Genomic DNA, 60,948 nt, shown 5'->3' on the forward strand with positions numbered 1-60,948 from the left:
GAACTACATCTCCTCACGCCAAGAGATATTTGTGTCATCCTCCAAGTACTACTGCAGTATATGAAAACAATAAAAATATGGAAATAAAAAATAATTTAAAAATTAAAACGGTGGCTGGACACGGTAGCTCATGCTTGTAATTGCAGCAGTTTGGAAGTTGGAGGCAGTCAGATTATTTAAGGTCAGAAGTTCGAGGCCAGCGGAGCCAAAATGGTGAAACCCCGTCTCTACTAAAAATCCAAAAATTAGCCGGGAATGATGGCACGTGCCTGTAATCCCAGCTGCTCAGAGTTGAGGCAGGAGAATCTCTTGAACCTGGGAGATGGAGGCTGCAGTGAGCGGAGATGGCGCCACTGCACTCCAGCCTGGGGGACAGAGTGAGACTCTGTCTCAAAAAACAAACAAAAACCAAAAAACCCTAAAAAGGTATTTCTCCAATCTAAAGATGGAAAAATTAAATAAAATGAAAAATAAAGGAATATCTCGTTATATTCTGTGGGTCCCCATTCCTGTGTTCATTGTTTTAGCACTAAGTGTTGGGTGTAGAAGCAGGATTTGTGACCATTTTAAGTTAGAAGACCCCCAGCTGTGGGGGATATTGAAATTTTTGCAAATAAAGCTTGAAATGGAACACAGAATACTGGAAACTTGCATTAGAAAACTGACTAGCTTTTTCCTGAATAAAACACTTCTGCTATTGCTGTTTGCTCCACAGGAATGGTAAGAGGAAAACTTTGATGAGAAAACCCCAGGTGAGAATAAAAACCACATGCAACTTGTTATTCATTGCCAAGGGGTTCTTGATTGTATTACAGCATGAAGGCAACTGAGGAGGTTCATGGAGTAGTCCAGAATTATGTTCAAGACATGAAATAAATAGCAGATTCAAGGATGGAGAAAAACTGAAATTTTGAAAGCACATTTATAGGTAGCTAGACACAGGATTCAAAGACTTGTTGGATTTATAGAGCAAGCCAGAAAGTGGGGAATCCATAAAAGAGAGCCTCAACAAACAGGAGGAAAAAAAGGAGAATAGAGAGGCTTATTGTTCTTTGAAGGAATGGACAAGATATTAGGAGAAGGAGGTGAGTTTGTTTGGGAACGTGTTGAACTTACCATATTCTTCCGTAGGATCCTGCTCATCGGTGAAACACAGTGAACTTAGCCCAGTGCTCTGATCTGAATACGTGGAGGTGGGAGTGAGTAGAAGGCACCAATACAGTGTGAGTACAATGAGAACTCAAAGTGTCCTTTGAGATATGAAGATCAGAAACTTATTTACTGATAGTTGTGAAAAGTAAAAAAATGTTCTTCCTAGGTGATCTTCAACCCTGGAATTCACACTGGTTATCACCATGGCCTTGAAACTTTCACAAAAGACCCAGAAAGTCTCATTTCCTGGCTAGTTTCCCAGTAGGTGATATCTTTTCTCATTCATCTTCATTCTCATTATGTATGACTTTACCTATATTGGTAAGTATATCGCTGAGCCCCTTTCGAAGTTGGGAACACCTTATGGTTTGGCAGAATTTCTCTCTGTTGGCTCATAGGGATAGTGGAATAGGTAAGAGGAAACATAATGGCAGGTTTCACTGAAATTGGGTATTTAAGTGTCACCCACAAAACTCTACAAGCTCTGGTGTGTGTGTGTGTGTGCGTGAGTGTGTGTGTGAAAGTGCTGGGAGGATGTGAGGAAAATTATCTAGGCTGTTTTGTCCGGGCGCGGTGGCTCACGCCTGTAATCCCAACATTTTGGGAGGCCGAGGCGGGCGGATCACGAGGTCAGGATATCGAGACCACCCTGGCTAAAACGGTGAAACCCCGTCTCTACTTAAAAAAAAAAAATACAAAAAATTAGCCAGGCGTAGTGGAGGGCGCCTGTAGTCCCAGCTACTCGGGAGGCTGAGGCAGGAGAATGGCGTGAACCCAGGAGGCGGAGCTTGCAGTGAGCCGAGATCGCGCCACTGCACTCCAGCCTGGGCAACAGAGCAAGACTCTGTCTCAAAAAAAAAAAAAAAAGAAAGAAAGAAAGAAAGAAAATTATCTAGGCTGTTTGATGGTGTGAAAGTTGTTTCCAGAGTCATCATGTAATTATTCTCTAACTTGCACATGAAGAAACCAAGATACCAGTTAGATTACCAGAAGTTCCTCACAAGGAGGTGTTTCTTTTCTTTTCTTTTTTTTTTTTTCTGTTTTCCCCAAGGTACAGAGAACACTGTGAGAATTGTTTAAGTTTCTGTAAGCATTCAGAAATATCTGTGCATGGGGAGACATAGGATAAGTTCCAAATATATGAGATTTTTCTGATGAACCAACCATTTATCTCAGGAGATAGAACTCATTCATACCCAATTACTCTGCTCAGGGAGCCTGCAGACACGCGAATGACATCTCTAGACAATCTACAACCAGACAGAAGATTGTAACTGGTTGAGTACTGTTTTCTTAAAGTTGACAAAAGGGTGGAGTAATAGTTTTCATGTAAGGAGCTTTTATATGATAATCTAGAAATTGAATTCACACTCTATATTCTTTGGGATTTACATCTTGATTTGTTGACAGGGAGAGGGAGGTTTGATTACACCGTTGTAAGTCTCCCACCTTGCTTGAATATTAAAAAAGAATTCCTGAACTAGACAGTAAAGGGTTAATCTTTTTTTTTCAATTAAATATGTCTTTGAAAAGAATAAAACTCTACCTTTTGAGTCAGATTGACTATATGGCCTAATGGATAGTGTCTGCTTCCATATCACTGTGCAGCCAATGGTCCTGCCCACCTGCCGCTTCCCACACATTCACCCAGGGTCTCACGCATGGCCACGTCCTCATTCCTCTCAGAAGTCCTTAATTTTTTTTTTTTTTTTTTTGACATGGAGTCTCATTGTGTCACCCAGGCTGGAGTGCAGTGGCATGATCCTGGCTCACTGCAACCTCCACCTCCCAGGTTCAAGCAATTCTCCTGCCTCAGCCTCCCAAGTAGCAGTGATTACAGGTGGCTGCCACCATGCCCAGCTGATTTTTGAAAGAGGTCCTTAATTTCTCCGTGGAGAAAAAATTTTTTTAAATATGATCTCGTTGAAGTATACAACCCCAAAATAAAATACAGTTGAATTTCCAAAAATCATCTATAATGTACCTTAAAATGATTCACTATTGTCCTAGCCCAAAGATAGGCACTGTTTGCTCTCAAAGTACTTCTGTCATATGTCATTTGTTTTCATTGTCTCAAGATGTTTTTGAAATCTCCATCCTATATTTCCTATAGCTTTCTTATATTAAACTCTTGGTTTTTGCATCCTACCCATTTCTACCTTAAATTACACGGGTGGACTTCCTTAAAGAAGTCTATTGTGGGGAGCAGAAAAAAATATTTCCATTTGGGCCTGAGCCCTAGCATAAAGCAATGGTAATAATTCATGATATTTTTCCTCATGCTTTTACTATATTCCTTTGCAAATTGATTCCCATGATTGAAGCCTGTGAATAATTTTTTTCTGCCACAGTGAGTATAAGTGGCAAAGAGACATTGTGGAACTGTACTTTGAAAATGAGAGAAGAGAGAGAAAAAATGTCAACAGAACAGAAAATTATCTATTTCCCACATCAAGAAAGTCTGGGTCCTCAGTACTAGCTCTGAATCTTTCTTTAAAGAAGTAAACTGAAACCCAAGACATCTTAATCTGAGAAAGAATGACTTTTGCAACTTATTTTCTCCATTGACAATTTCCTAATCACTTCACAGGGAGAGAGGTGGCCTGATATTATATCGGAAACTGAGGATTTCCCAATTCTTGCGATATCCTTCAGCTCACACTTTCATTAGGGTTAGCAAAGGGCTTTGGATCTTTAAAATCTATCACATGGCTTAGAATACAAAGTGGTGTTAATATAAAAGTTCCTGAAGATTTGGTGGTAGCTGATGAGAAGAGGGCTGCGTATTCTGGAATGATTACAAGGTCTTATCCTATTTAAAATGTTTCAGAGCAAGGATACAAACTTCCCAGTTTACATTAGAAGTTAGCACAACCTTTATTGCAAAACTTGCGAAAAAGAAAATGAAGACCGGCGTGGTGGCTCATGCCTGTAATCCCAGCACTTTGCGAGGCGGGCGGATCATGAGGTCAGGAGTTTGAGACCAGCCTGGCCAATATGGTGAAACCCCGTCCCTACTAAAAATATAAAAAATTAGCCGGGCGCGGTGGCGCGCACCTGTTGTCCCAGTTACTCGGGATGCTGAGGCAGGAGAATCGCTTGAACCCGGGAGGTGGAGGTTGCAGTGAGCCGAGATCGCGCCACTGCACTCCAACCTGGACGACAGAGTGAGACTCCGTCTCAAGAAAGAAGAAAATGAAAACTTCACATCACATTCAATCATGAATAGTGGTTCAAAAAATATTAATAAATACAATATTACCAGAGAGGGAAGGAAGAGTCAATTAGAACACAAAAATGATTCAACAATAGAAATATATATTTTTTGCAATTATGTTTTCTATGTTAGAATAGAAAATTGGGGGAAAAAACACAGCCGTGTATTTATACTATACACCCTTACTACGTCAAAGCATGTCATATTGCTTCTTAAATGTGCAAAAAGGATCTCTCGTGGATCCTGTTAAACTGCTACTTCTGGTTCAGTACGTCTGAGGTGAAGCTGAGATTTCGCTCTTCTAACAAGCTCTCCGGTGCCACCAACTCTTGTGTGGACCAAGAGTCTGAAAAATATCCTTACGATAGAGGGCGCACCTGTCTTAGGTAAAATTACTTCTGTAACGTCATCTAAGAGAAGTCAAATTATCCGGCAGGAGTGAAGCCAGAGTAAAAGTGGAAATTAGTCCGTGAACTTTGAGATCTTCAGCAGAGCATGCTTCCCAATGGAGCTATTTGGCAGAAGTGTGACGCCTCTACAATTATTGATGAAAATAACTTTCTCAATTTCCCAGTTTGGAAGGCTTTGCGTTTATCAGGGCTCAGCCTGCGATGGATCATGGCTAAACAAGGACCAGAAAAAAAATAAAGGAAATCGGCCGGGAGCGGTGGCTCACGCCTGTAATCCCAGCACTTTGGGAGGCCGAGGCGGGCGGATCACGAGGTCAGGAGATCGAGACCATCCTGGCTAACACGGTGAAACCCCGTCTCTACCAAAAAATAGAAAAAATTAGCCGGACGTGGTGGCGGGCGCCTGTAGTCCCAGCTACTCGGGAGGCTGAGCCAGGAGAATGGCGTAAACCCGGGAGGCGGAGCTTGCAGTGAGCCAAGATCATGCCACTGGGCGACAGAGCGAGACTCCGTCTCAAAAAAAAAAGTAATAAAGAAAATTGTCTGAGAGCTTACGTTTTTCTTTTATTAAATATTTCTACATTTATCTTTTATTTCCTACTTTTTAAATAATAATACTCCAAAGGTTAATGAGCTCGTCAATTTGGCGACGCCATTGAAGTTTTGGAATCCGGAACCGTCTTTGTCTTCCAGCTCCATCTTTTCCACCTTTTGCTTAGGCAGCCCCCCTGAGTTGTGTCAAGGCTGAGGAGTAGAAATGGAACAGCACTAATATTAATGGCAAAACCGTTGTGAAATAGGGTTACTTTCTGTTTAAGCAAGGAAAATAAAGCAATGGGAAAAAAATTAAAAGCAAAAGAAATGGAGGTGCCGGGGATTGAACCCGGGGCCTCGTGCATGCTAAGCACGCGCTCTACCACTGAGCTACACCCCCGTGCCGGAACACTTCTCTCGAGAATATATTCAAGATCAGAACCTGACCCTTTTGCTAGGTTTCTGAAGTTAGTTGTAACAAGCCAAGGTCTATTTTATTTAGTTATTTCTTATATCTTAAATTTAGGTTTTGCGTCCCTCTTTGCTGACAGCTGAGCATTCTACACCGAAGGCCCTCTATTGATGGCCCTGGGATTTTTCTGCTCGTCAGTCCGGAGTCACTTCCCGGGCACCACTAGAAGAACCCGGGATGAAACATTTTCTCCCGTGTCTTGACTCTCTCCTTTTTCTCCGCTGCTTTAAAGGGCTGCCAGAAAGCCACAAAGTACAAAGCGAGGCATTTAGAGACCATATTAGATGCAGATGGCGAGGGAAGACAGGTGGACAAACGCAGACGGGTTCGTGTCGGTGCAGCCACTGCTTCGGACCCGAGCCTCCGTCCTGCCGGCGGCCGGGGTGCTGAGCCCAGCGAGGCGAGGACTGCAGAGCGAGGAAGAGGAGCACGCGCCAGATCCCGCCCCCTTTCGGGCAGAATCCGCTCCCGGTCCGGTCCCGATTCGGCAGAAAACCATACGAGGGCGGTATACACTCAACACGCGCATGAACGATTCATCAAGCCCTCCGTGTGCCGCGTCTGGCTCACCAACCTCATCCTCCGAGCTCTGGGCTTCTGCCTCCCAGCCCAAGGAACCCACAGGGTCTCAGCCAACACTGGGAGAGGAGCTTAAATGGGCAGAAAGACAAGATAAGGGGATGTGGTGAATAATAGAATCATCCAATCCTATTATCAGCCCATCTGAGATTAAAGGGACGTCAATCATACTTGAATACTTTATTTAAAAAAAAAAAAACAGTTTGCAGAGGGTCGCATTCAAGAAGAATAAAGTGGTTTTTTTGTTTGTTTTTTTTTTCCATAAAAATGTGGATTCAGGAGCTTTACCGGAAATAATCAAGGAACGGGGAAGAGTGTGGTGAGAGAGTTTGGGTCCGGTATACCTCTCTCCGCACCACATGCTTTTGTAGTACCTGTGAAACATTCATGAAAACGGACCATAGAAGAAAACGTCAGTAAGTTCCAAAGTATAGAAATAACACAAACATCATTCTCTGACCATCATGCAATAAAACTAGAAATTGATAAAATAAAAAATAAAAGTCACTTCCATCTGAAAATTTTAAAGCATGCTATAATACAACTCGAGTCAAGAAGGAAATACAAATTTTAATTACATAATTTCTTGAAAAGGACAAAAGTGCAAATGTGACATAGAATCTGTGAGATAGAGCTAAGCATTTATCAGAAGGAAATTTATTTCCTCACATACCTATACCGATAACAACAAAAAATAACAAATGATCAAACACAGCTCAAGATGCTAATAAATGAACAACAAAATAAACCAAAAGAATGAGGAAGGAAGGGTTATAAGGACAAATTCAGAGAATGAGTTAGAAACAAAGTATAACTAATAAAGATAAAAAAATCTGGATATTTGAAAGTCAACAAAATAGACAAACCTCTACCCGACAAAGAGAAAATAAGCGCAAATACACAAAATTAGAACTGGAGGAAATAATCATCAACACAGAAGACCTTTTTTGAAATCATCAGAGATAACATAACACAACTAGCAAATAACTGGCAAACTTAGTGGATTTTGTAGACAAATGCAGCATACTCAAACTAACCCTTGTAGAGACAGAAAGTCTAAACACACCAGTTAAGAAAAATAGTTTAACAGGTATACTCAATAAAAAGGGCACCAAGCTCAAATATTTTCACAAAGAAATTCTACCAAACTGTCAAATATCAAAAAATCATGATGCTACTTAAATTATTTGAAGCATAGAAACTAGCACTTTATAAAGTTAGTATAACATTGATCACAAACATTTCAGTTTGCACTAAAAATGAAAACTACAGGTCAATTTCACATATGAAATATATGAAATGTAATGCCTAAATCTTAAATAAAATTAATAGCAAACAGAATCCAATAGCACATTTAAAACAATAATACAGGATGTCCAAGTAGGGTTTATTCCAGGAGTGTAAAGATCACTCATTATTAGGAAAGATATTAATATAATCCATTGTAATTGGAACTGGAGGTCATTATGTTAAATAAAATAAGCGAGAGACAGAAAGACAAATTTCACATCTTTTCAGTCATATGTGGGAGTTTAAAAAGTTGATCTCATGGAGGTAGAGAGTAGAATCATAGATACCAGGGTCAGGGAAGGGTGTGTGCGTTGGAGCTGCGTACAAAGAGAGGTTGGTCAATGCGTACAAACACATAATTAGATAGAAGGTATAGGTTCTTTTTTTTTTTTTTTTTTTTTTGAGTTGGAGTCTGGCTCTCTTGCCCAGGCTGGAGTGCAGTGGCACCATCCCAGCTCACTGCAACCTCCACCTCCCAGGTTCAAGTGATTCTCCTGCCTCAGTCTCCTGAGCAGCTGGGATTACAGGTGCCTGCCACCACAGCCAGCCTCTAATGTTGATAGTAGAGTAGGGTGACTATAGTTAGCAACAATGTATTGTATATTTCAAAGTAGCTAGAAGAGATAACCTGAAACCAACACATAGAAATGATAAATACTCAAAGTGATGGATACCCCAAATACCCTGACTTTACTCATAATAAGTGAAATACATACTAAATTAGATTGGATAGCATACCTTGTTGTCAAGGTTGCCGAGAAATTAGTCTTTTCTTAGAGTACTGGTGGGAATGGAAAATGGTGTAATTCCAAGGGCAGAAAATTTGCAGTATCTAGAAAAAATGTATAATTATTTACCCTTTAACCCACAAATACCACTTCTACAAAGCTATCCCTAATATATACTATCAAAATAAAAAGGACCAGGCACAGTGGCTTACGCCTGTAATCTCAACACTTTGGATGGCCGAGGCTGGCAAATCACTTGAGGCCAAAAGTTTGAGACCAGCCTGGTCAACACGGTGAAACCCTGCCTCTACTAAAAATACAAAAGTAGTCAGGTGTGGTGGCGGGCGCTTGTAATTGCAGCTCCTCAAGAGGCTGAGGCAGGAGAATTGCTTGAATCCCAGGAGGCAGAGGTTGCAGTGAGCCAAGATGGCACCACAGCACTCCAGCCTAGGTGACATAGTAAAACTCCATCTCAAATAATAATAATAATAATAATAATAATAACTACTAAATAAATAAAAAGGAAAATAGATGCATGACTATTCATCACAACTCTATTTGTAAAGCAAAAGAAGGAAACAATCCAGGCCGGGTGCGGTGGCTCACGCCTGTAATCCTAGCACTTTGGGAGGCTGAGGCAGGTGGATCACCAGGTCAGGAGATCGAGACCATCCTGGCTAACACGATGAAACCCTGTCTCTATTAAAATACAAAAAATTAGCCGGGCATGGTGGCACATGCCTGTAGCCCCAGCTACTAGGGAGGCTGGGGCCAAGATCATGCCACTGCAGTCTAGCCTGGAAGACAGAGCGAGACTCCATCTCAAAAAAAAAAAAGGAATCAATCCAAATGTCTGACAAAAGGGTCAATTTGAGAAAACTGTGGTACATCAATATAATGTCACTGTAAAAAGGAATACGAAATCATCAGCTTCATTTCTCTCCTTCCCCTATGAAGAAGGGCATATATGTATTTGAACTTCACTGGGACACTGGGTAATCACTCTCCTACAATTATCCCATGCTTATGTGTGTTAAATAAATTTTGTATGTCTTTTTCTTTTATTAATCTGCCTTTGTCACTTCATTTTCAGCAAATTTCAGTGGGCAGAGAGGAAACTTTTCCGCCATCCCTACATAGTTAATACTCTACCTTGAGCATGGCACACTGAGAATACTAAGGTGCTAATAGCTCTTAACTGCGGCTTGTGAGGCAGTGGCTTCAAAACAGGAAATACAAGCCAAGAGGATTTCAGACTACTGCACTCCATCCACTGAGTGTTCATCATCTAGAACATTTCTTCCACAAAGAGAAACATGCAATTGTTACCACCTCTAGCTCCAGAGTCCTAGCTCAGAGACTTTTCCTATAGAAAGAAGTGAGCCAGCCGGGCATGGTGGCTCATGTCTGTAATCCCAGCACTTTGGGAGGCCAAGGTGGGCAGATCACCTGAGGTCAGGAGTTTGAGACCAGCCTGGCCAACATGGCGAAAACCCATCTCTACTAAAAATACAAAAAAAAAAATAGCTGGGCGTGGTGGTGTGCGCCTGTAGTTCCAGCTACTATGGAGGCTGAGGCAGGAGAATCGCTTGAACCCAGGAGGTGGAGGTTGCAGTGAGCTGAGATTGCACCACTGCACTCCAGCCTGGGCGACAGAGCAAGACACCATCTCAAAAAAAAAAAAAAAAAAAAAGAGAAGAAAGAAGAAGAACGAAGAAGAAGAAAGAAGGAAGAGGAAGAGGAAGAAGAAGAAGAAAAGAAAAGGAGGCGGAGGAGGAGGAGGAGGAGGCGGAGGAGGCGGAGGAGGAGGAGGCGGAGGAGGCGGAGGAGGCGGAGGAGGAGGCGGAGGAGGCGGAGGAGGCGGGGGCGGGGGCGGGGGCGGGGGCGGGGGCGGAGGCGGAGGCGGAGGCGGAGGAGAAGAAGAAGAAAAAATGAGCCAAAAAGTAGATAGCTTCCAATCCTTTCCCAAAATAACTGATTTAATTTGTAACAGAGAATAGAGAAGTTGAAAGCTAAGGGCATTCTCAAGAATGGTGGAGATTTTGATGAAAGGTAATTGGGAGGAAATCTGTGAATCTAAGAAAGATAGATCTTAAACTGTAGTCTGGCTAGTATGCAGGAGAGGATCAGGAAATAAGACAGTTAGGAGGAACCCTTTTGGGATCAGGACAAATATCAAATACTTACATCAGAAACTATTCCATTTAAGGAGCTACATTTTGATTGGATTTGTTCATAGAGGAATTTATACCTCAGGGCATTGCTGAAAACAATACAACAACTGGTCAGCAATAACTGAAACATAACAGTAGGGTGTGGTCAGAAAAAGAGTGAAAAAAAACATTGCCAGCACCACTGTCCTCCCAGGGTGACTGGGGGCATACCCAAAACTGCATTACCACAAAGACTAATGTCAGAGGATTAGCACTCTTGGGAGCGAAATATCCAGGGTTATACAATACTCCATATTAATAAAATGAATGGCAATAATCACATATCATCTCAATTGAGATACAGAAAGGATTCAACAAAATTCAACACACTTTTATGAAAAAACCACTCAGTGGCTGGGCATGATGGCTCACGCCTGTAATCCCAGCACTTTGGGAGGCCGAGGCGGGCGGATCACGAGGTCAAGAGATCGAGACCATCCTGGCTAACACGGTGAAACCCCGTCTCTACTAAAAAAAATGAAAAAAATTAGCCGGGCGTGGTGGCGGGTGCCTGTAGTCCCAGCTAGTCGGGAGGCTGAGGCAGGAGAATGGCGTGAACCCGGGAGGCGGACCTTGCAGTGAGCCGAGATCGCGCCACTGCACTCTAGCCTGGGCGATGGAGCAAAACTCCGACTCAAAAAAAAAAAAAAAGAAAAGAAAAAAGCACTCAGCAAACTAGAATAGAATGAAACTACCTCAACTACCTCAACTTAATAAAAGCCATACATGAAAAGCCCACAGGTAATATATTCGGTGGCCTTAAGCTTTTCCTCTAAGATCTAGAACAAGGCAAGGATGCTTACTCTCACCACTACTGTTCAATATAGCACTAGAAGTCCTACTCAGAGCAATTAGACAAGAAACAGAGCCCCAGTGCGCTGGCTACAGCCTGTAATCCCAGCACTTTGGGAGGCCGAGAGGGTGCATTGCTTGAGCCCAGGTGTTCAAGACCAGCCTAGGCAACATGGTGAAACCCCATAACCACAAAAAACTACAAAAACTAGCCGGGCATGATGGCATGCACCTGTAATCCCAGCTACTTGGGAGGCTGAGGCAGGGTTCACTTGAACCCAGGAGGCGGAGGTGGCGATGAGCTGAGATCACACCATTGTACTCCAGCATGGGGACAGAGCCAGACCCCGTCTTGAAAGAAAAGAAAAGGAAGGAAAGAACGAAAGAAAGAAACAAAAGTCATCCAAATTGGAAAAGAAAACTAAAATTATCTGTTTACAGATGACATGATCTTATATGTGGAAACCCTGAAGACCTTCCCACACACACAAAAAAAACCTGTTACAACTAATAAACAACTTTAGAAAAGTAGCAGGGTATAAAATGAACATACAAAAATCAGTTGCATTTCTACAAACTAGCAATGACCAACCTGAAAAGAAAATTAAGAAAACAATCCCATTTACTATAGCACCAAAAAGAATAAAATATTTAGGCATAAACTGAACCAAGGAGGTAAAAGACTTGTGCAGGAAAAACTACAAAACATTGCTAAAAGAAATCAGACAAGATACAAATAAATGGAAAGGCATCCTGTGCTTGTGGAGTGGAAGACTTTAATACTGTGAATAAGTACATATTATCCAATGTCATCTACAGATTCAATAGCATTCTTATTAAAAACTCAATGGCAATTTTGCAGAAATAGGAAAATATAGAAAAAAAATCATCCTAAGACTCATATGGAATCTCCAGGGAACCTGAATAGCCAAAACAATCTTGAAAAAGAACAAAGTTGTAGAACTCATTCTTCCTGATTTTGAACCATACTACAAAGCAACGCTAATCAAGATGGTTGTAGGGGCCAGGCGCGGTGGCTCATGCCTGTAATCCCAGCACTTTGGGAGGCCAAGGTGGGTGGATGACAAGGTCAGGAGTTCAAGGCCAGCCTGGCCAGCATGGTAAAACCCCGTCTCTACTAAAAATACAAAAGATTAGCTAGGCATGGTGGCACGTGCCTGTAGTCCCAGCTACTCGGGAGGCTGAGGCAGGAGAATTGCTTGAACCCGGCAGGCAGAGGTTGCAGTGAGCCGAGATCGTGCCAATGCACTCTAGCCTGGGTGACAGGTGACAGAGCAAGACTCCGTCTGAAAAAAAAAAGATGGTTGTATTACTGACATAAAGACAAGTATATAGACTAATGGAACAGAGAGCCCAGAAATAAATCCTTGCATATATGGATGAATAATTTTGACAATGATGCCAAGACTACACAGTGGAGAAAGGACAGATCCTTCAATAAACAGTATTGGAAAAAGTGATTATCTACATGCAAAATAATGAATTGGACCTTATCTTTATACATATACAAAAAAAAATTCAAAATGGGTTAAAGACCTAAACATAAGACCAAAAACTATACAACTCCTCGAAGAAAACATGGAGGAAAAGCTTCTGGACATTGGATTTGACAGTGATTTCTTGGAGAGGCCACGAAGAACACAGACAACAAAAGCAAAAATAGACAAATGGGACCACACCAAACTTAAAAACTTCCGCACATCAAAGGAAACAATCCAAAAAGTGAAAACACAACCTATAGAATAGGAGGAAAATGTTTGCAACTGATAAAGGGTTAATATCCAGCGTATATAAGGAACTTCTACAACTCAACAACAACAAAAAACAAATAACCTGATTTTAAAATGGGCAACAGACTTTAATAAACATTTCTTGAAAAAAGACATACAAATAGCCAATAAGCATATGAAAAAATGCTCAACATTACTAATCATTAGAGAAATACAAATCAAAATCATAATGAAATATAATCTCACATCTGTTAGGATGGCCCTATGAAAAGAATAGAAAATAACAAGTGTTGGAGAGGATATGCAGAAATTGGAAATGTGTGCACTGTTGGCAGAAATGTAAAATGGTGCAGCCATTATGAAAAACAGTGTGGAGTTCGTGGTCTATATACATATATATATACATGTATATATACAAGTTATAGGTTTTCATCCACAGTTACTGGTTCATAACTTCCATCTCCCTTGTTACAGTCTTTTGTTACAATGTTGTGTGTGTTAGGCCTCAGGGGCAGGCCTCAAGGAACAGAATCTACCTCCTGCCTTCCTTTCACCTGCCCCAATGCAGAACTCTAATATTACCCCATCTTTTTCATTATGGGTCTTAAGACCCTCCTCCCCTGGGAGGGTCAGTCTCATACCTTGGAGGAAGGAATGTTTCCATAAAAACCCAAGAAGACTGGGTTCAAAGGCCTCCAGATAGCTGAACCCGTGGAGGTTGCTGGAAGGTGGCATGCCCAGGGAGGGCATGGAAGCTCCATACCCCTTCCACCATACCTTGCCCTACCAGTCTATTAATCTGTGTCCTTTATAATAAACTGGTAAATGTAAATTTTCCCTGAGTTCTGTGAGCCACTCCAGCAAATTAACTTAACCCAAAGAGGAGGTTGTAGGAACCCCAAATTGAAACCAGTCAGTCAAGAAGTCCCAGAGACCCAGACTTGCAACTGGTATCTGAGGCTATAGGGGGAAGTCTTGGGGACTGAGCCCCCAACCTGTAGGAACTGACATTACCTTCAGGTAGACAGTGTCAGAACTGAATTGGAGGACACCTAGCTGGTGTCTGCTGCTTGATGTGTGGGGAAAAACCTTCACACATTTGGCCACAGTAGTCTTCTATGTTGATGATTATTGTGGTGTGAGACTAGAGGAAAATGGCTGGTGAGAGTTTTCCCAACACAGGGTTTCTTCACAAAATTAAAATTATGATTCCCATATAATCCAGCAATCCTACTTCTGCAGGGGTTTCAAAAGAATTCAAAAGCATTAAAAGTAGGATCCTAAAGAGATATCTGTAGCATTATTCACACTAGCCAAGAGGTAAAAGGAAAACAAATGTCAATTGACAGATGAATGGATATACAAAATGAGGTATATACATACAACGGAAAAATATTACATAGCCTTAAAAAAGAAGGAAATCCTATCACATACTGCAATAATAGATAAATCTTGAGGACATTATGGCAAGGGAAGTAAGCCAGTCACAAAAGAACAGACACTGTATGATTCCACTAATAAGAAGTATCTAAAGTAGACACAATTTATAGAAACAGAAAGTAGAAAGGTGGTTGCCAAGGACTGGCTGGAAGGGAGAGGAGAATTAGTGTTTGTTGGGCATAGAGTTTCAGTGTTGAAAGATGAAAGTGTTCCAGAGATCTGTTGCATAACAATGTGAATATACTTAATACTACTAAACTGTACACTTAAAAATGGTTAAGATGATAAATTTAACGTTACGTGTTTTACTTTGATTTAAAACAATTTAAATACGTTCAGATAAATAAAAAAGTTCAGTCAGGTGTGGTGGCTCATGCCTGTAATCCCAGCACTTTGGGAGGCCAAGGCAGGCGAATCACTTGAGGCTAGGAGTTGGAGGCCAGCCTAGTCAACATAGCAAAACCCTGTCTCTACAAGAAAATATAAAAAATTAGCTAGGTGTGGTGGCACATGTCTGTAATCCCAGCTACTGGGGAGGCTGAGGCATGAGAATCGTTTGAACCTGTGAAGGTGAGGTTGCAGTGAGCTGAGAATGTGCCACTGCACTCCAGCCTGGGTGACAGAGTGAGACTAGTTCTCAAAAAAAAAAAAAAGAGTGCACAACAGCACAACCTATCAAAATGTACTGGATACAGCTAAAACAGTGCTAAGAAGTAAATTTATAGCTGGAAATGTTTATGTTAGGAAAGACAAAAGATCTCAAATCAATAGCCCTTACATTGTAAGACACTGGAAAAAGACGAACAAACTAAAGCTAAAGCAAGAGGAAGGAAAGAAATAAAGATTAGAGTGGAAACTAATGAAATAGAAAAACAATAAATAAATAAAATATTTATTTCTTAAAAAGGTAAATAAAATTGTCAAACCCTAAACTAGATTGACCAAGATAAGGGAGGGATGATTCAGGTTACTAAAATCAGAACTGAAATGGAAACATTACTGTGGGGCGTGGTGGCTCACACCTGTAATCCCAGCACTTTCAGAGACCAAGGTGTGTGGATCACGAGGTCAGGAGTTTGAGACCAGCCTGGCCAACATGGTGAAACCCTGGCTCTACTAAAAATACAAAAATTAGCTAGGCATGGTGGTACCCACCTGTAGTCCCAACTACTTGGGAAGCTGAGGCAGAAGAATCACTTGAGCCCAGGAGCCGAGGTTGTGCCACTGCACTCCAGCCTGGGGGACAGAGTGAGACTGCATCTCAAAAAAAAAAAAAAAAAAGAAAGAAATCCCCCGTTAGAAGAGAATAAAATAGAATGAAAACAAGATGGCTGAATAGGAACAGCTCAGGTCTGCAGTTCTCAGCGTGATCGCCGCAGAAGATGGGTGATTTCTGCATTTCCAACTGAGGTAACTGGTTCATCTCACTGGGACTGGTTGGACAATGGGTACAGCCCATGGAGGGTGAGCTGAAGCAGGGCGGAGCATCGCCTCACCTGGAAGCGCAAGGGTCGGGGGATTTCCCTTTCCTAGCCAAGGGAAACTGTGACAGACTGTACCTGGAAAATCGGGATACTCCTGCCCTAATACTGCACTTTTCCAACGGTCTTAGCAAATGGCACACCAGGAGATTATACCCCGAGCCTGGCTCAGTGGGTCCTATGCCGACAGAGCCTTGCTCACTGCTACAGCAGCAGTCCGAGATCGAACAGCGAGGTGGCAGCCTGGCTGGGGGAGGGGGTCTGCCATTGCTGAGGCTTGAGTAGGTAAAGAAAGTGGCCCAGAAGCTCATACTGGGTGGAGCCCACCACAGCTCAAGGAGGCGTGCCTGCCTTTGTAGACTCCACCTCTGGGGGGCAGGGCATAGCTGAACAAAAGGCAGCAGAAACTTCTGCAGACTTAAACGTCGCTGTCTGACAGCTCTGAAGAGAGCAGTGGTTCTCCCAGCATGGAGTTTGAGCTCTAAGAAGGGACAGACTGCCTCTTCAAGTGGGTCCCTGACCCCTGTGTAGCCTAACTGGGAGACACCTCCCAGTAGGGGCCGACTGACACCTCATACAGCCAGGTACCCCTCTGAGACGAAGCTTCCAGAGGAAGGATCAGGCAGTAATATTTGCTGTTCTGCAGTATCTGCTGTTCTGCAGCCTCCGCTGGTGATACCCAGGCAAACAGGGTCTGGAGTGGACCTCTAGCAAACTCCAACAGACCTGCAGCTGAGAGACCTGACAGTTAGCAGGAAAACTAACAAACAGAAAGAAATAGCATCAACATCAACAAAAAGGACATCCACACCAAAACCCCATCTGTAGGTCACCATCATCAAAGACCAAAGGCAAATAAAACCACAAAGATGGAGAGAAACCAGAGCAGAAAAGCTCAAAATTCTAAACACCAGAGCACCTCTTCTCCTCCAAAGGATCGCAGCTCCTCGCCAGCAATGGAACAAACCTGGATGGAGAACGACTTTGACGAACTGACAGAAGTAGGCTTCAGAAGGTCAGTAATAACAAACTTCTCTGAGCTAAAGGAGGCGGTTTGAACCCATCATAAGGAAGCTAAAAACCTTCAAAAAAGATTAGACAAATGGCTAACTAGAATAAACAGTGTAGAGAAGACCTCAAAGGACCTGATGGAGTTGAAAATCATGGCACGAGAACTATGTGACACATGTACAAGCTTCAGTAGCCGATTCCATCAAGTGGAAGAAAGGGTATCAGTGATTGAAGATCAAATTAATGAAATGAAGCGAGAAGAGAATTTAGAGAAAAAAGGGTAAAAAGAGGCTGGGCGCGGTGGCTCACGCCTGTAATCCCAGCACTTTGGGAGGCCCAGGCGGGCGGATCACGAGGTCAGGAGATCGAGACCATCCGGGCTAACAGGTGAAACCCCGTCTCTACTAAAAATACAGAACGTTAGCTGGGCATGGTGGCGGGTGCCTGCAGTCCCAGCTACTTGGGAGGCTGAGGCAGCAGAATGGTGTGAACCTGGGAGGCGGAGCTTGCAGTGAGCCAAGATCACACCACTGCACTCCAGCCTGGGTGACACAGCAAGACTGTGTCTCAAAAAATAAATAAATAAATAAATAAAAGAAAAAAGGCTAAAAAGAAACAAACAAAGCCTCCAAGAAATGTGGGACTATGTGAAAAGACCAAATCTACGTCTGATTGGTGCACCTGACACTGACGGAGAGAATGGAACCAAGTTGGAAAACACTCTGCAGGATATTATCCAGGAGAACTTCCCCAACCTAGTAAGGCAGGCTAACATTCAAATTCAGGAAATACAGAGAACACCACAAAGATACTCCTCGAGAAGAACAACCCCAAGACACATAATTGTCAGATTCACCAAGGTTGAAATGAGGAAAAAATGTTAAGGGCAGCCAGAGAGAAAGGTCGGGTTACCCGCAAAGGGAAGCCCATCAGATTAACAGCAGATCTCTTGGCAGAAACTCTACAAGCCAGAAGAGAGTGGGGGCCAATATTCAACATTCTTAAAGAAAAGAATTTTCAACCTAGAATTTCATATCCTGCCAAACTAAGCTTCATAAGTGAAGAAGAAATAAAATCCTTTACAGACAAGCAAATGCTGAGAGATTTTGTCACCACCAGGCCTGCCTTACAAGAGCTCCTGAAGGAAGCACTAAACATGGAAAGGAACAACTGGTACCAGCCACTGCAAAAACATGCCAAATTGTAAAGACCATCGATGCTAGGAAGAAACTGCATCAACTAATGGGCAAAATAACCAGCTAACATCATGACAGGATCAAATTCACACATAACAATATTAACCTTAAATGTAAATGGGCTAAATGCCCCAATTAAAAGACACAGACTGGCAAATTGGATAAAGAGTCAAGACCCAACAAGTGTGCTGTATTCAGGAGACCGATCTCACATGCAGAGCCACACAGGCTCAAAATAAAGGGATGGAGGAAGATCTACCAAGCAAATATAAAGCAAAAAAAAGCAGGAGTTGCAATCCTAGTCTTTGATAAAACAGACTTTAAACCAACAAAGATCAAAAGAGACAAAGAAGGCCATTACATAATGGTAAAGGGATCAATTCAACAAGAAGAGCTAACTATCCTGAATATATATGCACCCAATACAGGAGCACCCAGATTCATAAAGCAAGTCCTTAGAGACCTACAAAGAGACTTAGACTCTCACACAATAATAATGGGAGACTTTAACACCCCACTGTCAATATTAGACAGATCAACGAGACAGAAGGTTAACAAGGATATCCAGGACTTGAACTCAGCTCTGGACCAAGCGGACCTAATAGGCATCTACAGAACTCTCCACCACAAATAAACAGAATATACATTCTTCTCAGCGCCACATCACACCTATTCCAAAATTGACCACAAAGTTGGAAGTAAAGCACTCCTCAGCAAATGTAAAAGAACAGAAATCACAACAAACTGTCTCTCAGTCCACAGTGCAATCAAATTGGAACTCAGGATTAAGAAACTCATTCAAAACCGCACAAGTACATGGAAACTGAACAACTTGCTCCCGAATGACTACTGGGTAAATAACAAAATGAAGGCAGAAATAAAGATGTTCTTTGAAACCAATGAGAACAAAGACACAACATACCAGAATCTCTGGGACACATTTAAAGCAGTGTGTAGAGGGAAATTTATAGCACTAAATGCCCATAAGAGAAAGCAGGAAAGATCTAAAATCGACGTCCTAACATCACAATTAAAAGAACTAGAGAAGCAAGAGCAATCACATTCAAAAGCTAGCAGAAGGCAAGACACAACTAAGATCAGAGCAGAACGGAGATAGAAACACAAAAACCCTTCAAAAAAATCAATGAATCCAGGAGCCGGCTTTTTGAAAAGATCAACAAAATTGATAGACTGCTAGCAAGACTAATAAAGAAGAAAATAGAGACTAATCAAACAGATGCAATGAAAAATGATAAAGGGGATATCACCACCGATCCCACAGAAATACAAACTACCATCAGAGAATACTATAAACACCTCTATGCAAATAAACTAGAAAATCTAGAAGAAATGGATAAATTCCTGGACACATACACCCTCCTAAGACTAAACTAGGAAGAAGTTGAATCCCTGAATAGACCAGTAACAGGCTCTGAAATTGAGGCAATAATTAATAGCCTACCAACCAAAAAAAGTCCAGGACCAGACGGATTCACAGCAGAATTCTACCAGAGGTACAAAGAGGAGCTGGTCCGATTTCTTCTGAAACTATTCCGAACAACAGAAAAAGAGGGACCCATCCCTAACTCATTTTATGAGGCAAGCATCATCCTGATACCAAAGCCTGGCAGAGACATGACAAAAAAAGAGAATTTTAGACCAATATCCCTGATGAACATCGATGCGAAAATCCTCAATAAAATACAGGCAAACCAAATCGAGCAGCACATCAAAAAGCTTATCCACCAAGAACAAGTTGGCCTCATCCCTGGGATGCAAGGCTGGTTCAACATACGCAAATCAATAAATGTAATCCATAACATAAACAGAACCAAAGCCAAAAACCACGTGATTATCCCAACAAATGCAGAAAAGGTCTTCAACAAAATTCAACAGCCCTTCATGCTGAAAACTCTCAATAAACTAGGTATTGATGGGACGTATCTCAAAATAATAAGAGCTATTTGTGCCAAACCCACAGCCGGTATCATATTGAATGGGCAAAAACTGGAAGCATTCCCTTTGAAAACTGGCACAAGACAGGGATGCCCTCTCTCACCACTTCTATTCAACATAGTGTTGGAAGTTCTGGCCAGGGCAATCAGGCAAGAAAAGAAATAAAGGGTATTCAATTAGGAAAAGAGGAAGTCAAATTGTCCCTGTTTGCAGATGACATGATTGTATATTTAGAAAACCCCATCGTCTCAGTCCAAAATCTCCTTAAGCTGATAAGCAAGTTCAGCAAAGTCTCAGGATACAAAATCAATGTGCAAAAATCACAAGCATTCCTATACACCAATAACAGACAAACAGAGAGCCAAATCATGAGGGAACTCCCATTCACAATTGCTACAAAGAGAATAAAATACCTAGGAATCCAACTTACAAGGGATGTGAAGAACCTCTTCAAGGAGAACTACAAACCACTGCTCAACAAAATAAAAGAGGACACAAACAAATGGAAGAACATTCCATGCTCATGGATAGGAAGAATCAATATCATGAAAATGGCCCTACTGCCCAAGGTAATTTACAGATTCAATGCCATCTCCATCAAGCTACCAATGACTTTCTTCACAGAATTGGAAAAGACTACTTTAAAGTTCATATGGAACCAAAAAAGGGCCTGCATTGCTAAGACAATCCTAAGCAAAAACAAGAAAGCTGGAGGCATCACGCTACCTGACTTCAAACTATTCTATGTGGCTACAGTAACCAAAACAGCATGGTACTGGTACCAAAATAGATATATAGACCAATGGAACAGAACAGAGCCCTCAGAAATAATACCACACATCTACAACCATTTGACCTTTGACAAACCTGACAAAAACAAGAAATGGGGAAAGGATTCCCTATTTAATAAATGGTGCTGAGAAAACTGGCTAGCCATATGTAGAAAGCCGAAACTGGATCCCTTCCTTAAACCTTATACAAAAATTAATTCAAGATGGATTAAAGACTTAAATGTTAGACCTAAAACCACAAAAACCCTAGAAGAAAACCTAGGCAATACCATTCAGGGCATAGGTATGGACAAGGACTTCATGACTAAAACACCAAAAGCAATGGCAACAAAAGCCAAAATAGACAAATGGGATCTTATTAAACTAAAGAGCTTCTGCACAGCAAAAGAAACTACCATCAGAGTGAACAAGCAACCTACAGAATGAGAGAAAATTTTTGCACTCTACCCATCTGACAAAGAGCTAATATCCAGAATCTACAAAGAACTTAAACAAATTTACAAGAAAAAATCAAACAACCCCATCAAAAAGTGGGCAAAGGATATGAACAGACACTTCTCAAAAGAAGACATTTATGCAGCCAAAAGACACATGAAAAAATGCTTATCATCACTGGTCATCAGAGAAATGCAAATCAAAACCACAATGAGATACCATCTCACACCAGTTAGAATGGTGATCATTAAAAAGTCAGGAAACAACAGGTGCTGGAGAGGATGTGGAGAAATAGGAATGCTTTTACACTGTTGGTGGGAATGTAAACTAGTTCAGCCGTTGTGGAAGACAGTGTGATGATTCCTCAAGGATCTATAACTAGAAATACCATTTGACTCAGGAATCCCATTACTGGGTATATACCCAAAGGATTATAAATCATGCTGCTATGAAGACACATGCACACATATGTTTATTGCAGCACTATTCACAATAGCAAAGACATGGAACCAACCCAAATGTCCATCAATGATAGACTGGATTAGGAAAATGTGGCACATACACACCATGGAATACTATGCAGCCATAAAAAAGGATGAGTTCATGTCCTTTGTAGGGGCATGGATGAAGCTGGAAACCATCATTCTTAGCAAACTATAACAAGGACAGAAAACCAAACACTGCATGTTCTCACTCATAGGGGGGAATTGAACAATGAGAACACTTGGACACAGGAAGGGGAACATCACACACCAGGGCCTGTCGTGGGGTGGATTAGCGGGGAGGGATAGCATTAGGAGAAATACCTAATGTAAATGACAAGTTAATGGGTGCAGGGCACCAACATGGCACGTGTATACATATGTAACAAACCTGCACATTGTGCACATGTACCCTAGAACTTAAAGTACAAAAAATAAGAGAATAAAATATTTCCCCCCTTAGACCTGAGCCCTGATAGTATTTATTTATAGTTCTGACCCCCTACTATAGCTTCTTACTTTTGACAATTGCCCTTTTTTTTTTTTTTTTTTTTGAGATGGAGGCTTGCTCTGTCACCCAGGCTGGATTGCAATAGCGCAATCTCAGCTCACTGCAACCTCCACCTCCCAGGTTCCAGTGATTATCCTGTCTCAGACTCCCAAGTAGCTGGGATTACAGGTGCCTGTCACTACGCCTGGCTAATTTTTTGTATTTTTAGTAGAGAAGGGGTTTTGCCATATTGGCCAGGCTGGTCTCAAACTCCTGACCTCAAGTGATCCTCCCACCTCGGCCTCCCAAAGTGCTGGGATTACAGGCATGAGCCACCATGCCCAGCCAACTGTCCTTTTTCTAACACAAAATACTTCCATGGTCTGAGCACTGTGAATGAGGCTGTCAAACAGGAAAAGTGAGTTAAGCTGAGATGCAGACCTGCCAAAGTCTCAACCAACACCACAGGGAGCACTGGATTACATATGGCCTATACTCCTGTGGTGCCAAAACAACAAATCTTTTTACTCCACTGAAATCAATTGTTGAAGGTGCATCATCCCAGGAAGGGTGTGCTTTTGGGAGAATCAACTCTCTGCACCTGAGATAAACCCTAGAACACTGGCAGCACTCCAAACAACTAAGGCAAATGAGTCCTTCTTTGAGAGGGAATGTAGGTGGCATTTCTCCATGTCTTATATATCTCAGTTATTATTTATTCAAATATTGCCTCTGCTCTATTGTCTTTCATCAATTAAAGATTCTAATTAAATATATAGTAGATCTCCTTATCCTCTCTTCTATTAATACCATTATTTTGTATCTCTATACTTTGTTCTGAATAATTTTTTTTTTTTTGAGACAGAGTCTCGCTGTTGCCCAGGCTGGAGTAAAATGGTGCGATCTCGGCTCACTGCAAGCTCCGCCTCCTGGGTTCATGCCATTTTCCTGCCTCAGCCTCCCAAGTAGCTGGGACTACAGGTGCCTGCTACTACACCTGGCTAATTTTTTATATTTTTAGTAGAGATGGGGTTTCACCGAGTTATCAGGGTGGTCTCGATCTCCTGACCTCGTGAACCACCCGCCTCAGCCTCCCAAAGTGCTGGGTTTACAGACGTGAGCCACCACGCCCAGCCTGTTCTGAATAATTTCTTCTAAATTATTTTCCACTTCACTAATACTCTTTTCAGTTGTGTTAAGTTTGTTGTTAATATACCCTTCAAGTTCTTAAATTTTGGTTATATTTCAATTACAAATAAATTTTGGTTTTTTAGATCTACTTTGTCAGTTTTTATATTTTTCAATTTGCTCCTTAAATTTTTTAGATTAGCTGTTGTTTCTCTGAATATAGTAAGCACTTTTGTTACACCCTTGTCTGATAATTTCCAAATCTGAAGTTTAGTAGATTCTATTTCTGGTATCTGTCATTTCTTTTTCTCTTTCTTCCTCTTTTCTTGTGTCTGTTGTTTCTGTTGATTTTCACGGACACTTGTTTGTTCCTGTGTATGCACATATTTGTATGCTGGGTTTTGTATTTGAAAAAAATATTTCTAGAAATAATGTGAAGTCTAGGTTAAAGTTTTATTCCTTCAGAGAGGATTTTCCTTTGCATCTTCAGAAACCTAGATGTGCTGAAATACAGCCCACCTTAAACCAGTGTCAAGGTTTGGGGTCTTATGGGCTACCCAGATGATGGTAAGCCAAACTGCAGTTTATGGGTGAGCACGTTTACTTACAGTCCCCCTTTACTCCTAGAAAGCAGCATCGGGGGAGTGCATGATCACCAATGTCGCCACTTTGGGCAGCCCTAGGTTTCTGTTTTTGTTCCTCTAACCCTATGAGGCTATCAGAAACATAGATAAGTCTCTTGGCCTCTACATCCAGATTACAAATGTTGCCAGGGCAAAAGGGGTCCCAACTGCTGGATTCACTTCTCTGGGTTTGTTTCTTTTACTGAAACTCAGCAGGTAATTGATTACTAGTTTATTATATTTTTAATGCTTTAATAATTATTTTTATATATCATCCGGCTTTATTATTGTCTTTACCAGGGGGATTATCTGAATTACCTAGACATCCACTATCTGGAACAGAGTTCTGTCTCTCTTCACTTGTCTTAATTGAAAACTAGTCAGCACCCCTGAATATCAGCTGAATCCACTGCACCATAATCTGTGGATAATGCTGTTAAAGCAAACTAAATACGGCCTGAGAAAGATTCCATACTTCTATATTTGGGTCCTTGTGGAGGAATTGCAACCTAGTTTAATGGGTAGACAAGATTGAAAACCTAACTTAGGAATATGTGCCTATAACAATAACTGAGTCTTGGCCAATCCCAGTGGCTGTAATTCAACCATTCATACACTGCTGAGTGTCCAAACTGTGTTCAAATAAGGCAAAAACCGAGCTGTAACCCATCCGGCCATTCCGTACCTCACTTCCAATTTCCATGTCATTCTTTTTTTTTTTTGAGAAGTTTTGCTGTTTTGCTCTGTTGCCCAGGCTGGAGTGCAGTGGCTCGATCTTGGCTTACTGAAACCTCTGCCTCCCGGGTTCAAGCAATTCTCCTGGCTCAGCCTCCTGAGTAGCTGGGATTACAGGAGCATGCCACCACAGCCGGCTAATTTTTTTTATTTTTAGTAGAGACGGGGTTTCACCATGTTGGTCAGGCTTGTCTTGAACTCCTGACCTCGTGAGCCACACGCCTCGGCCTCCCAAAGTGCTGGGATTACAGGCGCGGGCCACTACGCTCGGCCTTTTTTTTTAGGGGGGGTCTATAAATCATCTTCCACCACGTGGCTGCGCTGAGTCTCTGAATGTGTTGTGATTCTGGGGGCTGCCCGATTTGCAAACCGTTCATTGCTCAATTAAACTCCTTTAAATTTAATTCAGCTGAATTTTTTATCAATGCCAATATTCTGAAGGTGTGAGTGAGCCTACACCAATAAGGTCAGGCTCAAACCTAGCCATTTTCTTCCAAAGAGTTAACCAGAGTATTAAATAGCACCAAGATTTTTAAAATAACAGACATTTACACACAAATATATTTTTTAAAAATACAGATGGCCGGGCGTGGTGGCTCAGTCCTGTAATCCCAGCACTTGGGAGGCTGAGGCAGGCGGATCACCTGAGGTCGGGAGTTTGAAACAAGCCTGACCAACATGGAGAAACTACGTCTCTACTAAAAATATAAAATTAGCCAGGCATGGTGGCGCATGCCTGTAATCCCAGCTACTTGGGAGGCTGAGGCAGGAGTATTGCTTGAACCCGGGAGGCGGAGGTTACAGTGAGCTGAGATCGCGACCTTGCACTCCAGCCTGGACAACAAGAGTGAAACTCCATCTCAAAAAAAAAAAAAAAAAAGATACATAATCCAGTACCTTATATCTGTGCTACACCCTCATACTGTAGACTTTGTATGACTGTACAATGCTCTTCTTTGCTTGACTATACAAGGCCCTTCAAAACCCAAGAAAAGTGTTCCTATTCTTATGTCAAAACCTCCTAGCACGATTAATGGAATGAACTGTTGGGGGAAAATGAAATAAAAAAGCAATGTTATTTCCCCTAAACCTTTAGCAGCACTTGTTGGATTAGTACATCTTTGGCCTTGCGTGCAAGTCAGAGGATGGCAGCTCAAACTCACTAAAATCCATCTGGCTGTCTCTTTTCTTTTGTCTCACATGCTTTGTTATGTGTCAGTTTAACTATACATATTTTAAAATAAGGACTTTCAGGGCAAAACTTCTTACCATATACTATCACCGTAACTTGATGTAAGCTTGAACTTAGTATACAGTAAGGCTGAGCTTATAAAATGTTCATTCAGGCTTACATCAAGTTATGGTGGTAGAATATGGTAAATGAACTTATGTGATCTTATAAAACTGCTCTAAAACTTTAAAAATTAAAAATAAAACAAATTCAAGGTATGCTCTTCTACTGGATATGCCATAACTTCTTAATTTTCTGTAACGGAAACTATCCTTTTGCCAACATCTACTCAGATGACTGGACTAATACAGTCATGCCCAGATCAACCTCATGGATATGATCTGAAAAATTAGTCATTAGGCCATTTGATCACTGTGCAAACATTTTAGAGTATTTAAAACAAACCTAGATGGTATAGCCTACTCCACACCTAGGTTATACGGTGTACCCCATTGCTGCTAGGCTACAAACCACTACAGCATGTTACCGTATTGAATACTGAATAGGGCAGTGGAACACACAGATTTGTGTACTTAAACACAGGAAAGATACAGTAAAAATATGGTATTATAGTCTTACAAAACCATGGTCGTACATGTAGTCAGTCATTGACGGAAAGGTCTTTGTGTGAAGCACAAATGTAGTTCCAATTTGAGCACGACACCTTGTTTGAAGGTTTAAGAATTAACCTGTATACTGAGAGTACATGTGGCTTCAGGTTGTTCATATACATGTATTTTCAGGTTGTTCATACATATTATATGCTATTATAAGGTATTTTAAACTGCCATGAGCACAATAGAACATAGGAAAATGTTAATGATTAGAGGAAAATAACTGTTATGAATATTGAAGCCCATTCTAAAGATAGAACTTTTGAAGCTAAAGAATATTCCCTAGATAACTACTATAGGTATTGTAAAAACAGTTTGTGTTTTGAAAACCCAGAGGGCATATTCAAAAACAAGAATCTACCATACAGAAAGGTATTGGCCATCTCAAAACTCTCATATATGGCAAAGGACTTTGGTCTTCCCAAGATAGCCATTTGGTTGTGCCTAAGTCATTCTCCAGAACTTTGATGTGCCTAGCACATGAAAGCACCCATAAACAATGGCAAGAACAAATTCACTCCAAATTTTCAAAATTATTGTTAGAAAATTTTTCTCAAGAAGCTCTATGGGTGGCTGAATCTTCTCTTTTGTGTTGATCATAACCCTCCAAAAAACAAAATACAGCAAGGCTTCAGTTTTTCACCTCCAGTACCATTTGGGCATTTACAAATGGATTTTGTTCAGTTTTCCAAAATTTTAAAAAATTGAACGTGTTTCAACAATATTTTCAAAAGTAAAATTGTGTAATTTTGGGTTGGACTGAAGCTTTCTCTTCTAAAAGATTAATACTTTAAGTTAGTGTTGTCAAATAGGGCTTTTTACAATGATGAAAATGTTCTATATCTGTGCTGTCCAACTGGTAGGTATGACATGCCACGTGTGGCTATTGAGCATTGCAATGGGAATAGTACAACAGCTGTTACCAAAACCTAATAACAAGTATCATTCAAACCTTGCAGATTTTGTTTTCCCACCTGGGAAATACAAAACATTTAGCACTGTTAATGGACAGAGAAATCCACTTCAATAGTGAAATTCTTAAGATTCTTCCATTAAAACATACACTTTTTGTCCTTATTCTCAAAATCTGAGAAAGCAACACATATTTATGGTCTTCTTTAAATCAACATTTGAAAACACCATCGCAAAATTACAACTGAGACAGTGAAAGATCTAACCTAACCAATTCCATCTTGCTTCTAACCTCCAAGCTGTCTTTGTTCATTCCTGGTTGTAGGCTGACCTAACTTTGGGAGGAACTTAGTTTATAGTTTAGCTTTGAAACAAAGACAATAGCAGCCCTTTCCAAAACAAAGCCACTTCCTGCCTGGGGACTAGCCTGCTTTCGCAGGACTAACAAATTAGCCACAAGATTATAAATTATGGTTTAGGAGTCATGCAGCTGGAGGCTGCAAGATTCTAAACCTCCACAAATTGCTCCTCGGGATAACATCACTATTGTAAAACCGAAGATCAGTGCTTGAGATATTTTGCAGCCCCTGTACTCTATGGATCAGCTGGCACCACCCATAACGATAAACTGGCTCATCTGGTCTTGTGGCCCCCATCCAGAAATTGAGCCAACACAAGAGGACAGCTTCGACTCCCTCTGATTTCATCTCTGACCCGACTAATCAACTTTCCCAACTGACTGGTCCCCTACCCACCAAATTATCCTTAAAAACTCCAAACCACTTGGGGAGACTGATTTGAGTAATAATAAAACGGGTCTCCCACACATCCTGCTCTGCATGCCCCTGTCTTGATAAATGGTTCTGTCTAGGCAGTGGGCAAGCTGAACTCATTGGGTGGTTACACATTTTCAAATTTTTCAGAGCTTTCCTTAGACTAAAACTTTACCATCAGTCCTAAGGTAATATGATCTATGCTACAAAACTCGCCATAAAACCTTACTATGTAACACTGCTACAGAAATCTATAGTGTTTCCTTTGTAGGAGGGCCGTAGGCAGCCATGGCGCCCAGCAGGAATGGCATGATGTTGAAGCCCCACTTCCACAAAGACTGGCAGCAGCGTGTGGCCACGTGGTTCAACCAGCCGGCCCGGAAGATTTGCAGAATCAAGGCCCGGCAAGCCAAAGGGCGCTGCATCGCCCCGCGCCCAGAGTCGGGACCCCACCCGGCCCTTCGTGCTGTGCCCCGCTGTGCGGTATCACATCAAAGTGCGCGCCGGTATAGGCCTCAGCCTGGAGCTCAGGGTGGCGGGCATTCACAATAAGGTGGCCCGGACCACTGGCATCTCTGTGGATCCGAGGAGGCAGGAACAAGTCCACCGAGTCCCTGCAGGCCAACGTGCAGCGTCTGAATGAGTATTGCTCCAAACTCATCCTCTTCCCCAGGAAGCCCTCGGCCCCCAAGAGGGGAGACAGTTCTGCTGAAGAACAGAAATTGGCCACCCAGCTGACAGGACCGGTCATGCCCATCAAGAATGTCTATAAGGAGAAAGCCCGAGTCATCACTTGAGAAGTAGAGGAATTTCAGAAAGCTTTCGCTAGTCTCCGCATGGCCGGTGCCAATGCTTGGCGCCAATGCTCGGCTCTTTGGCATATGGGCAAAAAGAGCCAAGGAAGCTAAAAAGCAGGATGTTGAAAAGGAAAAATAAAGCCCTCTTCGGGACTTGTAATAAATATGTTTTAAAAAGAAATCTATAAAGTTTAGACTGATTCTTCCTCTGACAGAGTCTATTTTGTTACATTAATTTTGCAGGTATTGTCAAAATCTAATGTCAGTCCTGTCCAGCAGGTACAAGTTGCATTTCCAAATCAGATACATCTGAGTCAGGAAACGGTATTTTGGAAAAGACAGCATGAAAGATTTACCTTAGAACTGCACTGGAAAGGACCATTGTGGGTATTGTTAAGCACAAATATACCCTTGCACTCAGGGCACACACCCTTAATCCTGGGTGGGCAACGGCTGCCTCTGCCCTGGGCCCTTTCCTGGTCATGCATGTCCCTTTGGGCATGGAGTCCATACTCTATTTACCTGGGCTCCCAGAATTCGCTACCGAAAGAGCCCTGATCCTCTGGTTGCGCACAGGCCTCTTTGCTGATCCATCCTTTTGAGGACAGACCATGCCATTAATATTTGTCCCTCAAGGCCTGAGAGGTGGCACAGGAGTGGCTCTTTGCTAGAGGTGGGTATGAAGCTTGGAAATACGTGTTAGAGTTGGCAGCACAGGTATGAGCAAGGCAGAAAGGGGGGTCCCCCTCCTCCCCACACACACCAGGGGTATTGGGCAACCATCAGCTGATGGTCAGGTGGTTAACTGTTTCTCTGAAGTAATAATTGGTCACAGCCGGGCGCCGTGGCTCAAGGCCTGTAATCCCAGCACTCTGGGAGGCCGAGGCGGGCAGATCACAAGGTCAGGAAATCGAGACCATCCTGACTAACATGGTGAAACCCCATCTCTTACTAAAAAAACAAACAAACAAACAAACAAAAAATAGCCAGGCGTGGTGGCAGGCGCCTGTAGTCCCAGCTGGAGGCTGAGGCAGGAGAATGGTGTGAACCCGGGAGGCGGAGCCTACAGTGAACCGAGATCGCGCCACTGCACTCCAGCCTGGGCGACAGAGCGGGACTCTGTCTCAAAATAATTGATCACAGCTGGTACCAGAGAAAGGCAGTTTCTTAACAGATAGAAAACACGTGAAACTGGTGGTCGGTCACTTCCGAATAAGATCTCAGGAGTGGGAAGAAATAAAACAAAATTTAGGAAGTATGCCAACGTTTACGACCCCCAAGAGGTCAAGCCGTGCACTTGGTCTCTCAAGTCGCCTGCTTGGCCCTCTTCCAAGTGTACTTTCCTTCCTTTCATTACTGCTCTAAATATTTTCAATAATCTTTCACCCCTGCTCTAAGGCTTGCCCCGGTCTCTCCTTTGGCCTTATGCCCCTCAATCGAATTCTTCCTTCTCCTGAGGAGGCAAGAATTAAGGTTGCTGCAGACTCCTTAAAGATAACTGCCACCGCTAATATGCTGAGATGTTCACACATGCATGTGTGAGGCCCTTCAAAATGTGAGCTGCGTTTAGAATTGGGAAGAGAAGGGAGTGGAGATATGTATCTTTGTTTTCTGATTCCCTTCCTTATCTTTTAAAACTAGCTAAGTGCTGCTTCAAGTCAGCCAGATACGAAGGCTTCAATTTATTTAACACAATAAAGAACTTCTATTTGGATCCAAAGCTTACATTATGCTTTAATAAAAGTTAGAAACAATAACAACGAGTCAAAGAAATGCATACAAAGTAGGCCGGGGTTGGTGGCTCACGCCTGGAATCCCGGCACTTTAGGAGGCAGAGGCGGGTGGATCACTTGAGGTCAGGAGTTCGAGACCAGCCTGGCCAACATGGTGAAACCCCCGTCTCCACTAAAAAAAAAAAAAAAAAAAAAAAAACAACGAAAAAAAAAAAAAAAATTAGCCGGGCATGGCGGTGCATCATGCCTGTAATTCGAGCTACTCGGGAGGCTAAGGCAGGAGAATCACTTGCACCTGGGAGGCAGAGCTTGCACGTGAACCGAGATGGCGCCATTGCATTCTGCACTCCAGCTTGAGAGACAGAGTGAGACTGTCTCCAAAAAAAAAAAAAAAAAAGCCTACAAAGTCTAAAATCGGAGGAACAAGAGACACCCGATGGGGGAAAAGAGATTGCTATGGGAAGAATGGCGGGGAAATCCGTGGGACAGTTTTCCTATTTTCTGGGTATGTCCCTTGACCAAGGAACAGCTCAAAAAAGAAGGGATCTAAAATAAATCTTAAAAAATTACCTGTGGTTTCGCATTTGTTTTCTGTCTTTTTTCTTGCTTGATCTTCGATAATACTGGGAAATGTAACCAATGTGATTGGGCTTAATTTGGTGCCTTGCTTGTTTTTCGGGTTTTGGAATCCTGCCAGTCTGTGCTTCCCCGACCTCTTTCATTTTGTCTTTCATCTCTTGACACAGCCACCCAGGTCAAGGCCTTAGAGCAGAAATGCATCAATATTGAAAGCAAAACGGAGCTTGTTTTCCTTGGTCTCCATGTGAATTTGAAGAATTGAAACAGAATGGAACTGCCACAAAAACAAAACAAAACAAACAATTGAGGAGAGTCGTGGACATGATAGCCATGATTTTGCAAACAATGACACAACCAGGAGAGAAGGGGGGGAAAAAAAAAAGAAAACTGGAGGTGCCGGGGATTGAACCCGGGGCCTCGTGCATGCTAAGCACGCGCTCTACCACTGAGCTACACCCCCCCACGCTCGGTGTGGGCCAAAATATTTCTATGACCTGTTACTATTGTCGGTCGTGCCAAGAAGCATATCTTACCGAACTTAATTTTGAACTCGCTATACTGGATATTGTTTCTCGGCTGCGCTGAGAGAAGGAAAACTGAATGTTATATCGAAAGTCCCGTGCTGGGCCTGGGATCTCCCGCTGCAAGTCACCCTATCGGACGGCCCCTCGACAGCCACCTGTCGGGGTTTATAAGGGAGCCGTCCTGCCTGGCCGCCGCCAGAGAAAGGTCTGTGATGGGGTGACCTCTGCTTTGAAATGTTGCCAGGAAACCGCGAGCATAACGCAGGAAGATAAAAAGCCCTAAACGCCGCCGTGGGAATTTAGGTCCAAGCGGGAGAGAAGACAGGAGGGAATTACAGATCGGCTTGTCCCGGTCGTAGTTACTGCTCCTGCAGGTTCCCACGCCCAGCGTCGGGGTGGAGAACCTGCGCACACTGCGTTTCGCGGGCTCTGAGGCTCGGGTGGTGAGAGTCGCCGAGATGCGCACTGGGAAGAAAAAAGAGCCAGGACGCACCTGCGTTTATGGCGCCACCTCCCGGGCGGAATCCTCCACGGAATAAGAAGTATGCAGAAGCAAGGCGATTTATGACTGCATAAACCCTCCGTGCTCCTGGAAAGTTCCTAGACCTCTCCACTCCTTGGCACAACTGACCTCTCCACTCTTCGGCACACCGGCAGGCGCTTTCCGCCGTTCGCGAAACCTTGGTGCGACAGTCAATCCAGAAATGAGCTTCTGGAGCAAATCCTAAATCCTTTTTTGTCTGTTTTCTTCTGATTCGCTCTCATCCTTAAGGGACCTGTTTCTCCTTCGAAACCTGCAAACAATATCTAACCTATAGTACCAACCCCAGGTCCAGGCCTGGCCCTCCTGACCAGTCAAAGCCAGTTGGACTGTGCGCCTAGAGGTGGACAGACATGGGAAATGGCATACTGTATACGTACAATGCATAAGCCACAGCCGACTCTATGACCCAGAGATTAGACTCAGACGTCTTTTGACTGGGTTCAGGTCACACTACTCCCAAAATACGGCACCTCGGCATTTAAGACAGCAGAAGCAGAAACGTTTCTCTGGGCCCTTGTTCCGTGAAGCGGGCCATGAAAGCTAGCTAATCTTCCCATTAAAGTAGGTGATGACTATCATTTCAGAGGCGAGGAAATGTACCTTGAGAAAATAAATGAAGGCAGAGATGCCAAGGAGAATCTAAATAAACAGGCTTTGCTAAGTTCACCCCAGTTTATAACCACTGGATCATACCCCCTTTTATCCAAAATAAAATTTTGGATAAAATTGCTTACTTTAAGCAAAATAAAATTATATCATAGACTAATTGATAGAACAGTTTAGTTTCTGTGCCATACTTCTGGTCACAAAAACACCAAATTTCTAAATAGACTCCAAACACTTATAATATTAAATATTTAGAAAAAAAATGTGAGCTACACCTGAAGTTAAAGTTAACAAACATAATTATTGATCTATTTTTTGTGAATCAGTGACTGCAGTTCTACGGGGGTTTAGTTACATCAAGGAGTAAATGTTTGTAAAACAACAATTGTAGAGAGCAATTCCTACTAACACATCGTTCGTGAAACATTGTGTCTGGAATTGGTGGGTTCTTGGTCTGACTTCAAGAAAGAAGACACAGGCCCTCGCGGCGAGTGTTACAGTTGTTAGATGCAGCTTGTCCGGAGATTCTCCCTTTTGATGTTCGTGTGTTTGGAGTTTTTTTTTCTTCTGGTGGTTTGGCCTCTTGCTGGCTCAGAAGTGATGCTGCGGACCTTGGCGGTCAGTATTACATTTCCTAACGCTGCGTATCTGGCGTTGTTGCTTTCTCCCCGGGGGATTTATGCTCTCGCCAGCTTGCAAAAGGGAAGCCACAAACCTTCATAGTATTACAGCTCGTAAACGAAGGATAAACTCAAAGAATAAGCAGCAAGATCCACTGCAAAGAGCAAAAAAACAAACCTACCACATAGGGGAAGAGAACCCACAGCTTATTACCATTGGCTCCGGCAGCCTGCCTTTATTCTCTTATCTGGCCCCACCCACATCCTGCTGATTGGTCCATTTTACAGAGAGCCAATTGGTCTGTTTCACAGAGAGCTGATTGGTCCGTTTTCACAGGGTGCTGATTGGTGTGTTTACAATCCCTGAGTTAGACACGAAGTTCTCCAAGTCCCCACAAGAGTAGCCAGATACAGAGTGTCAATTAGTGAATTCACAAACCCTGAGCTAGACACAGGGTGCTGATTGGTGTGTTTACAAACCTTGAGCTAGATATAGAGTGCCGATTGGTGTATTTACAATCCCTTAGCTAGACATAAAGGTTCTCCAAGTCCCCACCAGAGTAGATAGATACAGTGTCCATTGGTGCATTCACAAACCCTGAGCTAGACATAGGGTGCCGATTGGTGTGTTTACAAACCTTGAGCTAGATACTGAGTGCCAATTGGTGTATTTATAATCCCTTAGCTAGACATAAAGGTTCTCCAAGTCCCCATCAGACTCAGGAGCCCAGCTGGCTTCACCCAGTGGATCTCACACCGGGGCCGCAAGTAGAGCTGCCTGCCAGTCCCGTGCCTTGCGCCCGCACTTCTCAGCCGTTGGGTGGTCGATAGGAGTGGGCGCTCTGGAGTAGGGGGCGGCGCTCGTCGGGGAGGCTCGGGCCGCGCAGGAGGCCATGGCGGGGAGGGGAGGCTCAGATATGGCGGGCTGCAAGTCCAGAGCCCTGCCCCGCGGGGAGACAGCTAAGGCCCGGCGAGAAGTCGAGCACGGCAGCTGCTGCCCCAGGTGCTAAGACCCTCTTCTGCCCGGGGCTTGCGGACTGGGGGGGCCGCTTCGAGTGCGGGGCCCTCCGAGCCCAAGCCCACCCGGAACTCGCGCTGGCCCGCAAGCGCCGCGCGCAGCCCCGGTTCCCGCCTGCGCCTCTCTCTCCACACCTCCCTGCAAGCTAAGGGAGCCGGCTCCGGCCTTGGCCAGCTGAGCAAGGGGCTCCCACAGTGCAGCGGCGGGCTGAAGGTCTCCTCAAGCGCGGCCAGAGTGGGTGCCAAGACTGAGGAGGCGCCGAGAGCAAGCGAAGGCTATGAGGGCTGCCAGCAAGCTGTCACCTCTCAGTATGGCGGCTGGCTGAGTGTTTTAGCACCATATCGTTTATTGTCATGCGTTGGTAAGATTATGGTATGCTTCCTGAATTTTGCTTTTACAGTAACTTGTATTCATTCATGCATTTTTCAACCTGCTCACTCCAGTTCAAGGTCCTGGGTGGCTGAAGCCTAATTCAACTCCTCTAGAGTGTCAGGAGGGAACCCACAGTGGACAGGTGGCCATTCCATCATAGGGCTGGCTCATACACACACTCACACATAAGCTCGCGTGCTCTCTCTCTCTCTCAGACTGATGACGCTAGACTCAGACTAGATATGCTAATGAACCTAATGTGCACATTTTTGGGATGTGGGAGGAAAGTCACACAGACAGTGGCTTCCAGGAGAAATAGACTTTTTTCTCATCAACATAACAAAATGATGTTGAATGAAAACGTTATTCAAGGGTCTGCTGTACGCAGATTTTCCTATTTCTTTAGGTCTTCATTTTTGAAGTCTCTTGTGTCAATAAAACTTATGTTTAATAGATTTGTATGGTTTTCCCTTTTTTTAATGCTTTTCCCTTTTTTTTTGTTGTTGTTGTTGTTGAGACAGAATTTCACTCTTGTTGCCCAGGCTATCGTGCAATGGCGCGATCTCGGCTCACCACCATCTCCGCCTCCTGGGTTCAAGCGATTCTTCTGCCTCAGCCTCCCGAGTAGCTGGGATTACAGGCGTGTGCCACCATGCCCAGCTAATTTTGTATTTTTAGTGGAGATGGGGGTTTCTCCATGTTGGCCAGGCTTGTCTCAAACTCCTGACCTCAGGTGATCCACCAGCCTCGGCCTCCCAAAGTGCTGGGATTACAGGCATGAGCCACCCCACCCGGCCTGCTTTTCCCTTGTTAATCTATCTTTTGTTATGAAGTGTCAGCCATGAACCTGGTACTGGGTGGGAAAACATGTTTTTCTGCCCTAGATCTTCCTATAAGTGCTTTTGGGACAAAACTGCAGGAGTCCCCAAAGGTGAAAATTTACCTGGGGGAGTTCATAAAAACAGGAATCCCAGGCCTTACCCCAGAGACTGAGATGCTGAGTGCTTTCAGAGTCTCCAGAAAAGGGCCCAGGAATTATTATGGGGTGACAGATGTCACAGCCAGATCGTCCTCACATCTGTGGAATATTGTGTTATTTAATATTTCCCAGTTGAATTTGATATTCGGGCAAGTTTGAAAACCACTGGGCCTGAAAATCTAGCCACAACAACAGAAACTGAAACTAGGATTTGGGGGAAGTTAACAAGGGGAGGAGAAAGATTGGAAAGTATTACAAGAAAAACTTGGGACTGTAACGTTCCCCACAAACTGGGAAGGTCCCGGAAGACCAAAGACAGTCCAGCTTAATAAGCAGGTGAGTTTAGTAGGACTTAGATACAGGGTACTCCTGGGTGCAGCAGGATAGCTCTAGAGATCCATGCCACCTCCTGTCTTTAAACTGTTTTTAAGTTAATTTTCTGGCTTTTTGCCTACTGTGTTTGAGCAATGAGACTGTTTTTCATGGTAGGTTCTCAGATATTCTCTGGGATGTTTGTGTTCTCAAGGACACCTGCTCCTCTGCTGGGCATCGTGGCCTTGGCTCACCACTGGGCCTTCAGGGTTCAGGCAGTAGACATACACTCTTAAGTAACATGGTGGGTGATCTGTCATGCTACAATCCACCCTGCCCCCCATCTCTTACATTCTTTCTGCCAATCTTGTGCGAGACTCCCTGAGTAGGGTGGAAGGAAAGAACTATACAGGTCTATAATGTATAGCCATGGCCTTGCGCATACAGGCCACATCTACAGTATACGTAGGAGCACAAAAAGCAGAAGTTAACTACAATTATAATGTCTATTAGCAAAACATAATTCCCATGACTAGAGAAGCTGCGTAACCAATTTGAGAATGAGTAAAAGAAACCTAATTAGGTTATAACATGGATCTGAGTTGACAAATGGTTTAAAGTACCTGTGACATTACTCTCTTCATCAGGGAAATAGGTGTAACAGGTAGCACCTAGAAAGGCACATTTTGGGTCTTTGTTACGTTGGCGATTGAGCCTCTAGGTGGAGGCAATCCCTAGTAAGCCTGGGTTGCATTATCAGTGCTATTGTACAAGTCACTCCAGTTCTGTCAGGAGAAAGGCAGAGTATTTTAAGGCATATCATTATTATTTCATAGGGAGAGGTATCTGACTGGTTGTTGACTGCTTCTGGAGTTGCAGCTCAGTCTAGAAAGACATTACCAGCTGCCATGAGTAGCAGAAACAACCTATGGGTACAAACACATGTAGTTAGTAGGAACCCTCATGGGCGTATTCACTCCTTGCAACTTTTTTTTTTTTTTTAAATTTTTTTGAGACGGAGTCCTGCTCTGTTGCCCAGGCTGGAGTGCAGTGGCATGATCTCGGCTCACTGCAAGTTCCGCCTCCCGGGTCCACACCATTCTCCTGCCTCAACCTCCTGAGTAGCTGGGACTACAGGCACCCGTCACCACACCCGGCTAATTGTTTTGTATTTTTAGTGGAGACGGGGTTTCACCGTGTTAGCCAGGATGGTCTTGATCTCCTGGCCTCATAATCCACCCGCCTTGGCCTCCCAAAGTGCTGGGATTACAGGCGTGAGCCACTGCGCCTGGCCACACCTTGCAACATTATTATAATTGTGTTTTCTCCCATTGGCACTATTAGGGATGCCACTGTGGGCTTCAGGCCTGGATTACAAAACCACCCATGTCTTCTTTTCCTAGAAGCAGCCATAATAGCCAATTGATAAGTTTCCAGCCTTGCGCATGCTATCCATACTATAAGTACTCCAGCAGGTTATGAGTGCTGCCATATGTTGATAAAGTAAGTGTCTCGGAACTCTATCAAGGAGCACAGTGGGACCACTGCCCCTGTGGCAGTTGTCATGGCATCCTCCAGTACTATAAAACTAATCCAGTATGGAGACATATTCCAGCTCAGCTTCAGGTCCCTGTAGCCATCACTGCTTGGCAGATCCACTGGTGTTCTCAGGAGCCTGTCTCACCATCTGCCTCAGGAGCACGGCTCAGTGTCTTTGAGGTAACCCCGAGAGTTTGTGGGACATGTCTTACAGGCCTTGCCAACCATTTATAAGGAGTGATGCCATGTGTGCTAGTGGGTGACTCATTTAACGTTTGTATGGCTTTATGGAGATTCTTAGTCCAGGAACTTAAAGAGCCATGCTGAAACAGTGCACACATCTGGGTCTTTAACAGGCCATTATTTCTTTCTGTAAGTCCTGCCTCTGTTGGATTGTGGTGGTAAGTGGAACCTCCAGTCTATATTTTCTTTTTTATTTTCAGACAGAGTCTCGCTCTGTCGCCCAGGCTGGAATGCAATGGCGCAATCTCGGCTCACTGCAACCTCCGCCTCCCGGGTTAAAGCAATTCTCCCATCTCAGCCTCCCAAGTAGCTGGGACTACAGGCATGCGCCACCATGCCTGGCTAATTTTTGTATTTTTAGTAGAGATGGGGTTTCACCACGTTGGCCAGACTGCTCTCAAACTCCTGACCTCAAGTGATCTGCCCGTCTCAGCCTCCCAAAGTGCTGGGATTACAGGCATGACCCACCATACCCGGTCCAGTCTATATTTTCTTCTGATGCCCAGTGTTGGATATCTTTGCTATGCCCCTCAATGTACCAGGACCTAGCAGATATTGGCAGGGTACCCTTATATATGGTGGTTGGCCTGATAGGTGGCTCCACTGCCATGTTGGCTCCCTCCCATAACTGAGACCAAAACCCTATAGGTACCATTCCCATTAGTTGCTTTTGCCCCAAACCTAAATTCATCCCTGTGACATCTCTGGTGATTACTAATACAGCAGTAGAGTCTGTATGCTTGGGCTTGTTTCACCAATATTTTTGTTTTGTCAAATGCCTCTTGCTCTATTTATGTCGTCTCATTTTTTACCTGTCTTTATTAGGGTATATAATGGGTAGAGTATTTGTGCCAGATGAGGAATGAATATCCTCCAGTAGCCAGTAAACCTAGGAAAACCTGGAGTTGCTCTACTGTCTGGAGAGCAGACTACTATGCTATCTTATATCAATGACAGCTTTGGGTATGTTTCACATCTTACCCAACCAGGTAACTCTCAGGAATTTGACAGCCATGCCAAGCCCCTGTATCTTTTTGGGGTTGACTTCCTATCCCTCCTTTAGGCTGTCCAAAACAGTTTGTAGGATAGTCTCCAAATCTGTAAGAGACTCTGAGGTTAGCATGTTATCATTAATATAGTGAAACAGGGAGACCAAGGCAGGCAAAGAGATTATAGACAGCTCCTGTGCAACCATACTGTGAGAGATGGTGGGGCTTTGCAGGTGCCCTTGTGGCGACACCAGGAAAGTCCATTCTTGGCCCTCCTAAGTGGAGGCCAACAGGTCTTGTGAATCTTCAGTTAAAGGAATACTGGAAAAGATATTAATGAAGTCAATCACAGCATGGATACTTCCCAGCTTCGGTACTGCTTGCTCTAGCAGTTGAGCAATACTGGATACAGCTGCATGTACAGGGAGTACCACTTTGTTCAGCTAGCAGTAATCCACCATCATCTTCCAGGCATCACCTGGCTTCTTCACAGGCCACACAGGGCTGCTGTAGGGGCTCTGGGCCAGTCTGACTATTTGTACCTTATGTAGTTCCTGGGTTGTTTGGGTGATTTCAGTGTCCCCCCGACAGCAGGCAGTATTGTTTCATGTTCATTACCTGCAAGTATACAGGTGCCTATTTGGCCCATCCCCTTTTTGCTTTTTGATTACTCTCTGGACCTGGTCCTTCTTTTTATCCAGCTCACTGAGGTCTGCCAATGCTTCCCCCATATCATAGATTTCATTTCCCACTAAGAGGCTCAGAAGTGTGACCAATGTCCTATATTATAAATGCCATTGTTTAAATTGGAAATGATCCACACATTCAATAAGTACTTAAAACAATTTTAAGGTTTTAAACTACACAAAAAGTTCACCTGTAAGCATTTATCTCTTACATTTACTCAATGTATTCATTTTTAGCAGTTTACCTAGATTACTCATGGGAACGAAGACATTAGACAAAGTTACTCATCATTCTTAATTATTTTTCTGTTAAACTGTGAATGTCAGGTGTTCACCTAGGCAAGAACTTTAGAGTTAAACACATGGGCATTTTTGCCAATAACTCAGGAAGTTTAGCTGTTTTCACTGACCTAACAATATTAAATTAGTCATACTTATCAAAAAATCACACAAAGATCATTCTGTTTTTGGCTAGGTTTACAGACTTATGACCTTTATGTCAAACCCTTACACCTTAAAATATCTAGCAGAGGCAAATGTAAAACTAACTGGTAAACTGAGACAAAAACATATACTGACAATTCGAAGACATTTCTATTTTTATTTTACCAATAATTTTAAAGCCAGATTATTTATTAAAGATTACTAAATTCATATGAATTTGAAAAGCATTTGGACTTAATTTATGAGTACTCATTTATGTATAAGTCATTTGGTAGTATGCTAGGCATAACATAATATACATACATACACATAAACACATTTAAGCATGTATCTATACACACAAACCAATATCCGACAGCTTTTACTTGGAACTCTAGCCATGAGACAACATCATAAATTTATTATTTTACAAAAGATAGTTGGATCAGGCCAGGTGCAGTGGCTCAAACCTGTAATCCCAGCACTTTGGGAGGCCGAGGCGGGAGGATCACCTGAGGTCAGGAGTTGGAGACCAGGCTGGATAACATGGTGAAACCCACTTTCTGCTAAAAATACAAAAAAGTAGCTGGGAGTGGTGGTGCACCCCTGTAATCCCAGCTTCTCAAGAGGCTCAGGCAGGAGAATCACTTGAATTTGGGAGACGGAGGTTGCATTGAGCCAAGATCTCACCGTTGCACTCCAGCTTGGGCAACAAGAGTGAAACTCCATCTCAAAAAAAAAAAAGAAAAAAAAAAAGAAAAGCTAGATCCGAATTATTTTTCACAAAATTGAGACCTGTCCAGAAGACTAGACTTTGCACTGATAGGTAATCCAATAAAGACTGTGGAACACAATTTTGGGTAAAGCAGTTTCTATAGCAGTTTTGTTTTTAAAATCCTCATTTATCCACATCCCCTTTTTTCTGTGCTTCAAATGAGTTTCATTGTTTACATTTTAGTAAGAACTGGCTGTATTGTAGAGAAAAGTAAAATCTCCAAGTGGCTTTGAATTAGTGAGTTTTATTTCAACCCGAATAGCTTAATAATGGCATATTTGAGTGTTGGGGTGATCAGACCCAACACCAGGTCGTGGGGGCGACGAAGTCCTGCGGAGTCACAGAAATGAGAAAAAGACAGTTTGAGAGAGAAAGTGGGACTAAGTGGCCATCACCAACGTGGAGGCTGCGAAGGCCCTGAGCTCTGGGAGCCCACGCTATTTATTGGTGCTCAAACAAACAGGTAGTGAGGATGTGGGGGTTGAAAGGAAACGGTGTATCAAGTGAATGAGAAACATATGGCTACTTTAGATAATGGGAGTGCTAAAAGCAAGGAGCCAGCAAGTCTAGCAGACATACAAGCCCTGTTGTCTCCCAACACTCAGCTTCTCTCCCAACATTCGAGGCTGGGCGCAGTGGCTCACACCTGTAATCTCAGCACTTTGGGAGGCTGAGGTGGGTGGATCACAAGGTCAGGAGTTTGAGACCAGCCTGGCCAATATGGTGAAACCCCCATCTCTACTAAAAATACCTGGGCGTGGTGGCAGGTGCCTGTAATCCCAGCTACTCGGGAGGCTGAGGCAGGAGAATAGCTTGAACCCGGGAGGCAGAGGCTGTAGTGAGCTGAGATCACTGCACTCCAGCCTGGGTGACAGAGTGAGAATCTGTCTCTAAATAAATAAATATCATATTCAAAATAGGCGGAAACAAAAATAAAGAGAGAAATAGCTTTAGGAGACTCTACTTAACTCTATAGTTGCAGCTTAACCATTTAAAATCTGAATTTTTTTGTTGTAATTTTCCCATCAGTTAAAAAACGTGCACAAGAAAGGGCCATACATAATAGGTAACCAGCTGGAGTCCTAAAAAAGCTGGCATGCTTTGAACTTCTGCAGGTGTTTCTCTCCTTTCTCTGTTTCCTGCTCTAATGATTTCTCAGGGGCCAGCCTTATTGCAACAATAGCACATTTGCTATCCTTATCCTACTTTGATATCTTAGCCTCTTGCAATATGCGCTTAGTCCCCGCCACATTTTCTGAGTATCCCTATACTTCTGCAACAGTCCACAAAGGTTGAGCGATGGAGCAATTCCAACCCACCTGCATGTTGCCGACCACCCCAGGATTCCCCCTGCAGATGCCCTTTCCTGACTCATTGTTTGGTCTCTCGGATCCTGTTTGTGATGCCAATTGTTATGAGCAAAATTTGGGACTGTAACGTCCCCCTAAATTGGGAAGGAGCCAACAGACCAAAGAATGACTCGGACAAGTACAGCTTGACAAGACAGATGAGTTTATTAGGACTTACACACAGGGTACTCCTGGATGTAGCAGGACAGCTCCAGAGATCCATGCAGCCTCCTGTCTCTAAATGGCTTTTTTTTTTTTTCTTAATACCAAGTCTCGCTCTGTCTCCTAGGCTCGAGTATAGTGCTGCCATCTCGGCTCACTGCAGCCTCCGCCTCCTGGGTTCAAGTGACTCTCCTGCCTCAGCCTCCCGAGTAGCTGGGATTACAGGCACCCGCCACCCCGTCCTGCTAATATTTGTATTTTTAGTAGAGACTGGGTTTCACTATGTTGGCCAGGCTGGTCTCGAACTCCTGGGCTCAAGCAATCCACCCACCTCGGCCTCCCAGAGTGTGGGATTACAGGCATGTGCCACCGCACCCAGCCTCTAAACTGCTTTTAAGCTTATTTTCTGGCTATTTGTCTGCTGTGTTTGAGTGATGAGACTGTTTTTCTTAGTAGGTTCCTAGATACTCTCCCGGATGTTTGGGTTCTCAGGGACACCTACTCTTTGGCTGGGCACCATGGCCTTGGCTCACCACCTGGCTTTCAGGATTCGGGCAGTGGACATACATCCTTACGTAATCTGGTGGGGGACTCATCACACTACAGAAGGGAAAAGAGGAAACCCATGAGGTGAGAGGCAGTGTGCTGGGTAGTGGAGCCTCAAGGATGCTCAGGATTTGGATGCTCAGATCTGGCTGTGTCCCAGATCCCCAATGCATCTGTGCTTCCTCCAGGTACTACAGAAGAATGAATGCCCCTTACTCTAAAGTGAGGCAACAGAAGGTGTCAATCCTTCGAGTCCAGTTGTTCACAAAGCATAGGTGCATCAGAATCATCTGGATGACTTGTTGAAACATATATTGGGAACATCCATTGGGAATTTCTGATTTAGTGGACCTGGGGTAGGGCCCAAGAATTTGCAGTTCTAACAGGTTTCCAGATTATACTGATGGTGATCCATGGTGATCCAGAACCTCTTACAAGAGACTCGGCTTGTCTTGTCTGAGACTTTTGTGACTCACTGAGTCTCTGGATGGGCTCAGCATTTTCTCAGGTGCATCTCCTAAACTGTATGTTTGAAGATCATTAGTCACATACAGCTGCTTTTTGAAACTGTCACAAGGAAGCCAACCCATCTGGTTGTCAGAGAGCAGTGTTAAATGCTCAGACAAGAGGCAAGCCTGCATAGGGTTGGGCAGCTCCAGTTGCAGAAGGAAACACCAATTTAGCATGTTTGCTTTCTTGCTTTTTTTGCCTGCTTATTTTTAGCATATTTAGTTGACAATCCAAAACAACAACAAAAAAAGACAAGACAGACCACAGACAAATGTGTACACTTTACAAGATTCTCAAGACAACAACAGCAACAAAGTTTCTGAGTTTATGAATCTAAGTAGCATTTTACTCCCAGGATCTGAAGTTCAAGTTCTGATCCCTGTGCACCCAAATTACATCTTTCTCCTCCAGGTAGAAAGCTATCAAAATCCAGCTTTTTCCTGGGCACGCTCTTTATAGCATATGCAGCTGTCTCTTCTGCTACTGGCACACTGCTATTGGATAAAAAGAAGTCTTGGCTGGGCACAGTGGCTCACACCTGTAATCCCAGCACTTTGGGAGACCGAGGCAGGTGGATCTCCTGAGGTCAGGAGTTGGAGACCAGCCTGGCCAACATGGTGAAACCCTGTCTCTACTAAAAATACAAAAATTAGCCTGGTGTGGTGTGGCAGGCGCCTGTAATCCCAGCTACTAGGGAGGCTGAGGCAGGAGAATCGCTTGAACCTGGGAGGTGGAGGTTGCAGTGAGCCGAGATTGCACCATTGCACTCCAGCCTCAGCGACAAGAGCTAGACTCCAAAGAGCAAAACTCCATCTTAAAAAAAAAAAAAAAAAAGTCTCGAGTGCAGAACCGTGAAAAAGCTAAAGCTGTTATACAATTGGAGAGCGAATGATTCAACATTTTGTTAATCATTGGCCTTATTCTCTGTCCTGCTCTAAGGAGGGCATAATGTTTGTCTCCTGCAATTGGTCATAGGAATAATGCTTAAGGTCTGAACTAGCAGAGACTTGAGTGATAAAAAACAAAGAAGGAACCTATTTGAACTGGAGAAAGAAAGTGGATGCTGCAGGATTGAGAGACTTTATGGATTTTAAAAGCAACAAAGATGGAGCGTGTCCTCAGGAAACACACACACACACAGGTAGTGTAAGAGATGTGGATGTTGCCTTTCACTAAACTATTAAGTAGAGAAGGAGAAGCAGGAATTATGCTTGTTTGTTTGTTTTTATTTGTGGGAAGTAGGATGGTATCCAGAAGGGGATGAAGCTGTTTGGTTTTGGACAAGAATTTAAAATACTTAAAGGCAACTTCATGGAAATGTCTGATAAACATGATCTGTGGATCGGCCATGGCACTCCAGCCTTGGTGACAGAGTGAGACTCCGTCTCAAAAAAACAAACAAAAAAATAAGTTGGTAAGGTTATATTCTTTTGTCTATGTTCTGTTTCAACTTATGTAGATTATTATAAATTGATGTAACACATGTGAGAGGAAAATGTGAATATAAAAATGCAAAGCCCTAACATTTGCTCACACACACACACATACACAAATCTTCTGAAATTTCATTATTTTCCCCTTTTCTCCCTTTAAAGACAGACCTATTATTATCTAGGGACAGTGAAAATGAGAAAAGGAGAATAAAAGGGAACAAAATGCAAAAGAGGAAGCTAAGCACATATTTCTGGGTATATTTTGCAGAAGACACAGGATGCAAAGTACAAGTGGAAGAGAAAGTGGGGATGGAGCCAAAGTTGAGACAAAAAGGGGGGCAGAAATAAAAGAAGGAAAATGGAGCCAGTCAGAAATTGCCCTTCTCTGAGCAGAAGAAACTGTAGAGAATAGTTCTGAATGATAACCAGGTAAAGGAGATCAGAAATAGAGTGGGAAGCAGGTTAGGAGGCTTAGCATTTTCAGGTTAGCAAGGTGAGATTTAAAAGGAGAGGAAAAAATATCTCCATGAACTCTCAGTTCTTATTTTTATTTTAGAATTAGAGCCCTGTGAGAAAGCTGACAATTGTATTTTAGCTCACAAAGATCTCAAACCCTAATATTGTCACTATCCAGGATCTAAACCTTTTAGCTCTGTTGTGGCCTCTCTGGAGGAAGGATTAGGAGGACCATGAATCATGGTATCATCCACATCTGTCCTTGGGCAGTTCCAGAAGATGTCCTAAGCCCCAGGTGACCTGATTCCAGTTCATTAAAAAGGTGAGCCACATATATTCTTTCAACAGTAAGTGTCCCAATGCTGATGATGAAGATGAGAAAATATCTTCCAGTAGCTTAATTTTTTTTCAGTTTCAATACTTTCAATATATCCAGTTTCAACAGTTGCATATAACTTCAAATATTTGGCTTTAATTGAAAATGTTCACCAAGCTTTGAAAATGGAGAGAGAGAGTTGCACTTATTAGAGTTTTATGTATGTTTATTGCATCAAACACTTATAATGTGTCTTGTACAGGTTCCAATTTCCAGTTATTTAAAGGGATTGAGAACTTCAAGACTGAATCTGAGTGGAAACTCTGACATATAAATACAGACTTATCCAATTGGGATCATACTGCATATGTTTTTATTATTTGCTTTATTCTCAACATTGTATTCAGAACATCTTCCCATGTTATTAAAAATTATTTTAGAACAGAGAATCCTCTTCAGTTTTTACATTTGTCCTTGTACTTCTTCATCATGGCGATATTATGTTTTGTTAATGATTGCTGCATAGACAGGGCGCAGTGGCTGGCTCTTGTAATCCCAGCACTTTGGAAGTAAGAGACGGGTGGGTCTCTTGAGTCCAGGAGTTCCAGAGCAGCTTGGGCAGCATGGCGAGACCCCGGCTATACAAATACAAAAAAATTAGCTGGGCGTGGTGGCGCGCGCCTGTAGTCCCAGCTACTCAGGAGTCTGAGGTGAGAGGATCCCTTTAGCCCGGGAGGTCGAGGCTGCAGTGAGCCGTTATAGCGTCACTGCACTCCAGCCTGGGTGACAGAGTGAGACCCTGTCTCAAAAATAATAATAGGCTGGGCGCAGTGGCTCACACCGGTAATCCTAGCACTTTGGGAGGCCGAGGAGGGCGGATCACTTGGGGTCAGGAGTTCCAGACCAGCCATGGCCCAACATGGTGAAATCCCATCTTTACTAAAAATGCAAAAATTAGCCGGGTGTGGTGGCGCATGCCTGTAGTCTCAGCCACCCGTGAGGTTGAGGCAGGAGAATTGCTTCCGGGAGGCGGAGGCTGCAGTGAGCCCAGATCGCGCCACTGTGCACTCCAGCTTGGGTGACAGAGCAAGACTCTGTCTCAAAAACAAAACAACAACAACAAAAGAATAATAATAATTGCTGTATCTTTAGGCAATCTTTGCAGTTTTTACAGTAGATATTAAGCTAGCTTTCTAAAATGCAGTGGGACATTTTGTTGTTTTTGTGCTCTGCAACAGTTTATGTAAACCTGTGTTGGAATGACAAGAAGCACGATATTATTCCAAATCTTGTACTCATGCTAGTTCATATCCTATGCCACTCTGTGGTCTCTTCCTTATCAATGTCCCTTCCTCATCAATGTCCCTGGGTTCCTGAGCGAAGCCTAAAGTAAGACACTCTAAAAATTTTGACTGAATATTCGGCGATAATTTGAGCTTCGTCTTAACCCCAAAGAAAATACTATAGAAAAAAACACTAGGAAAAATAGAAGTTGATGGGATTCTCTTTGTTGAAGAGTGTAGGGTTCAGGAAGGGAGAGATTTTGCTTGGATTTCATTGTGTTAGAAAACATGCCATTTTCAAGGAACCAAAATCATACTGTGTAATGGACAGACCGGTGTTACAGTTCTACTTAAGGGTTGGATGTTTCACATCTTTCCTATCCCATCCACACTTTTGGTGACTGTGGGGTTCCCCCAAACACCCTATTGTTCTGTGGATTAATCCACAGCGAGCTGGTGACGCGTTCTTGTCAAGACCAAATCAAACTTGGGAAGTCTTCAAGTCAAGAATGGAAGTCACTAAGCTCCACGAAAATAAACAGTATATGTGAACTGAATAACCTACTTTGTTCCGGCCTTCCGCCAACCCTGCACTTCCAACAGAACCATCTTCGAAGCTTCCTGGCCATCACTGCCCCGCCTCCAGCGTCGCCATCATTCCTTTCACACACCCCACTTGCCGAAAGTACGTTCTGTGCGCTCTCTCACCCTCCTCTTGATTGTTTTCCCTAAGGGGTGCAGTATCAGTTCGGAACTGAAAATCTCCCTATCCCACTTCTCGAAGCCATTAATCAGAGATTTCAACAGGGTTCACCGCTGATGACCCATCTAACTGCTCGTCCTCTCACAGTTTCTGACAACTGTGTATTAGTTTTTGCAAGTTTTAGAAGGTGTTGTAAATAGTTTTTAACTGTTACTGAATTTTAATTTCAAAGGAGGAACTTTTTATTAAGCTGAATCTTTGAAGTCAGCGCTTAAAAAGCCCCCTTCCCCACCATGTTACATTCCCTTTGTGTCCTATGTAAGAAAACCTCTTCGGCGGTTGGCCGCGTGGCCTAATGGATAAGGCGTCTGATTCCGGATCAGAAGATTGAGGGTTCGAGTCCCTTCGTGGTCGTTGTTTTGCGTTCTCTGATTTGAAAGATATTTGTTGATTCAGAGCATTTTCCCTTTTCTTGCTCCGGTCTGGCTGCCAATTAACAACTAAAGGTAGAAGTCTTATTTAACGAGTATATACGGCGTGCCTGCCCTGTGACAACTGCTTTATAAAAGAACAAAGCAAAAATAGCACTTGGCCTCAAAGAGCTTACTTTCTACTGGACCTAACAGTTGAAATCAAGCAAACGCTGGGAAGAAAAAAAAAACGTGTTTCCACTCCTGTGAAAGAAAGAAGTAGGAAGATAAAATAAAAAAATAAGGGATGGGGACTTCTTTAGGAAGCATCCATCCTCCTGGAGGTCCTGAAGAAATGCTATTTAGCTGAAAAATGAGTATTTTTCAGGCAGAAGGAATAGCATTTGTTAATTCACTGAGAATCTGAAATCACTAAGTATTTTCAAAGTTCAGGTTGCTGAACTCTTGTGTGTATGTGTTTGGAGCTGGGGGGTGGGTGGGGGCGGGGGAAGGAGTGGAAATCACTACAGGGAAAAATCAACAAAAAAGGGATAAAGGGAGTTAACTTTCTGAGAACAAGATCTCTCACAGAGATTCTCTATGGCTGATACTCTGAACATGGTTTAAAATTAGTGTTCTCCAGATTTTCACTACCAAAAAAGGTAACTGTCATCACCTGGCAAATCGTCATCACTTAAGCCTAAAGGCAGAAACCACCAAAAGCTTTAATCCAAAGTGAGCTGTCCTCTAGTGCAACCTGTATTAGGGTAGTCAGGTTGAATTTTTGCAAGTCGGCCAATGCCATAAATTGATCTGAACATTACTGCAAAGAAAGCACAGTGAGAGGAGGATCAAGCAAATTTTCATCGTTTTTAATTGAGCTCCAGTCACTTCTTGAGGAAAAGGAGGCTAAAATTGATTCTCAAGAACATTTGTTTCTGTGAGAATATGTGGTAACTGAATAAGAATTCTTTAAAAAGAAACAACGCAATTCCCAGATTTAACACCAACACCAGTTAACATTTACCGAATGCATACACTGTGGCTGCACTATTCCAACTATGAGAAATATATTAATAGTCTTATTTTACAGATGTAGAAACTGACACCTAAAAGGGTATAATACATTGCCCAACACAACTAATAAAGGGTAAAGCTGGAAACTTAACCAAAATATGTTATTTCTGGAGCACAAGTCTCAATGTTTAAAACAAATTTTTGTTGTTTAATGGCATGATGCAATGTGGTAAAATATATATAACATAAACTGTCACTTTAACTTTATTTTTTTTTGAGACAGAGTTTTGCTTTGTTGCCAGGCTGGAGTGCAGTGGCGTGATGTGGGCTATCTCGGCTCATTGCAACCTCTGCCTCCTGGGTTCAAGCGATTATCCTGCCTCAGTCTCCCGAGTAGCTGGCAGTACAGGCGCATGCCACCATGCCCATCTAATTTTTTGTATTTTTAGTAGAGACGGGGTTTCACTGCGTTAGCCAGGATGGTCTCCATCTCCTGACCTCGTGATCCACCGGCCTCGAACTCCCAAAGTGCTGGGATTACAGGCGTGAGCCACCGCACCCGGCCCTTGTTTTGGTATTTTAAAGAGACGGGGTCTCATTCTCACCGCAGTCTTGAACTCCTGGGCTCAAAGAATCCTCCTGCCTCAGCCTCGCGTGTAACTAAAACCAGAGTCATGTGTCACAACACATGGCTAATTTTTAATTTTTTGTAGAGATGTGGTGGGCAGCATGGTCTCACCATGTTACCCAAGCTGGTTTTGAACTCCTGGTCTCAAGCAATCCTCCCGCCTTGACCTCCCAAAGTCCTCGGATTACAGGCATGAGCCTCAGCCCCTCACCTTTTGTCTTTTTGAAATCACCTATTCTAGATATTTCATATAAGCGGAGTTATACAGTACTTGTGTCCTTTCATACCTAGCCTATTTCATCACTAAGCAAAATGTTTTCAAAATTCATCCATCTCACAGCACATACCAGCATATATCCTATATTGTATGTATATTCTTCGTTTTTTAAAATTTTTTATATTTTGATGCCTATTCTCCTTACGCATTTTTATTTTCGTTATTTTGCTTATCTGCTCATCTGTTGATGGCTAGATTCTCTTTTTAGCTATTATGAATAATGCTGCAATGAACATTAGATTACAAGAATCTGTTTGAGTCTCTGCTTTCAATTCTTTTGGGTGTACACCTAGGAGAATTGCTAAGTCATATGCTAAACCCATGTTTAGCTTTTTAGGAACCACCAAACTGGTTTCCACATGGCTTTATCATTTTACATTCTCACCAACAATGCATGAAAGTTCCAGTTTATCATCTTCACCAACACTTTTTCATTTGCCATTTTCCTGATTATAGGCATCCAAGAAAGTTTGAAATGGTCCCCTACTTTGGTTTTGATTTGCATTTCCCTAGCGAATAAAGACACTGAGTACTTTCCATGTGTTTTTTGTCTATTTACATATTTTGTTTGGAGAGGTGACTATTTGAATTTTGCGCATTCAAACTGGGTGGGCTTTCTGTTTTTGAGCGGTACTAAGGTTTGGTTTTTGTGTTTTCTTGGGTATATCTGGATGTCGGACTCTTATCAAACATGCAATTTTTAAGACATTTTCACCAATTCTACATGCTCTTTTAACACTAATGTCCTTTGATGCACAAAAGTTTCTAATTTTGATGAAATTCCATTTATCATTCATCTATTTGTCTTTGAGCTGGAGCTCACTGTTGCCTAGGCTGGAATGCAGTGGCACGATCTAAGCTTACTGCAACCTCTACCTCCAGGTTCAAGTAATTTTTCTGCCTCAGCCTGGTGTCTAGAATTGGTGGGTTCTTGGTTTGCCTGACTTCAAACATGAAGCTGCAGACCCTCGTGGTGTTTTTTAAAAACAGTCCTGCTGGAGTTTGTTCCTTCTGATGTTAACCCATCTTGTGAGTTTCTTTGTGCTGGTGGGTTCCTGGCCTGGCTGGTTTCAAGGAGTGAAACATGCAGACCTTCAGCATGGGTGTTGCAACTCTTAATACAGTGTGTCTGAAGTTGCTCGTTTCTCCTGATATGCTCATAGTTCTTGCTGGCTTCAGGAGTGAAACTGCAGACCTTCACAATGAATATGACAACTCACCCGATAAGTAACAGCAAAACTTATTACAAAAAAACAAAGCAGTCACAACATAGACCCCAAGCAGGTTACTGTGGCTGCCCCCAGGCAGCCTGCTTTTATTGCCTTATCTGGCCCCACCCACATTCTGCTGATTGGTCCATTTTACAGAGAGCTGATTGGTCTGTTTTACAAAGAACTGATTGGTCTGTTTTGACAGGGTGCTGATTGGTGTGTTTACAATCCCTGAGCTAGACACAGAGTGCTGATTGGTGCATTTACAATCCTCTAGCTAGGCTTAAAAGTTCTCCAAGTACTCAAGGGATTAGCTAGGTACAGAGTGCTGATTGGTGCGTTTCCAAACCTTGAGCTAGACACAGGGTGCTGATTCATGCGTTCACAAACCTTGAGCTAGACACAGAGTGCTGACTGGTGTATTTACAATCCTTTAGCTAGACATAAAGGTTCTCTAGGTCTCCACTAGATTTGCTAGATGCAGAGTGCTGATTGGTGCATCCACAAACCCAGAGCTAGACACAGAGTGCTGACTGGCACATATACAATTCTCTAGCTAGCCATAAAAGTTCTCCAAGTCCCCACCTGCCTCAGGAGCCCAGCTGGCTTTGCCTAGCGTATTCCGCACTGGGGCCGCGGGCGGAGCTGCCCGCCAGTCCCATGTCACGCGCCTGCACTCCTCAGCCCTTAGGCGGTCGATGGGGCCCGGCGCCGCGGAGCAGGGGGCGGCACCCATCAGGGAGTCTGGGGCCGCAAGGGAGCCCACGGGTGGGAAAGTGGGGGGTTAGGCTCAGGCAGGGGGAGCTGCAGGTCCCCTGCCCTGCCCCATGAGGAGGCGGCTGAGGCCCGGCGAGAATTCGAGCGCAGTGCGGGTGGACGGGCAGTGCTGGGGGACCTGGCGTCCCCTCCGCAGCTGCTGGCCCAGGTGCTAAGCCCCTCACTGCCCACGCTCAAGACACCAATCCGCACCCTGTGTCTAGCTCAGGGTTTGTGGCTGCACCAATCGGCACTCTGTATCTAGCTAACCTGGTGGGGACTTGGAGAATCTTTATGTCTAGGTAAGGGAGTGTGAATACACCAATCGGCACTCTGTATCTAGCTAATCTGGTGGGGACTTGGAGAATCTTTATGTCTAGCTAAGGGGTTGTGAATGCACCTAATCGGCACTCTGTATCTAGCTCAAGGTTTGTAAACACACCAATCAGCACCCTGTGTTTAGTTCAGGGTTTGTGAATGCACCAGTCGGCGCTGTGTATCTAGTTAATCTGGTGGGGACTTGGAGAATCTTTATGTCTAGCTAAGGGATTGTAAATACACCAGTCAGCACCCTGTCTCTAGCTCAAGGTTTGTAAATGCACCAATCAGCACTCTGCGTCTAGCTCAGGGTTTGTAAATACACCAATCACACTCTGTATCTAGCTAATCTAGTGGGGACTTGGAAAACTTGTGTGTCTTGCTCAGGGATTGTAAATGCACCAATCAGTACCCTGCCAAAACGGACCAATCAGCTCTCTGTAAAATGGACCAATCAGCAGGATATGAGTGGGGCCAGATAAGAGTATAAAAGCAGGCTGCCACCACCCCCGCCCCCACCCCCCCCCTCGCAAGCTGGCAGTGGGGATTTGCTTGGGGCTTTCTCCACACTGTGGAGGTTTTGTTTCTTTTTTTGTTTGTTTGTGTTTTGTTTTATTTTGCTGTTTGTAATGATTCCTGCTGCTCAGTTTTTGTGTGCACACTACCTTTGTGGGCTGTGACAGTTGCCGTGAAGGTCTGCAGTTTCACTCCTGAAGCCAAAGAGACCATAAACCCAGTGGGAGGAACGAACAACTCCAGACACACCGTCTTAAGAGCTGTAACAGTTACCACCAAGGTTGGTAACTTTCCTGAGTCAGCGAAACCATGAACCCACCTGAATGGAATGAAACTCTGAACATATCCAAACATCAGAAGGAACAAACTCCCCACGCACCGGTTTTAAGAACTGCAACACTCACCGCGAGGGTCCACAGCTTCATTCTTGAAGTCAGTGAGATCAAGAATCCACCAATTCCATGACACACTGGGATCACAGGTGTTGAGCCACCGTTCCCAGATGCGTGAAGATTTCTCTAAGAGTTTTCCAATAGTTGTAGCTCTTATATTTATGCTACATACTACTATATATATGTATACTATAATGTTTATAATGCCTCAACCCCACCCATAAAAATGAACGTGCCATTAACCTGGTCATTGTTAGAACCATAAATGTACCCAAAGTAGTAGGTAGCAATGCCCTGGCTAAAGAGTACTGCGTGTTAGTACAGATAAAGAATTAGCACAGATAAATGTTATTCAGTGCCCAAATAAAGTATTTTAAGGCTCAAGTGGGGCCAGGCACGGTGGCTCACACCTGTAATCCCAGCACTTTAGGAGGCCGAGGTGGGTGGATCACGGGGTCAGGAGATCGTGACCATCCTGGCTAACACGGCGAAACCCTGTCTCTACTAAAAATACAAAAATTAGCTGGGTGTAGTGGCGGGCGCCTGTAGTCCCAGTCCCAGCTACTTGAGAGACTGAGGCAGGGAGGGGAAGGTTGCAGTGAGCTGAAATCTCGCCATTGCTCTCCAGCCTGGGCAACAGCAAGACTCCATCTCCAAAAAAAAAAAAAAAAAAAGGTTCAACTGTTGTACTCCAGTTTCCCTTTAATGAAAAGCTGATTCCTTTTTTGAAGAGAACTTCGTATTTTTTTATCTCAGAGTTTCCTTTTAAAAGAAGAAGCAGGCCAGGCGCGGTGGCTCACGCCTGTAATCCCAGCACTTAGAGACCGAGGCGGGTGGATCACGAGGTCAGGAGTTCAAGACCAGCCTGGCCAAGATGGTGAAACCCCGTGTCTACTAAAAATACAAAAAATTAGCCTGGCATAGTGGCACGCGCCTGTAATCCCAGCTACTCCGGAGGCGGAGGCGGAGGCGGAGAATTGCTTAAACCTGGAGGGGCGGAGCTTGCAGTGGGCCACTGCACTCCAACCTGTGCGACAGAGGGAAACTCCGTCGCAAAATAAATAAATAAATAAGAAGCATATGTTAGTTTGTTTCCACAGTAAGTGAAGACAGGCCATGTCACAAATAAACGGGGAAAAACATTCGACTGTAGCTCGTAGACAAAGGAAACCTTGAGAAGTTTAACACTGTATCATAGTTTTAGACAGAACACAATAATTACATTGTTAGAACAAAGTACTTAAAGAACTGATGTTACTTTTTTTTCTTTATTTAAGAGCATAACTTAACAATAGTCCCACTTGATCAGGCCTATGATCCCCCCAGTCTATTACTGTATGATTCTGAAGCTGTGGGAGGAAGCAATGCCCTTCTACATATCAACTCATGAATTACATATACATCTTCAAAAGATCAGAGATTTCCACTTTAACCATCTCGTCAATATTTCTACATAAGTTTAAAATATTTTTATTTTCACTTTATGCCACTTCTTAAAACTGAATTTCAGCAAGTACACTATATAAGTCCAGGATTTAATTCTATTTATTTTAATTTAACTCATTTCAATAAACATTTATGGAATGCAAATGCCAATCACTATGCTAGCTACATGCATACAAAGATGAAGAAGAACTGTCTGGTTTCCTTTCTCTCAATTTGTACCAACATCACTAGATCTGTGTGACAGTCTGGGAATAGGACTACACATAGTGGTCCAGGTTTTGAACAAAGACAAGAAAACTATTTCTTTTTTCATTTTTATTTTAGTTTTAGTTTTAGTTTTTTGAGGAGGGGTCTCACTCTGTTGCCCAGGCTGGAGTGCAGTGGCATGAACACAGCTCACTGCAACCTAGTCCTCCTGGGCTCAAGTGATTATCCCACCTCAGCCTCCCAAGTAGCCAGGATTACAGGCCTGCGCCACTACGCGTCGCTAATTTATTTTTTGTAGAGACAAGGGTCTCACTATGTTGCCCAGGCTGGTCTCGAACTCTTTGACTCAAGTGATCCTCCTGCCTCAGCCTCCCAAAATGCTGGGATTACAGGTGTGAACCACTGCACCCAGCCGACAATTGATTTCTTAATACCTTTCAACTGATACCCAGTATTTTATAAGCCTTATTGGGTATAGTGAGCATCTTTTCCTGAAAGAGAGAGCAGGGAATCACAAATATTACAAAGCTCTGTTTTCACAAAGGAAGTCTCAGGAGTGAGTGACCATTTCACCTACCCTCTGAATATCAAAGTTTTCAAACATCTACAGGCTCACACAGAATACTCTTATTTCCCTTCTAAGAGTCGGGAACTTAGAACTGGTCACTGGGTGAGACTGACCCTTTCCTTAAGGAGGATAATGACTGAAAACACATTTATTTCTGCTAAAACAAATTCTAGCCAACCCATTTCCTGGGCATGCTCTTAACAAATTTACTAATGTTAAGTGGGGCAAGAAGCCGCCATTCAAACATTTCAAAATTGTTATATTCAAAATATTTCCCTTCTATATCTACTCTCTAAAGGTCAATTACTAGAGAAACACAAAGTTTTACACACATTCATCAGAGGTATAAATCTTTTTTCTCTGATACGGGTTTTCTTTTTAATGTCTAAAAAGGTTCTGATGGGAAATAAGACCTTCATTTTGAGTAAAGCATTTTCCATATTCAGGGAAATGAGGAAGTCTTTCCCCTGTATGAATGTTAGGATAGTTAATGAAGTGTGAGCTCTCAATGCAGACTTCCCCAAATACTTTACTTTTATAAGGCTTCTCTCTTGTGTACAGTCTCTCATACAATGTCAGACCTGCATTGTGACTAGAGCTTTCTCTACATTCTTTAAAGTGATAACGTTTCTCTCAGTGTGTACTCTATGATGCTTAAGAAAGAGTGGGCTCTGATTAAAAGCGTTCCCACGCATAAGACATTTGTAGGGTTTTTCTCCAGTATGTATTCTCTGATGTTTGAGATGGTCAGAATTCTGAAGGACTTATTGCATACATTACGCTTGTGGATTTTCCCTCCAGTATGAAGCCTCTGATGTTTACTAAGATCTGAGATCCAAATGAAAGTCTTGCCACACTGATCACATTCATAGGGTCTGTGAAAAGTACAGCTTCTATAATGCAGGCTTTCACGGTGAAGGCCCTTCTATGCTCATCACACTTATAAGCGTTCTCCCCAGTGTGGATCTTCTGGAGATAGAGGCTAGTGGTCCCACTGAAGGCTTGCCACAAACTTAGTATTTACAGGGTCTCTCTCCAGCGTGGATCCTTTGCTGTTGAATAAGATTTGATTTCTTAGTGAAGAACTGTCTACATTCATCACATTTATAACCCCTCTTTCCCATAAGTATTTTGTTCAGTACAGTTTTCATGACTTCTCTATGATCTCTTTTTCCTGGGGTGAAAATGTTCTCTGTCTCACCAACAAAGGATTTTCTTAGTGCCTCTCATACCTGCCCTCAGGGTCACAAATGTTTTCAATTGTAGGATTTAAGGGATCATCACTTTTCCATCTTCCCAGGAACAGTGAGTGAGATGCTAGTTCTTCAGTACTTTTTGGAACCCTGAAGTCATGCTTAAACCTATACTCAGGCCAGGCATGGTGGCTCATACCTGTAATCCCAGCATTTTGGGAGGCTGAGGTAGGAGGATCACTTGAGCCCAGGAGTTTGAGACCAAGCTAGGCAACATCATGAGACCCCATCTCTTAAAAAAAAAAAAAAAAAAAAAAAAAAAAAAAAAAAAAAAATTAGCTGCTCATGGTGGTGTGTACCTGTAGTCCCAGCTACTCAGGAGGCTGAGATGGGAGGATTGCTTGAACCAAGAGGTCAAGGCTGCAGTGACTGTGCTATTGCACTCCAGCCTTTGCAACAGAGCAAGACTCTGTCTCAAAAATAATAAATAAACCTACACTCACCTTCTGAAATAAAACAACAAAAAATTATTTAAATTTCACTGCTAAATAAGAGCAGTAAGTTCTATTTCCCTTTTCTTCAACAGATTTGTAAATTTAGCTGTAAATGAAGGATTTGAACACACACAAATTCACACTAAACTCTAGGTTCAGTGTTTCCTATCTTGTTGGCTATATGACCTTAGGCAAGTCACATAACTTTGTGCATCTGTGTCTCTGCCTACAAAACATGGACAACAGTTGCAACCTCAAAGGGTTATGAAGGCACACAAAACTGTGCCTGACACACCGTAAGCATTATTAAGTGTTAGTTGCTATTGTTACCATTGTTGTCACATCTCAGTATCCCAACATGTTACTTATCTTAAATTGAAAAGGATTAAGAAATGTTACTTGCTATTTCTACAAATTCTTTCTTGGTTATTAAAATGTCATGTAAGTAGCTTTGTAGCAAGTCTTGTGTATAGCAGTTCCTTGCTATATACCTGGTATAAAGACGAATAAGATGCCCTCTTGAAGGCCACAACCTAGAGATGTCCTTCAGTTACAAGGCAGTGTGGTAAATACTATAAGAGTGAAGCATAAGAGCTTTGGGAGTGCAAAGAAGGAAACATCTAACTGCCTGAGAGAATCAAACAAAGTTTTGCAGCGGACAGGTTGACTGGGCTATCTTAAAACATAAATACAAATAGTCAGAAAAAGGGAAGGCAGTAAAAGCTTTCTAGATGGAAAGTATATACATACAAAGTTATTAAGGCACTTTTAAAATGGTACTTTTAGACAGTTTAGAACAGTTTGGTCTAGCTGGAACACAGATTGAATATGAAGGCGAAAGGAGATAAAGCTGAAAATGTAAGCTACATCATGAACAGTCTTGTTGCCAGGATAATGAACTGAACCATTAGCAGATGCTAAGAAGGTGTGTAGGCTGGGCACGGTGGCTCATGCCTGTAATCCCACCACTTTGGGAGGCCGAGGCCGGTGGATCACGAGGTCAGGAGATCTGGACCATCCTGGCTAACACAGTGAAACCCCGTCTCTACTAAAAATACAAAAAATTAGCCGGGCGTGGTGGCAGGCGCCTGTAGTCCCGGCTACTCAGGAGGCTGAGGCAGGAGAATGACGTAAACCCAGAAGGCGGAGCTTGCAGTGAGCCGAGATCGCCTCACTGCTCTCCAGCCTGGTGACAGAGCAAGAATCCGTCTCAAAAAAAAAAAAAAAAAAAAAAAAAGGTGTGTATAATATTAGCTTTCAGATTTATGCAAGTCACTATAGTGACAGTGTGAAAGATGGTCTTCAAGGAGAAAATGGACAAGACTGGCCGGGAACGGTGGCTCACGCCTGTAACCCCAGCCCTTTGGAGGCCGAGGCAGGCAAATCTCTTGCAGTCAGGAGCTCAAGACAAGCCTGGCCAACATTGTGAAAACCCGTCTCTACTAAAAATACAAAAATTAGCCGGGCGTGGTGGCACGGGCCTCCCAGCTACTCGGAAGACTTAGGCAGGAGAATCGTTTGAACCGGGGAGGCAGAGGTTGCAGAAAGCCGAGATCACGCCACTGCACTCTTGGGATTGATTGATTGATTGATTGATTTAGACAAAAGGTCTCTGTTGCCCAGGCTGGAGTGCACTGGTGTGATCTCGGCTCACAGCAACTTACACCTCCCGGGTTTAAATGATTCTCCCACCTCCGCCCCCTCGAGTAGCTGGGACTGCAGGCGCGCACCGCCACACCCGGCTAATCTTTGTATTTTTTGGTAGAGACGGGGTTTCACCATGTTGACCAGGCTGGTCTCGAACTCCTGAGCTCAAGAGATTCGCCCACCTCAGCCTCCCAAAGTGGTGATCCTGGGTTTTAAGCAGAATAGGAGACATACCACTACCCACTTATTGAACATATTCTAAATAAGTTTTCTTATCCTAAACTATTTTATATTCCAATATTGGAATCGCCTGAGTCCAGGGTGGTCAAGGCTGCAGTGAGTTATGATTGTGCTACTGCACTCCAGCCTGAGTGACAGAGTGAGACCCTGTATAAGAAGGAAGGAAGGAAGGAAAAGAAAAAAAATGATAGAAAATAGATTGTCGGTTGCCTGCAGGTTGGGGCAGGCTAGGAGATGGGGAGTGACTGCTAAGGAGTATTTTTTTTTACCTTGAGGTGATAAAAATGTTCTAACACTGATGGTGATAATGTTTGCACAACTCTGAATATTCTAAAAGTGATTGAATAGAATTGAATGGTGTGTAAATTATATCTCAATAAAGCTGGTAAAAATTTAGTGATTCAATAAAATCCTTTATTTGGTCAACGTACAGTATTCTGTCAGTTGAGACAAAAGTTAACATTCGAATTTAGATTTAGATTTTATATCTTCAGCTTCTTCTATCTAGAAAGAAAAGGCATTCACTAGTAATTATTAGGATGATTGTTCATTGTTATGTACAGATAACCGCAGTGACTTATCTGATAGTCCTTTAACAGACAGGAGTACTAGTGTAGTTACTTTGTTTTTATGTAACTAGGTAGGTCTTATGTAATGTCTTATTTGTCTGAATGAAAGATTATTGTGTCTTTAGCAGAGGAAAAGAGATAATTTCTCTGCACTGAAGATTATTTTAATGAGTAGTATAAGTAATGATATACACAAAATGGGAAATTATCTTGGCCTTAATGAACCATGTATTCTATATATAGAATATAGAATACGTGGCTTCTGTAAATAAAAGTTTCCAGTATTGGAATATAAAAAAATTTAGGATAAGAAAACTTATTTAGAATACATTCGATAAATGGGTAGTGGTATGTCCCCTATTCTGCTTAAAACCCAGGATCACCACTTTGGGAGGCTGAGGTGGACGAATCACTTGAGGTCAGGAGTTCGAGACCAGCCTGGTCAACATGGTGAATCCCTGTCTCTACTAAAAAATATAAAAATTAGCCAGGTGTGGTGGTGCACGCCTGTAGTCCCAGCTACTCGGGAGTCTGAGGCAGGAGACTGTGCCATTGCACTTCAGCCTGGGTGATACAGTGAGACTCTGTCTCAAGAAAGAAAGAGAGAAAGAGAGAGAAAGAGAGAGAGACAGAAGGAAGAAATGAGAGAAGGAAGGGAGAGAGAGAGAGAGAAAGAAGGAAGGAAGGAAAGAAGGAAGGAAGGAAAGAAACGCAATTTAATTCAGTTCAACTGCAGTTGAGCGTTTGTTGGGGGCGGGGCAGGGTTGAGGTGAGGGGAAGGAAGGAAGGAAAGAAACGCAATTTAATTCTGTTCAACTGCAGTTGAGCATTTGTGGGGGTGGGGGCGGGGTTGGGGTGAGGGGTTGGAGACAAGCCCAGGCTGGTCTTGAACTCCTGGCCTCATGTGATCCTCCCTCCTCAGCCTCACCCAAGTGCTGGGATTATAGGTGTAAACCACCGTGCCCAGCAGGACAGTCAAGAAAATTGAAACTGGAAAGTACCTTGGCCTTTTACCAAAAGCCAAATCACAGTGGCAGTGCTTTTTCCTCTAACGATATAATAGAATTCTGCAGGAGAATTCTTTCAGGGAGTTCACCTTTTGTTTTATTAGAGAGCTAAGTAACCT

The 60,948-nt window shown here is 43.1% G+C and overlaps 1 long non-coding RNA gene, 3 other non-coding genes and 1 pseudogene across 4 annotated transcripts; 2 read left to right on the forward strand and 3 right to left on the reverse strand.

Moving 5' to 3' along the window:
• Positions 1-4,522: 4,522 nt before the first annotated feature.
• Positions 4,523-34,112, reverse strand: LOC129059908 (uncharacterized). The gene is made up of 3 exons (XR_008526090.2): positions 32,563-34,112; positions 31,537-31,819; positions 4,523-5,523 (listed from the first exon to the last, which is right to left on the reverse strand). It is a non-coding gene; the product is annotated as an uncharacterized LOC129059908 (long non-coding RNA).
• Positions 5,642-5,713, reverse strand: TRNAA-AGC (transfer RNA alanine (anticodon AGC)). The gene has a single exon. It is a non-coding gene; the product is annotated as a tRNA-Ala (tRNA).
• Positions 28,725-29,372, forward strand: LOC100443737 (large ribosomal subunit protein eL13-like; annotated as a pseudogene).
• TRNAA-AGC (transfer RNA alanine (anticodon AGC)) lies at positions 31,934-32,005 on the reverse strand. Its single transcript has one exon. It is a non-coding gene; the product is annotated as a tRNA-Ala (tRNA).
• Positions 34,113-48,274: 14,162 nt separating the features above from the next.
• TRNAR-CCG (transfer RNA arginine (anticodon CCG)) lies at positions 48,275-48,347 on the forward strand. Its single transcript has one exon. It is a non-coding gene; the product is annotated as a tRNA-Arg (tRNA).
• The last annotated feature ends 12,601 nt before the right edge of the window (positions 48,348-60,948 follow it).

The sequence above is a fragment of the Pongo abelii genome, chromosome 5 (genome assembly GCF_028885655.2).
Source record: "Pongo abelii isolate AG06213 chromosome 5, NHGRI_mPonAbe1-v2.0_pri, whole genome shotgun sequence".
NCBI lineage: Eukaryota > Metazoa > Chordata > Mammalia > Primates > Hominidae > Pongo > Pongo abelii.